At 36.2% G+C, this 72,089-nt stretch overlaps 2 protein-coding genes and 2 long non-coding RNA genes across 9 annotated transcripts; 1 reads left to right on the forward strand and 3 right to left on the reverse strand.

The window, feature by feature from the left end:
• Positions 1-2,957: 2,957 nt before the first annotated feature.
• LOC132621938 (uncharacterized) lies at positions 2,958-5,530 on the reverse strand. Its single transcript, XR_009575763.1, has 4 exons — positions 5,159-5,530; positions 5,016-5,066; positions 4,232-4,277; positions 2,958-3,242 (listed from the first exon to the last, which is right to left on the reverse strand). It is a non-coding gene; the product is annotated as an uncharacterized LOC132621938 (long non-coding RNA).
• A 6,320-nt stretch (positions 5,531-11,850) lies between these two features.
• LOC132621945 (uncharacterized) lies at positions 11,851-14,961 on the reverse strand. The gene is made up of 4 exons (XR_009575764.1): positions 14,863-14,961; positions 14,562-14,676; positions 13,515-13,620; positions 11,851-12,051 (listed from the first exon to the last, which is right to left on the reverse strand). It is a non-coding gene; the product is annotated as an uncharacterized LOC132621945 (long non-coding RNA).
• A 7,495-nt stretch (positions 14,962-22,456) lies between these two features.
• LOC132627101 (probable magnesium transporter NIPA6) lies at positions 22,457-30,026 on the reverse strand. 4 transcript variants are annotated; one of them, XM_060342204.1, is made up of 10 exons: positions 29,637-30,026; positions 28,315-28,372; positions 26,843-26,899; positions 26,660-26,750; positions 26,417-26,577; positions 26,178-26,305; positions 23,932-24,069; positions 23,634-23,726; positions 23,436-23,553; positions 22,457-22,951 (listed from the first exon to the last, which is right to left on the reverse strand). In XM_060342204.1, exons 2-10 carry the CDS (start codon positions 28,325-28,327, stop codon positions 22,824-22,826), a joined length of 927 nt encoding a protein of 308 aa, XP_060198187.1. In that variant the 5' UTR covers positions 28,328-28,372; positions 29,637-30,026; the 3' UTR covers positions 22,457-22,823. The 4 variants fall into 4 exon arrangements, with proteins under 4 accessions (XP_060198187.1, XP_060198184.1, XP_060198186.1 ...); XM_060342201.1 differs by lacking the exon at positions 28,315-28,372; XM_060342203.1 differs by lacking the exons at positions 28,315-28,372; positions 29,637-30,026 and adding an exon at positions 28,191-28,227.
• Positions 30,027-68,588: 38,562 nt separating this feature from the next.
• On the forward strand, positions 68,589-70,915 carry LOC132621958 (importin subunit alpha-1a-like). Of its 3 annotated transcripts, none has more exons than XM_060336448.1 (4): positions 68,589-68,892; positions 69,604-69,669; positions 69,761-69,839; positions 70,509-70,915. In XM_060336448.1, the coding sequence occupies exons 1-4, from the start codon at positions 68,822-68,824 to the stop codon at positions 70,554-70,556; spliced, it is 264 nt and encodes an 87-aa protein (XP_060192431.1). In that variant the 5' UTR covers positions 68,589-68,821; the 3' UTR covers positions 70,557-70,915. The 3 variants fall into 3 exon arrangements, 1 of the variants encoding a protein (XP_060192431.1); XR_009575765.1 differs by having other exon boundaries at positions 68,597-68,892; positions 69,503-69,669; XR_009575768.1 differs by lacking the exon at positions 69,604-69,669 and having other exon boundaries at positions 68,599-68,892.
• The last annotated feature ends 1,174 nt before the right edge of the window (positions 70,916-72,089 follow it).

The following is a 72,089-nucleotide window of genomic DNA, read 5'->3' on the forward strand; positions in this document are numbered from 1 at the left end:
TATATATACTATATATACTATATATATTAAGTTATACACATATATAAGTATATAAGTATATATATTATATAGATATATATAGTATATATATTAAGTATATATATTATATAAATATATATAGTATATATATTAAGTATATATTGTATATATAGTAGATATGTATATATAGTATATAATATATATACTTATATATGTGTATAACTTAATATATATACATATATATAGTATATATATTAAGTTATACATATATTTAGTATATATATTAAGTTATACATATATATAAGTATATATATATGTAAGTTATACATATATATGTGTACGAAAAGCACTATTCTGTATTGCTGACTTGCTGTTAGGCTGTAAGTCAGTAAATATTTAAACTTTAATTATAAAGTTGTATAACATATGTAAATATACCTACAATATACAAATAAATACTATAATATATATATATATATATATATATATATATATATATATATATATATAATACAAAAAACAAAACAAAAAATATTTTAACCAATCCAAACCGGACCGGTTCCGGTTTGGACTTTAAAACCGGTTAACCGGAACCGGCCGGTTTCCTAACCGGTTCCCGGTCCAGTTCCGGTTGGAACCGGTTGACAGGCCTAGGTCCACACAACCTATGCATATTATATTTGCATTGCATCATGTCCAATCTACGTGTCCACTAACAGATCTTGCTTATACAATTAGTCATATGTTGGAAGAGGTGAAGAATCTTTAATCTTGTAACTACTAATTTGTATTAAAATATAATTAATAATTAAGTAATATAATGCTTTATGATGAAAGAATGGACATCTTTTCTCGACAAAATAACCGTCCAGGCGTGATTACTGCATCCTTTATGGATTAATGTGTTATGTTGTGTATGACACACATCCACAACTGAATGCCGGATTCATGTTCCTGAATTTGTAGCTAAGGTGTCATGATGCCATGTTTTTACACTTATCCACTTTGTCTTATTGCTGCCACCTCACCCCCACTCACGTTGATCATGCCAATCAAGGAATTAGCCCATAACCTTAATTAATTCCTAGACTTCCATTATAATTTCCCACGAAACAAAATTATACCCATAATTAATTTTTTTTTATCTCAATTCACTTAAATAATGACCATTTTTTAATGCACTCCATTTGCTCATTGTTATGACCATGTGATATAACACTAGTTCATAACCTCATTGGTCACACATAAAATATTATTTTTTTATCATCGTCGTCACACTTTTTCGTCTTAAATCATTTGAGGACTTCATTCCTTGTATACATCGAGTTCTTGATTTTCATCCTTGGATATGATCGAATTTTTCGGGCTCGGGTAAGTTTGCTCATGTTGGACGATTAATTTTTTAATTTAATTTTTTTTTAGTCCGAAAATACGGGATATAACATCCTTCCCCCTTAGGAACATTCGTCCTCGAATGTTAAACTAGTCCGGCGCACCCAGTACTTCCTTACATGTTCTTTTCTTTCATTTCTCCAATCTATGTCCATCTTTTATTTCGTGCACGAGGAATCTCATGTTATTCCCGTATCCTTCAGAAAACACAACTTCTACATAAGCCTTTTCTCATTTTCAAATCATATTCTGTTTATCTCTATTTATTCTTATTACACCAGTCATTTCTGGTATTTGTTCTGTCTTGTTGCTCATTTTTTTCCTAGATCACCTTTAGTACTTTACCAACAACACATGAAATATATGATCCTAGACAGCCCACAAGTATAAGTTTTTACTCCACAAATTCCATCTCTAATTAGTCGATGAGAACTGATAAAATGTTACTATAAGGTATTCTCCAACCACCAGCAGCAGAAAACTAGAGTCCGACAAGCACCACAGAACTTCTTAGTACTTAATTCACATAGTTTACCTCCATATATTTTTTTGAGTCATAAGCGAATCATTTAATTCCCAACCGCTTGTCATACGCTTTGTATTCTTCCAATAAGGTGAGACTTAATCGCCGGACATTTTTGCCCTTCAACATAGGCTTTTTCTAAAGCAAAATGTGGTTGGGACGTATTCCGGTCCGTTTAAATGAATTGCGAATTCGCTGCTCATATATGCTTTCTCGAAATAAAATTTCCCAAATAAGGATGATGCTTCTTACGAATGGCATGGAGGGTATCTCTTAAGCTTTAATCCAACATAATAGATTTACCCTATCGGTATCGACTTTCAAGACTCATTAAGAACTTATATCTCATTCTCCTTTTTATATTTCTGGAAAAAATTTGGCAGAGTTTCCTCTGTATTTCTTACTATCCCAAAACCTGCACGCAGGAAATACCAACAATGCCTCACAGGGCCAACATATATACGTATATATCATACCGTATCATAGCAACACAGGGCTCCCAATTTCCAGAAAAAAATATAAAGATGTCGGGACTTACTTCACATATCGCACCTCGAGACGTACCTGATCCTTTAACGATCTGTCCTGTTACACCTTCCTATCTACCTTCTCTTTCATCCTTCAACTTTACATTTCAACCATATTTCAATATTCTTACCTTATCCGACATGCCTCTTTCGCACCATTGCTTACCTGTGTACTGTGTAGTTCCCAATATCATCAGTCACTTTCTTCTGTCGATGTCGTTCTTCAGCTGAAATCAAGGGTTAGTAAAAGGAATTTCATTTCCTATGGCTGGGCTCTATCGCACGGTCTAAGATCGAAAGAAAGGTAACATCCTAAATGCCCTGTAGCCTCTTGTTTATAGATGTGGTGCACAACACACCGATAAACAAGAATCTACTAGACACGGTCTGTAGACATTCCGAGAACCAAACCGCTCTGATACCACTTTTGTCACGACCCAACCCCGTAGGCCGCGACTAGTGTCCGTGCTGGACACCCGTACGTACCCAATAACCCAAACCAGCATATAAACAGAATATATAGATATAAAAGTCGAATGGCGTTACTATCACAGATAAACAGAAATAACGTGTGGAAGCCGATAAGGCTATCACTGAACACATCGATCCAAAACATATACACAACACACATGTATGTCTGCAGACCTCTACGAACAACAAACAAGTCATAAGACGGGACAGGGCCCCGTCATACCCCTGAATAACATACATATGTGCAACAGAAGAGTCTGTACCCAAAATATAGGCTCCGGACAAAGGAGCACTCCAAGATAGCAGAATAGGATCCTAAGCGGGCGGATCAACAAATCGATCTTCTGTACCTGCGTGGCATGAAACGCAGCCCCCGAAGAAAGGGGGTCGGTACGGAAAATGTACTGAGCATGTAAAGCATGAAACATAGTAATAGACTCATACTGAGACAAGGTGTGTAGGACCCAATGCAACAAACAGAATTTTATAAAACTTGCCTTTGAACATATTTCATCTGTATCATTCTCTTATCAATATCAATGTAGATTTTTGTAATCAAAGCTGCAAAATCATTCTGTATATAACATATATAACGTGTCCCGGCCCTTTTATGAGGGACTCGGTAATTAAAATCATAGCATCATAAACATAAACATATACGTGTCCCGGCCCTTTAATAAGGGACTCGGTAATTAAAATCATAGCATCATAATCATAAACATAGACGTGTCCCGGCCCTTTCCTGAGGGACTCGGTAATGAGGAATATATGCCCTCCTGGCCACCATCTCCATATCATCATATCATCATATCATCATATATATATAACGTGTCCCGGCCCTCTAGTGAGGGACTCAGTGATTAATATAGTAAACATGCGCACGAAAATGTGTCCTGGCCCGGGACTCAGTGAAGGATATAGCGATAAGCACGAGCAGAATAATAAGCAACCACATATATGCAAATCATCTTTTGAGACTCAATAGATAAGTAACTGACCAGCTCTAAAATATTAGGATAATAATCATATTCAATTCTTTTCAACTCTCATTACAAGCCATAGCAAGGAACGTTTCAGCTTTCATGTACATGTATCAATTTCCATGATGTAGTTTTTGAAAGTCAAGTATGCTTCTATTCATGCCATTCTTTTAAGAGTAGGAACTTCTATACATCATTCATTAGTCAATCATATAGTAGGCTCGTGACAATAGCATTAAGGAAATATAGAATCATAAGTCATGCATGGAACTAGAGAATAGAATTTACCCCAAGGTTCATACCATTTCATACTTACGTCTAGGACATGCCAAAAGAAAGAAGGAATAGGCTTTACATACCTGTTAGCGGCTATTCGTAACCCATTCGTCTTGTCGCTCTTTTAGCCTATTTATATAAGAGTAACGTTATTGTTAGTAACTATATTACCTGGTTTACAAATCCATAGCCTATTTCTTATCGAACCTATATTCCAGCTTATACATATTCTTGTTTAAGATTTTCTATTATCTAAAATTTAGCGAAAATCCGGCAGCAGTTCCCCTATATTTTCACCTATCCAAAATTTCCAATTGCTCTCCTATTACCACAACAATACCAACAACAAGTAAATCCCAAAAACACAACATGCATGTCCATAACACTTTCGTGATACTCTATAACGAGCGACAAGCTCGAATTACAATCCGTATACTCCATGACACCTTTTCGTATGTTTTCTTCTTAACCTTAAAAATATTCTCAATATGATAAGGACATCCTTTACCACAAATCTCGGCTTTATATCATATATTTACAACAAGAAAAACAGCCCACAACTCCAACTTTATCAATTGACAATTCTATTCGTAAGTTCGCGTTTATTCCATCAATTCCTATATCGATAATTGTATACACTTCTTTATTTTCGTATATACATTGTATAACAACAAGCAGGATAACAATAACTACAACACGTTTCACGATATTCCAGCTCACTAAATAATTTATAATAACCACCAAACAGTCCGTATGATAACAATAACCATTTATCCGATTTCCCGCAATTGATTTCGTAGTTCCCGTCTCACAATTTAACTATGACCTGAATGAATTTAAATATATCCAGGAGAGAGGATTTCTTACCTCATATGCCATAAACTATTCTTCTTCCATCTTACTTTACTTCGTAGAAATCTTCGATTCATCATAATCCAGAGGGAACTAGTGTTAGAATCATAAACTCGTTGAAGAAATAATTATAGAAGAATGAAATCATTCTTACTTACCCTTCAAATCAACACTTCTCCTTTACGTTTTGGTGCTGGTGTGGAAATATATATGATGCCTTCAACGTAATCAACAGAATTTTCCTAATTTGCTCAAGACCTCTTACACGTTATAAAATATTTCCTTTTGATAAGAGTAACCAAAATACCTTGTAGTCATTTGATGCCTCCAAAATATATAAATATAGTGCATAACCGATCTTAAATGGGTTCTTCATTGTGGACAGTGGGGTCCACTCTTGTTGACCATTACTTTATAGTAATTCACTTATCATAAGGTGTCACTCATTTATACACATACAAAATGTGTAAGCACTTGTTGCTCCTTAAGTGTTACTCTCGTGAGAAGCCCCTAAAAGAAAAGGGCAGATCCCATTTATTTCTTGTTGGTGGCCGTGGGGTCCACAAAACCTATGCATATTATATTTGCATTGCATCATGTCCAATCTACGTGTCCACTAACAGATCTTGCTTATACAATTAGTCATATGTTGGAAGAGGTGAAGAATCTTTAATCTTGTAACTACTAATTTGTATTAAAATATAATTAATAATTAAGTAATATAATGCTTTATGATGAAAAGAATGGACATCTTTTCTCGACAAAATAACCGTCCAGGCGTGATTACTGCATCCTTTATGGATTAATGTGTTATGTTGTGTATGACACACATCCACAACTGAATGCCGGATTCATGTTCCTGAATTTGTAGCTAAGGTGTCATGATGCCATGTTTTTACACTTATCCACTTTGTCTTATTGCTGCCACCTCACCCCCACTCACGTTGATCATGCCAATCAAGGAATTAGCCCATAACCTTAATTAATTCCTAGACTTCCATTATAATTTCCCACGAAACAAAATTATACCCATAATTAATTTTTTTTTATCTCAATTCACTTAAATAATGACCATTTTTTAATGCACTCCATTTGCTCATTGTTATGACCATGTGATATAACACTAGTTCATAACCTCATTGGTCACACATAAAATATTATTTTTTTATCATCGTCGTCACACTTTTTCGTCTTAAATCATTTGAGGACTTCATTCCTTGTATACATCGAGTTCTTGATTTTCATCCTTGGATATGATCGAATTTTTCGGGCTCGGGTAAGTTTGCTCATGTTGGACGATTAATTTTTTAATTTAATTTTTTTTTAGTCCGAAAATACGGGATATAACACTTAGTTTGGGAGGAGGGAAATTGCTTCGTGTTGACTCGAAGCTTGACTTTGTTCGCACTCTATCCATCTTCTGTTCGAACCTTGTGATCTCCGTCCAAGCCTTTGTAGATGATTAGTAGTGAAAGCTTTTAAGAAAATATAATCATTTGAAAATATATATGTAAATATATGTACATAGGTTGTAAAAATGTAACACCTCGTAACTTCGGACGAAAGTTTGACTCATAAGATGATAATATAATGGAACCAATATGAGGGTTATAGGAAGTGTTTTGAAAACCAATTAAGTCATAGGAAATGTCTTTGGGCAAGGAAAAGTTGGAAGCCACTCTACGGGGCATGTTTGCAAGTGAGTTTATAGAAGGTCTTACTTCCAACGACCATAACCCCTCTATTAATTTGGAATTTGGGAAGACTTCCTTGATCAAAGTTGTAGCCCTTTGAAATAGCTTTCCAACGGTATATTATGGGTCTTGAACGGAGCTATGTACAAGAAGTTATGCCTATTTTACCGAACACTATACAGAACCGACACCCGTCGCTTCTCGGGGCGCGTGAGGGCGCGTGGGAGAGCGCGCGATGGTCCCGCTTCGCGGACCGATCGCGCAACTCTGCGTTTGTAGCTGCAGAATGTTGCGCGATGCAGCCGCATCGCGGAACCATCGCGAAACAGGTCAATTACGGGTCAAAAGTCGGGTTTACGCGTTTTCTTGTTATATTTGGGGTTGGGGTTTATTTCCCCAACACCCCATTCACGAAAATTCTCTCTAAACTCAGAGAAAACAAATCCCAAACCTCAAGATCTTCCAAGGTAAGTTTTTATCATGATTCTAGGTTGAATTTAAATCCCTAATCCCTTTTCTAACTTAAGTAAACTCTTCTAATCCATAGAGTTAGGATTGGAACATTATTGTTGGATGTGGAAACCCTAGAACCCGAATTCAAGAGGATTGGACTCCAAAAAGGTAATGTTTCTACTCCCTAATCATTTATAGTTGTGAATTGATGAATTCTTGGGAGAATAATAATTGGATTTTTTGGAGAGAATTATATGAACTAGGCTAGAGTTGTTGGATTGTTGACTCGGGATTGTTGTATTCATATGGGTGATGAAGAATGATGTTAATTGCATCTAATTGAGATTGTAGAAATAACTAGAAGTAATAGAATGGGGATTGGGTGAAGAAGACACCATTAATGAGGGTTATAGAGTTTCATGCCAACTAAGTGTTTGATAAAATGCTTAGATGAACAAAACATGGATATTGTTGCTAATATAGAGTCCCTATGGCTTGTATTGCTATAGATTGAAGTTTGAAAGGATTGAAGGACATTGGGATACGCTCAAAAGCGGGAAGTTAAGGTATGTAGAACTTCCATCTACATGTGGGAACCTCTACGTTTTTCCCCATGATCCGTTTCGTAAAATCTATGAAGTTCAAATCCTAGGGCATTAAACCCAACATATTGGTAGCCCGTAATTATGTATGTATGTACACGAGTTTTGTATCTATGTTCGTTATTGTATTCCTAACCTTCCATTATGGATATTAGGAATCCTAACTTAATCCATGAATCATGAATTCTTTCTCATGTGTTCTCATTATGTTCATATGAAACTGCATGAGTTATTTTGCAAGTCATAAACATGTTTTCAAGTCAACTACAAATACATGATTATGAACTATTGTATTACTCATAACTCAAGGATATGTTTACAAGATTATTGCATGAACTCACGTTTACAAGTCATTTCGTGAAATCATGATTTCAAGACAAGTACAAGTAAATTCACGAAATTCATGGGCTTTTTAGCCAACTATATTATGTTCATGTTTTTGGGAGTTGCACAAATTACCGAGAAGGCTCAGATAGCCTGAAACTACGGAGCCACCATAGGACAAGGATCGCTCCGCCCAGATAAGACGATACCTTAATTTTACACTGAATGGATCCATCAGGTACCTTACTACCTCAGGCAAGGTATGAGGGCTCTGCTGGTCCGGCGAGGTACAAGACTCCACGTACCCACGTGGTAAATTACTACCTTATACCCTGGCAAGGTATAGGGGCTCTGCTGGTCCGGCGAGGTACCAGACTCCACGTACCCACGTGGTGATATGATATGATATGATATGTCGGTTTATGAAATGCTCTCCCTACTTATCATGTTTTACTCATGTTATGTATGTGTATATGTACTCATGCTCATGTTCATGTCCAAGTTTCCAGTTTCAGTTCTTATCATGTTATTCCATGTCCCCTGTTGTTTCTTCCGGTTGCTTTACATACCAGTACATTCAATGTGCTGACGTCCCCTTTTATTTCCCGGAGGCCTGTATTTCACGATGCAGGTACGGAGTTACAGGATGACGCTTCTGATCATTAAGATTTACTCGTACCAGCTTATCGGTGAGCTCCATCTCATTCGGGGTTTAAACATTGTATTTCTCTGTTTAGTTTTGCATGTAAAGGTATGCTGGGGGCCTTGTCCCAGTAATTATGTTTTCCAGTCAGACTCATGATAGAGGTTTCATAGACTAGACCAGTCAGTTATGTTATGTCAGACATTTGGAGTCGTATAGCCATTTTGGCTCACTCATGTTTTAAACAAGTACTTTATTAAGTATTATGAATTATTACGTTTTACAAAGGCTCATCATGCATTCACGTTATATTCCGCTTATGTTATGCATCATGATGATTTAGCAAGTCATGTGGTTCGCTCGGTCACATGTAGTCAGGCACCGAGTGCCGTGTTACGTCCAGGCCATGGTTCGGGGCGTGACAAAAAATTTCTGCCAACTTTTAGATTGTAACACTTTCGAAAAAATTGAAACGTCCTTTGACTACATACTTCTTGTCTGGTAGCTTGAATCAAGTGTAATTTGGCTATGTCTAATTGTTCCCTATCCATGTCTTCCCAAAATTTCCCCAATTTTGGTTTCAGAAGAGTATACTAAACTTATGTTGGGGTGAGACCGAACCTTATGTAGGGTGCCTAGTATCCCACCGAGAAAATCAGTTCAGGCATAGTTCTCCTTACATACAAATAATAAGGATTTTTTTTTGTTTTTACTACAATGAAACCGAGCCCTACGTGGCTGCCTATGTATCCCGCCGAGGGAATCAGATTAGCGTAGTTCGTAATTACATGAAAAAAATGAAAATTACAAGTCAAAAAGAACCTATCTAAAGTCGTCCTTTGATGTAGTGTCTTGACTTCTCTTGATTGGATAGGCTTCATGCATGAATATTGTCTTGTTCTCATAGTCCTTGTTTGATTCTTCGGTCTGTATGTCTGCTTCCCATTCTTCAAAATCTTGTTTGGCATACAAACTTTCCCATTTGTTTCGTTATATGTCACAATCATAAAATTGACAGATTTGATAATTTATATATTATAACAAAAGATAAGTAAAAGACAGTTAAGAAAAATAGAAAACGCATTCATAGATTTTTTAAGTTTTCAAAAGACGAGGCAAAATAACATAAAGTATTAGGCACGATTCAAGCCTCAAATTGTTTTTGATGGTGCTATTTCAAAAAGCATTGCTACTTGTTCATTCTACCAAGACTCTTGGCGAACCAGGGACGGAGTACAAGTCCAATTCTTCAAAGTATCTTCTGGTTCGGCACCCTAGCTAGTCAGTGTCTCTGCATTATAAGTAGTTGTAGCAGCATCCACCATTCCAATTGGTAGGATTGTTCTGTTCAAGTTTCAAGCTTTCTCGGTAGCTATCATGTTCACATTGACATTCCTTTGGTTAGGTAGAGGGTTTTTGCTCACATTGGATTGAGCTCAATAAGTTGAACTGCTCCTTCCTTGATTAAGGCTTCAATCTTATTTGTTAGACCATAGCAATCCTTAGTATCATGCCCAGCAACTCCAGAATGACATGCACAATTCTTGGAACCATCAAACCATTTTAGGATAGGATCGAGGATTTTCCCTTTAATTGGTTGTATCATACCCGCTGCTTTTAACCTTTCAAATAACTGAGCCAATGGTTCGACTATTAGGGTGTAATTACGAGTGTTTCTTACTTTGGGGTTTGGATGGGGTCTGAATTTGGTATTTAGAGGATTCCGATAGACTGGAACCTGGTATGGTTATTGTTGTGATTGTGGATTTAGGTAAGTAGAGGTTCGGGGTTGATAGTAGTTTGGTTGGATGTTATAGATGGGGTGAAAATATGGTGGGCTTTGGTAAAAAGTATGACAAAAGGTTCAAGAGGCTTCAGTGTATCGGCATGGGTCAGAGGATTTGGATGGATGATTTTTATGACCCGTATTCGGCTTATGTCGCTTGTGTTCACAGTTAGTCATGGCAGAAGATACCTTTTTCCTTTCCCTTTTACTCTAGTCGACTCAGATTGAATGATTTTGTTGGTGGTGTACAAAGTTGTTGAGTTTGAGATCTTTCCAGACTTGATTCCTTCCTCTAAGATAATCCCCGTATTGGAAACTTCTAGGAACTTTCGACTTACCATGCTTATCATCTTCTCATAAAATATACCGTCTAGAGACTCAATGAACATTACGGTCATGTTATTTTCGCTCATGCATGGCTGTACTTTGGATGCTTCAGACCTCCAACGCAAAGCATATTCTTGGAATGACTCTATAGATTTCCTCTTCAACCTTGTCATGTAGAGCCTGTCTGGCATAACATCTGTATTAAAATTGAATTGGTCCATAAAATCTTGAGCCATGCCGGTCTAACTTTGCCATTTTCGAGGATTTTGTTGTGCATACCATATGAGGGCGTTACCAACCAAACTCCTCATAAACAATTTCATCCTGATGCCTTCATCTTTTCTTACTTCCCCTAATCTGTCACAATAAGTTATCAAGTGTACATGAGGATCGTCTGTGCCATCAAACGTGTCAAACTTGGGTGGCTTGTAACCCATGGGCAAGTCAACATCAGGGCGAACACACAAGTCCTCGTATTCTATTCTTTTAATGCCCCTAGTGGTTCGATGACTTTTCAAATTTTGTTTCAGACTGCACACTTCCTTTGCTACCAAATCATCGGATTCTTCTATATCCTCATACTTATCAAAATTGGGTTAGAACTTTACCGCCTTTTGGGTAGTGAATGTTTGGGATTTGACTGCATGTTGCGCGTTAGGAGTGGAAACATGTGCCCTTGATATATGTTGGGTGATTGGATAAGTTTGGTCAGCCATGGCGGAGTCAACATAAATCAACTTTTCTTTGGGGAGTAATTAAAAAGAAAGAAAAAATACAAATGATTTTAGTTTGAGATGAAAATGTCAAGAAAGTCATGTTTATATAAGGTCAAGTAAGTCATGTAGCAAATAAGTCATCAAATAAAGTCAAGTGATTATAAAGTAGCATGTAAACAAGTGTATCAAACAAAGATAATGTGTCCTAATATGCATGTTACCTCTTTGTGCTAGAGGTAGGCCTAACGTGTATTTGATGGGTAAAATGTGTCATAATGCGTCATCCCATTGCTCCTGATTAATTAAACAAATTCTATTTCCCAAAATAAAGTACAAAAGTAGTGTAATTTTTATTACATATCAAATGAATACAACATAAAGTACTTTCTAATCTAAGTAAAGTAAATACAAGTTTGTCATGTCTAAACTTCTTGGCTCCATTTTGAGATGTCGTCGGTTCTCATCCGTTGTTGATCGAGGCGTACTCCAATGTAAGGCCTTCATACCTGTCATAAAAATTTAGTCATTCCCTCCCTCCTAAAGTTTAATTAGTTAGAGCAAATGGTCAATATCTAGGCACAATTATCCTTCAAACATGCACATAAAGTATGATAAAGTGTCATTTAGGGTCGTGGACCCACTTGAACGTTTGGGTAAAGTCAACTAATGGGATTAATACACCAAGGGTATTAAACCTCCTAGGTCATGAAATGTATGATCCTAGTAAAGGGTGTTGGTTTAGCTTTACGCTAGGTTCACTATGAGTGGGTTCACTAGACGCAGGGATCCCGAGCGGACTACTCGAGTGAGAAGGCTACGTGGTCACACAGAAAATCCGGACACCCCGCGCATATGCCAACTCTCCTAAAATTTGGAATTTTGAAAGAAATTTGCGGGTGCGCAAAACACACCTCGCATGTACGTGTGATAGTGTGAATTTCCAGAAGTGGAGAAAAGTGATACGGGATGACAGTTTATATCAAAACAGTAACACATAAAAAAATTTATATCAAACAAATAATTGATAGCATGTAAAAACAGTTAACAACAAATAAAGTAATTAAAACAAGCACACAAAACCTAATTAAACTAAGTCTGTTATGGTTAGAACCTAAGTATCCCCAACGGAGTCGCCAAGCTGTTATACCCTATTTTAACCAGGATCAAAATGGTTTACAACATTTCGGTAATTTCGCGGTTAATTAAATTTAAGGAGTCGCCACCTAATTGTTTATGTTGAATTAGGACACCTAAAGTTTACTAAAGTGATTGTCTAAAGTTAACTCCATTTTAAAGTCTACGAGACCAAAAAATTCTAGGTAAGGGTTCAATTAATCTAAAGGGAAGGTATTAAGCACCCTTTAAGATCCATTAAAAATGGTTAACCGGTCGGACTTAGAGTTGATAAAAAAAGGCTAAGTATTAACGCATGATAAAACTTAATGTTTTTTATAGTCCAAGTGTAGAGAGGAAAACAGCTAACAGTATTAAGTTTAGAGAAAATATTTGTAAATGTCAATTTTAGCTATAGTAGCCATTATCTTGATGTAAAGACTTTAAGGAGGTTCAAGTTTCATATGTAGAAAACATTTAAATTGCTTAAACAAATCAAACCTGACATGTTGAAAGGCTGCCTAATCTGGAAACATCTTACTTCATGTTAGAAAAGGAAATTAATTATGTGGGCATACATTCTTAAAAAGTTGTTACGTTACTACTTAGTCAAACGCAAATAATCGAAATTTGATTTGAAAATGTTTCTTCACTTGTAAAACAAAAACGGGTGACAACCTAAAACGTTTGTTGAATATTACCTATAAATTAGATAGTAACTTAGGTCTTAACAGTCAATAACACAAAAATGGAAATAAAAAAGCTAGTCACACAGGAAACTTTAAGAACACCAACTAGAAAGCAAAATATATAGCATAAAATGGTAAAAGCCATTTCCAGCTTTCATAAGGAATACCAATGTTCTGCAATGCGCTACTTAGGAAATTTAAGATCGTAGACAGCGGATGAAGTGCGGACTCCGTAAAGGGTGTCGTTGAGTCTCAAAGTGAAACTCTTTGGCTCTGATGTACATGCCACATAAAGAAAAGTAACAGTGAGGGTGGAGGGAGGAAATCCGATTCTTATATCAAATGCAGCGGACATATATAAGTAAAAATGGAATCACTCCACCACATTCAAAGCATTCATATCTTGTAAACTAGCATATTTCACATAATGAAAGGAAGCAAGGCAAACATGCTAGTAATTATCCCAAAATACACTATCCAAGCAGTGCACTAATTAGCGGTTAAAGGTGTCCTCATTTTAATTGTAATATGAAATTAAAAGAACATGTTTTCTAATAGCCATAGGAGAAATGAAAGGAACAGGGATATTTAGTATACAAATACTATCATAGAGAAGGCAAAATTTTAGCATCTACACATAATACAAGCATAATATATCAGGAATCAATTTCCTATAAAGTACATGTAAGGATCTTAAGTCATGACATCATTCATTTTCTATTCAACTTAGCAATCAATTTACGGAAATATCTCCCAAAAACAAAGAGTTCCTAATACAATTTGAAGACAAGGTAGCAGCAACATGTATTTTAGAATATACCATCACTCAAAGTGATAGTTAAAATATATGTATATATATATATATATATATATATATATATATATATATATATATATATATATATATATAGGTGGATGGGAGTCTTAACCATGTTGCTACACATCATATATTACTCATCTAGCTAGAATAGCAAGGTATTTTACCTAAGCATAGTTTCACAAAGCATGATCTTTTAAAATGGCCGAAAGCTAAAATATTATCAAATGAAACTTTACATTCTGAAACTCCAGAAATAACCTTGACATGATTTATTTCATGAACTTTTCATAAAAACATATTCGGATATAAATTAGTGGCAGGGACTAAGACATGACTACTTTTTAGACATAAAATGTATTAACAAACTGAAAATAGAATAAGGTTTAGGTCTAACCATTTTGTGGTGCAGTGAACTAGGACGTCGGAGCCTCGAATATACTCTCTCGTTATGAACAAATCCGAATCTCGACACAAATGAGTTCAAATGACTCTGTCACGGCTAAAGTTCACTGAGACAGAAAAAAAAGCTTTAGAAGATGATAGTGTATTTTCAAGGTGTTGAATGGCGGCTGACCTCTTTAAAGCAATAGTATTGATATTGAAATTATGGTAAAACTCAAGTGTCAAAAGGGTGTTTTCGGCAGAGAGTTTAAGATGTATTTATAGGAGAAGAATGCTAGGGTCTGATCTCTTACCCGGAAATGGAAGACAATACTCTGCCATGGCTGATGAATATTGGAGCTTTGCTTGAAAGAGGAAAAGGAGGAGAGAGGGAAGTGTGCGGCTGATTTGGAATAGCAATTAGGTTTGGAGAAATGAGTTAAAAGAATTACGGGTTGGACTCTTATGTTGGCTAGTGGGCTGCGAATTTGGGCTAGAATGGACAGATTTTAGACATAAACATATGGGCTAAATATTTGGTCTGCTTTGGGGCTCACTTTGGCTGAAATTCATGGCCTTTTCTTTCTTCAAATTAATTTCTTTGGGCTTCTTTGTCAATAGCTTGGACTCAATATTATATATAGAAAACAACTTTAATATCTAGAAATATACATAATATTAATAAAGTACTATTTTGAGTAAAATTAATAACAAAGCTAGATAAAAATAATATGTCCAAATTATTAATGACCAAGAAGCATAACAAAATTAATCTGAGGAAAAGTGGGACAAAATTGGTTGTCAACACATGTCATCTATACTTCCAACCCAGTCACTATCAGAATAACCAATTAAATCCAAATCTCCATCAAAATTGTACATTATCCCATAATCCATTGTTCCTTGCAAGGAGCGTAGAACACGCTTTGCAGCTCCAAAATGCAATTGGCTTGGTTCTTGCATGAATCTGGATAATAAACTAGCAGCAAACATAATGTCACGTCTTGTTGAAGTAAGGTATAACAGCCTTCCAATCAAGCTCCTGTAAAGTGAGCTACTAGCTTTCTTTGCTCCATCATCTTTTCTGAACTTCTCATTTGCTGCTAATGGTATGGCCACAGACCTGCAATCCATCATTTTAAATTTTTGAAGAATACTTTTAGTATACTTCTTTTGAGAAATAAAAATCCCTTCTTTCACTTGAGAAACTTCAATGCCCGAGAAATAATGTAGCAACCCAAGATCACTCATATCATAGGTTTGCATCATATCTTGTTTGAATTTCTGCATCATCTTCAGATCATTTCCTGTAAAAATCAGATCATCCACATAGAGGCAAACAATGACAATGCTGCCATGTTCTTGCTTCACATGCAAAGTGGCTTCGCTTTTACTTCTCTAAAAATTATTTTTCAAAAAGTATGTATCAATTGTACCAGGCTCTTGGCGCTTGCTTCAGCCCATAAAGAGCCTTTTTAGCCTGTACACCTTCTCTTCTCCCCCTTGAACAAAAAATCCTTGAGGTTGCTCAAGATAAATTTCTTCATCAAGTTTTCCATTTAGAAATGCAGACTTAACATCAAGTTGAAAAATCTTTCATTTCTTTTGTGCAGCAACAACAATCAAGTTTCTAATTGTCTCAAGACGTGCAACTGGAGAGAAAGTTTCATAGAAATCAATACTTGGCTTTTGCGTGAAACCTCTAGCAACCAACCTTGCTTTGTGCTTTTGAATTTCTCCTTCTTGATTGATTTTGGTTTTGTAAATCCATTTTAGACTTAGTACTTCTCTTTCTTTGGGTACATCCACAAGCTCCCAAGTATTATTTTTCTCATTCATCCAAATTTCTTCTACCATGGCTTTCTTCCAAACATCATGCTTTATTGCCTCCTTATAATTTTCTGGCTCAATACAAGCAAAGTTGCATCTTTGGTAGATGTCACTCAACATTCTTGTTCCTCTTGGAGGTGGTTCTTCATCTTCTGGATCTGATATTTCTCCCCCTTGAGGGACATTTTCCTCTTCCTCATCCTCTTCTTGACTTGGCACGTCTAAAGATATGATAGAAGTATTCTCCACCTTTTTATCTTTCCAATTCCATGATGTTTTTTCATTAAAAATGACATCTCTACTAACAACAAGTTTGTTAGTTTTGACATCGAGAAGCCTATAGCCTTTTGTCACATCACTATAACCAAGAAATATACATTTTTGACTCTTTTCATCCAATTTTGTTCTTTTTTCAGTAGGTATATGAGCATAACAAATACACCCGAAAATTTTAGAATGGCTTACAGAAGCTTTCATTCCACTCCAAGCTTCAACCGGTGTCTTGTCCTTCAATGCCTTTGTTGGGCACCTATTGAGAATGTACACTGCTGTATGTACTGCTTCTACCCAAAAATATTTTGGCAGCCCTTTCTCATTCATCATCGTTCTGGCCATTTCAACAATGGTTCTGTTTCTCCTTTCAGATACACCATTTTGTTGAGGAGTGTACCCTGCTGTAAGTTGTTTCTCAATGCCTTCATTTTTGCAATATTCTTCAAATTCTCGAGTTGCGTATTCACCTCCTCTATCACTGCGAATGGTTTTGATGCTGCAACCTTTTTGCTGCTCAACAAAGGCTTTAAATCTCTTGAATGTAGCAAATGTTTCTAACTTTTCTTTCAAGAAATAAACACAAGTCATTCTTGAAAAATCATCAATAAAAATTAGAAAGTACCTTTGGCTTCCCAGATATGGAGTCTTCATTGGTCGACAAATGTCTGTATGGATTAGTTCCAAAAGTACACTTACTCTCCAAGACTTCCCTTTTGGAAAAGACTTTCTATGTTGCTTTCCCATAATACAACTTTCACATGGATCCACCTTAGTATGTATCTCAGGAAGGCCTTGCACCATGTCTTTTTGCTTGAAAAGCTTCAAACCATGAAAATTCAAGTGACAAAACCTTTTGTGCCAAAGCCATGAATCATCTACAACTTCATTTTTGAAGTCATTGTAATGAAGTTGTAAAGGAAAGTTTCTTTTTATCATCTTTACTTCAACAATGACTTGATTTGGCTCAAATTTATCATAAATTCTACAATAATTATCTCTAAACACAAGAGAATAACCATTTTCCATGAGCTGACCAACACTAAGCAAATTTTCTTCCAAGTTAGGAGCATAAAGAACATCATGAATTTGCTTACCGCTCTCTTTTTTGTTGATCGAAATGGGACCTTTACCTTTTGAATCAACTAAGGCTCTATTCCCCATTCTCACTTTAGAAGTGATGATGCGATTAATTGAGAGGAAAGCCTTTTCATCTCCAGTCATATGATTGGTACAACCGCTATCAACATACCATTCATTGTTTTTTGTTGAAGCATCAGATTGAGAAGCGAAGAAAAGGTTTTCTTCCTTTTCTTCCTCCTTTCCTTCACAGAAATTTGCTTGCTCCCATTGCTTGTGCCTGCAATCCTTCTCAATATGGCCAAACTTTTTACAAAAGTTACATTAGGGCTTGCCTTTGTGCCAACATTTTTCTGCATTATGATTAGTCTTTTTGCAAATTTTACAAAAAAGACTAGTACTTTTCTCACCTTTTTCTTCAAACTTCTTAGTAGAGTCATCACGATCCTGCTTCTTTTTTGGATTGTACTTCTTTTTTTGTTGATTCTTTGAGAAATTTTGAGAATTCTCATTGGTTCTAGACTAGAAAGCCGTATCTTTGGGTTGATTCTCACGAAAAAATCTTCGCTTCTCGTATGCACGAAACGATCCAACCAGCTCTTTGATGGAAAGCTTAGAAAGATCTTTCGTCTCCTCAGCGATAGCAACAATATACTCATACTTTTCTGTGACACTAATTAGAATCTTTTCCACAACTTGTTGGTCAGAAATTTCATCACCATGATTTCTCATTTCATTAAAAATATTCATGACTCTTGTGCAATATTCATCTATTTTTTCAGATTCTATCATCTTTAAATTTTGAAACTCTCTTCTAAGAGTTTGAATATTGATAGTGCGTACCTTTTCATCACCATACACCTCAGCTTCCAGAGACTCCCAAGCTTGCTTTGCAGTCTCACAAGTAGCAATTTTTGCAAAAAAAAATGCTCTTCAGACTCCCATTTGAATTTTGCTCAAAGCTTTTGCATCTTGACGACGCTTAGCCTTAAGATTTTTCATCTCTGCTACTGAAAGTTCACCATCGTCTTCTGGCTCTTCATAGCCATTTGCAACAATAGTCCACAAACCTTCAGCTTTCAGATAAGTTTTCATTTTTATCTTCCAGTATTCAAAGTCATTTCCATCAAAAAATGGAGTAAGAACAACTGAAGAATCAGCACCTTCATTTGTTTTAGATGCCATAATTTTTTTTCTTCACCTAACCCCAGATTAAGAACGAAAACTGGTCTTGACACCAATTTGTAGGAAAGAATAGGAAGAGAATATTTTTCTTAGAGAATGCTCAAGTTGTATTAGGCTACTTAAGGCCACTTGAGATGATTACAATCATCAATTACATCTCTATTTATACTACTCAAAAAAATAATTCAAAATTCTTGCACAAATAACTAGATACATGTATCACAATTCACTAGATACATGTATCACAAACTCCTAAAAGATTTTTTGAAAAACTAAGAGATAATATTGAAAAACTAAATGATATTCTTGAAATAATAAAGGACTTCTATAAAAGTCAAGGATAGTATCGTTGTGAATGCATTAATTCCAATAGATACATACTCGCAGCTTCTGATCCTGTTTGCACCCTTCTCTCAATCAGCTTCTCTGCAGATTCCAAAGAAGAAGACGTGGTTTATGGCTTCCTCTTGATGGCACAAAGAACCCAATCTCTACGCTTCTTATCATTAAACTTGTTACACATCGCATCAGTAATAACATCAGAGAGTTTATACTCTTTCATCAACCAATGCCCATATAATTCAGCATTACAATTCTTGTTCTTGTAAGTGATGCTCTTCTTGTAGCCAATCACCTCTTTCGAACACGTTTTGCCTTGTCTTGCTGTTTCCAACGGCCATTGTTTCCCACATTGCGATTATACATGGTCTTGTTTTTCTTCTTCAACTTCGTGATGAAGAAGCAATACTGACTGCAATCGTTGTCCCCGTCATCATTACCACATGGTACTCCATGACTGTAAATCTCCCATGGTTCTTGTTGGCCGTACACATCCACGTTAGTGGTGATGAATCCAGCATCATGTATCTCCTGTCCAGCAATCAATTAATCTCAACAAGAAAGTAAGTCCTTCTGCATCTGTTGGACGAAAATGGAAACCCTCTTTAAAATTCTCCATGCTTTAATTTTTTTATGAAACAAGAAGAAAAGAAGGTCTAAGGAGGTAAGAATATATAGACAAATTTTCAGGTTTTCTGAGTCAGTCTTAGGAAATTAAGCCCAAAGCAACACTTATGAAAACTTTCTTTCCCAATCATATTTGGAAACGTTTTTCTATAACCAAGAATTAACTGAACACAAAAATATTATTCCATTTGTGTGTTAATTCCAATAATTAACTTAACCTATCCAGCTTAGCAATATTGGAGTTAGTTAATTCTGGTACTGGAATTAATTATTTCTGCTAATTGGAGGTAGTTATTTCTAGTTCAATTTACTGCAAACTGGATCTTGACTCCTATTTCATAGTTTTAAGAACATCTGAAGTAGTAACCATTGCTTCATGTGATTTGTTGTAATCATATACATCCTTTTCCTTTACGTTTCATGAAACTAACTAGCTGCTATGAATCTAAAAAACAAAAGAACCGTTCCCATTCCTTCGGAAATTTGTAGTTGGTTTCCTTTTTTTAGTAACACTAGACTTGTCCAACAACGATTTCGATGACTCCATACTTTGCTGAACTTGGAAATTGCACCTACTTAAACAAGTTAATGTTCAGTAACAATAATCTTTCCGGTAGCATACCACCATTTTCAGGATTGTCTGACTTTGAATTTGGAGGAAACAGACATCTCTGCCGTGTGCCGTTAGCCAAATGTGGTTAAAGGGAAAAAATATCCAATTTTTTTTATTACTGATACCTGGAGTCAGCTTACATTTCTAAAGCAAACTACTGAACCTAATTCCTAAGGTCAAAATAGAAAGAAAATCCATAAACACATATATAGTAGGAATCGCCAATAGGGCAGGCATTAATATGCAAAGGTTTCTTTCCAGATGGGACATCATCCACAACGTCATCATCTTTAGGTTAGGAAGTAGATCGGAAGGGCAACAAAAGCTACCCGGTCATCATGGATAAAACTACCACTCTTTAGTCAATCAGACAATGAATTGGAGTGAAGATCTTGAATGCAAGAGTGAGTTTGTCTTCGCAGAAAAGAGCCTCTTCATTGCAGCCAACCTGTGATCACCTATGATATGCTCAAACACGTGTAATTAAGTGGTGGAACAGTTGATAATTATAGTAAATTTGTGAATATTCACAAGGAAAAAGACAAAGTAATTCAACTAATTAAAGGTTAAATATGCTTAGTAAGATATAACAAAGACTAAAGTCAGAATTAATAATTGAAAAACAAAAATGCTATTAACCCTATAAAATAAAATAATTTTGCTTGTGAGCCCCTGCTATGAACTTTAGCGTAGTCGTTTTTCTTTGACCATGATGAAGACCCATTTTAATTTTGATTTTTTGCTCATCACGCGTAGACCTCCAAGCTTGGAATGAAGTCCATTTATTAAAACTAATTCTCCCACGTGGTTGATGAGTAAACTTATCTCATTATTAAATTAATTCTCCCATTATTAAACTTATCTCAACTAATTGACTCCCTTGTATAACTCAAAAGCATTATAGCACAGTTTCACCATGGCTGAAACTACAAAAGTTTTGCTCTTCACATTGTTTTTCCTTTCATTTTCAGGGGTTTACCCTGTTACTGCTGCAGTAGTGGAAGATCATCCGAGGTGCTTACGAGAATTGAAGGATTCACTAATTGATCCATTAGGAAGTTTGAAATCCTGGAACACTTTAGACAGCAGCTCTGTTTGCGGAGTTGCTGGTGTCTCTTGCTGGATAAACTCCGATGAACGGGTGATCAGCCTCGAACTTCAAGGAATGGGGCTCAGTGGACACTTACCCGATGCCTTAAAATATTGTTCTTTCTCTTTGCATCGTCTTAATCTCTCTGGGAACAGCTTATTTGGTTCCATTCCTTCGGAAATTTGTAGTTGGATGTCTTATTTAGTAAACCTTAGACTTGTCAAACAACAGCTTCTCTGGCTCTATACCTGCTGAACTTGGAAAGTGCACTTATTTGAACAACATAATGCTCAATAACAACGAACTCTCTGGAAATATTCCACCAGAAATCTCTAGTTTAAGAAGGCTCAAGGTGCTCCCCCTGTCTAACAATGATCTTTCTGGTAGCATTGCACCATTTTCAGGATTGGATGTCTTTGAATTTGCAGGAAACAGAGATCTCTGCAGTGGGCCATTAGCCAAAATGTGGTGGAATTCAAAGGTTGTGGAAGAACTTAGTCAGTGTTGCTGCAGCCAGTTTTTGGGTTATATTTTTGGGTTTGTTGTTACATCTTTCTTTGTTTTCATGGTGTGGCCCTGGTTGCTCACCAAAGCTAAATGTATCTTTCATAATTTGTTTGGATTTCTATGAGAATCACTTCATTGTTTTGCTTTCCAGTCTCTCGGTCTATTTTCCAAAATTGCAGTATGACACGATTATTAAATTATGATTTCTAACCAATGGTGATTAGCTCCATCTACGGGTTTCTTATGAAGTTTGAAAATGACCCTGCACTTCTATTCATTGAAGTTAAACAAATGGATCACTGGCTTCTTTCTGTGTTCATTTCACTAGTTATTGTACATGATGAGAAGCAACAGAAAATGTCAAAAGTTAAAAAAAGTTGAGTTCAAACTATCATTGCCTTGTTCATGACTGTAAAAACTGTTCTTCACAAACAGAACAATCTCATCGAATAAATACCACCATTTTTTACCCGCTATACTACATCTAGGCACCCACCAAACCCAGAAATCTACAATCTAGGCCGAAAAAATTGAGTCTAAATATGGACAAGAATAATCAACAGATATCAGACATCTGACCTAGAGAAGAAAAACCGAGAACATTCTCAAGCTGAAACTGACAAAGGGGAGCTGATTGGTACATCCAAAATCTGGCATGACGAAGTTTGTTTGGAGGAAAATTGAACAGCCATAGAGAAGTGCCTCCAACCAATAATCTGAGTTCTCTTTTTCCCCTACTTGAAATGATCCTGCCTAATTATTGCAACAAATTCTGAATGCAAACCGTCCTCTTTCTGCTTCCATATTTCTCCATTGGCATGTACCAACCATGATATTTGAGGGGAAAGTTGCGCATACAAATCTGCAAGTAATACATGATGTTTAAACTAATCAAAGACATGCCAAAAGCAACAAGTTCTGGTGGCAAGAACTGCAGCAAAGAAGAATATGTACATTCAGAATGTCTAGACTATGATAAGTCAATAAGTCATCTTCTTCTATTAATGCTCCATCTACAGAAAGCGATACCATCTCCTTATAATCTCATAAATAGGAGAACAATGTCCTTTTCCCTTTGAAAGAGAGGCTATTTCCAATCTAAAAGCTAAATCAATTGATTCTACAGCAGCACTTGAGCTCCATAGCAACAAAGAGAGTCATCAAGTATACAAGAGCGTCTAATAAGAGAGACAAGTTTGCCAACACCTATTACTACTTGGGGGATAAATTTATATCATAAAAACCAGTAGGCATAACCTTTTGCATTGTTGCACCTACTAGAATAAAAGACACATGGATTTTCTTTGCACATCAACATACTATCATGCTCTAAACCATGTAAATACCTGTACTAGGAGAAGGATCTGGATCTCTTGTACCATGAAGAACCATTGTACCTGAGAGCACAGTTAAAAAGCCACAAAGCACTGAAACGATGCTGCTAGCACTCTGACCAGACCAATCCTGAAACATCACGAGAAATGACACTAGAAACGAAAACGAGAGAGTCCTCCATGAATCACAAACAAGAACTTTTAGAGTACCTTAAACATTATGGCACTGGCTAAAATTGTAAGTGATGTGAACATGCCATAATATATTGGAGAAACCACAGCTGTGTTAAACGTGTCCAATGCCTGCAAGAGCCAAATTCAGGCATTTGTCCAATTTACATTATAAGTCTAAGCCAAGATTCAACAACATGTAGTTTCCACAGTAATCCCCCGTAAATAGTAACTCAAGTCATTTGAACAGCTTCCCGCGAGTGTCCGTTCATAAGTTTTTCAACCACAACTGTACTCTCAAACATCACTGCATACCACAAGGAAAAGTAGAAAGTACCTTATTTAAGTAATTTAGTTGAGTAATTATACATGTAACAGAAACCATCACAAACACCCAAGTTTGAAAATGTGCAGCTTGGTTTGAACCCTCCAATGTAAGCTTTATAGCTATGCCGATAGCTTTGATGCTCATAACCTACAATAGAGCAACAAACAAGCTTAGAATGAATGCTACATGCATTTTTTACCAATTCTACTTCCGAGAAACTTAGAAAGATCAGTTCCTAAATTTATCTTTACTTCCCATCAGGAATAATTTTATCTTGTTTCATTGGCGACACAAGCATTCTCTCTAAAAGACAGATCTGCAAAGAGCGACTACAATGGTAGCTCAATTAATACTAAAGATTTAATGTAGGATGCAGATTGGACCTGTTCTTGTTATGTCGTGCCTTTTCTCTTAAATAGGCCACCTGATTTATCACCAGAAAGGAGAAGGGAGAAGAGTTGAAAGAAGTAGGAGAATGAGAAAAGAATAAGAGGAATCAATTCATAAATTGTCATCCATCTAAGTGTTATTAAAAACTTCCGAACAGAATACGTAATAGTGAAGTTTGCAAAAGTTAAAGCTCTTAAAACTAATTCTGTCTCGAATAAACAAGTTTAGACTAGATAAACTGAAAGATATGATTATCTCGAACTAATAGATAGGACTTCATCCTCAACTAAACGACTAGGTTATCCTTACTTTGTTTTAACTAACAAAGATTATAACTAAACATAAAACGTTATAATACTGCAATCTACTATGGAGTTACATCATTCTCCTCCATTTGAAGAAAACTCGAATCCAAAACGAGTGAGCAGTTGGTCCCACTCCGAAAAACCCAGATCTACGAAATGGAACTCATTCATGCTGGAAGCATAAAGGCAAGATACTTCTATTGAATGAGATTTTGTTGCAAAAAGAAACTCGTGGATAGATTCCGACTTGTAGTGGTGCCTCGGATTTACGTAATTAAACGTTTCCAACTTTCAAGAGAGATCAAAAGATTGAGAGATCATTCTTTAATGCCAAGATTGATGTAGCACCAAAGGGAGAAATATAAAAGGGAAGAGAATAAAGGGAAACAGGAGAAATGGGATAGAAGCGTAAGAGAGCAACCAGTTCAAAAACTTCTATTTATCTGAATTCATGGCAAACACACCCATGTTGGGTGTTATTTCATGATACCTCATAAACTGTTATTTATCAAGTTCTTTATACAAAATACATGAGAGTACTATTCATGCGATAGTAAATTCCAATGATAAAGAACTCTTAAACTAACTTGACCTCGAATTAACAAGCTAAGTTGCGCGGACTCTTCGTTTTTTATGCCGCTCGCTCCCGTCTCGACACGGGACAGGGGCGGGTGCGGGAGCAGGATACGTCTCGGATACAGTCAACTAACTTCGGATACTTTGACTGGAGTCCATGGACAAATTTGGTGGGAAAATTGAGATTTTGATTTCTCAAAACGAAAGATAAAACAGATTTAAGACATGGGAAATGAAAGATAAAACAGATTTAAGACATGGGAAATGGCATACCTTCAATATTATAGTCCTTTTGTCTCATAATCGTTGCTCCATGTTTCAGGCCAAATAGAGAGAAACCAAGAATTCAAGGGGTCTTTTTCTTTATAACTCTATTTTTATTATTTTGAATTTTCTTAGCCGAATCCCACCACCCGTATCCATACCTAGATCCGCACCTGCAAATCTTAAAATTTATATTTTTGCCGAATCTGACACTCGGATCCGTACCCTATCAGATACCCGCACCCGAGTCCGTGCAACTTAGCTAACAAGATAACAATTTATATCAACTAGCAAAAGACTTTAAATTCTAAAAGACAAAAAAACTAACAAAATAAAGTAATGGCAGTGCAATCTTTTATTGAGTTACATCACCTACTAGTCATGGAAACAACAGCAACCCTTGCTACCTTGTGCTTTATAACAGATCAAAGTATAGTCATTTGGACAAACAGAGTCAGGAAAACACATCTACTGATATGCAAACACTTTACATGGAGTAATTTCTCAAGTTTCATACGTCCAATTTATACCTAAATGAGAAGTTCTCTTTTGCTTCAGTGACAACTAGCAGTGGATTGAGGACCCGGGAGTAGTTTGACCCTTCACAACTTAAAATATGTAATCCATTTAGTGGCCAAATTATGCTATTCCAACACCAGACAAAGGCAGAATTTGGACAAACTTAAGTTAAAAAGATAAGGCGTCTTGCTTCAAACTAACCGTCAAGGACCCAATGATGGAGCAAACACCAATATAGACCATAATATTTGTCTGACCATAGCGAGGCTCACAATACAAGACTAGTACCAATGCTATTGCAACTGCTGAGGCAGTGTACAAAAGTAAAGCTGCAAAACAAAGAGTAAAACATCAAAATAAGAAAATAAATGATATATCATATATCAGCAATGGAAATAAGAATGATATTCAAGGAAATACAGCACAGAAAATCAGCATACCTGGTTGTGTAGCTAGTGCCCATATTTCATCCACTGAATTAAGTTCATGTTCACCAGGTGCATGAAGAACAATGACAACAGAACCTACTATACATAAAACACATCCTAATACTCCCAGTTTCTTCAATTTTTCCTTCAGTAAGAAATGTGCTAGAACAGCACTGCAGCAAAGCGCCAAATTATATGGAAGAAAACCGAATAAGCAATTGCGCAGAAAATAATAAGGGCGAGTGAAAAATTTACCTAACAATTATACTTAAAGCTCCAAGCGGTGTCACAAGAACTGCTGGCGCATAAATGTAAGCCACGAAATTTGCAAATTCTCCAACAATCACTGCAAGGATTACAGTGGATGTTGCTCTCACTATTAGAATAACAAATTCAGGAACATATTCTCCGAAAAATAAGAAGCTATTCAAGACTTACTAGTTACCATCCCAATCCACCAAAGAGGCTCCCGTAAATAACCATATCCGCCCGAGCCTTCATTAAGAAATAAATATCTCATTCTCAAATAGACAGAGCGACAGATTTCATATAACAGCTGTTAAACTAACTTCTATTTAATGTTGATACACAAAAAGCATCTTCTACATAATCTACTTTTAATGTGGAAACTAGATGATAAATTACAATTTCAAGGAAATTCAGCTTGTTACAGAGAATACTGACTTATAACACCCATGACACTGATCATTTCAGCTCTTAAAGGCAAGATTCATATATTATGTCTTTAGCTCATTTCTTCACTGTAATAGACGTATTAGTACTACCTAATACAGCATTTATTTGGAGCTGACAGATCAAAAAATTCAAAATTCCCAAGAACAATCATTTAGTGAACCGGAAGCATGAGTGCATATGTTTAAATTGCTGACCCATTCTACAAGCAGTAACTATCAAAGTATCACAGGTATTCAATTTGTGTTGACATGTCATATTGTCGACTCCAACTTGTTTGGCACTGAGGCGTACTTGTTGTTGCCAGGTCATATACTTCGGGATTCCAAAGAACAACCATTTAATGGACCATAAGCATAATGGGCAAATGCACACTCATCGATGTGGGGACCCCTGGTGGGACCCGACCCCTGATGGGCCCATGATCTGACATGCACTGGTATTGTCTGTGCCAGGGTACAGCCAGTTCGCACATACTCCCTCTTCACGCTGCAGCGCTACGGGGTATCGAACCCGGAACCTCAGGCTCCTTTACATTCCCCTGAGGGAATCGCCTCTTACCAGTTGAGGCGATTCCCTCAGGGGAATGTAAAGGAGCCTGAGGTTCCGGGTTCGATACCCCGTAGCGCTGCAGCGTGAAGAGGGAGTATGTGCGAACTGGCTGTACCCTGGCACAGACAATACCAGTGCATGTCAGATCATGGGCCCATCAGGGGTCGGGTCCCACCAGGGGTCCCCACAATCGAGGAGTTACATTGCTGACCCCATTCCACGAGAACAATCCAAGTATCAAAGGTACTAAGTTTAAAAAGGTGCTGAAGCAATGTCACTAGTCCTAAATGGGTAAATGCACACTCATCGAGGAGTTACATCGCTCTGATTGCTAAAGCAATGTCATTAGTCACTCCTAGATAACTGCCACCAATACTCAAAGGCAGCTGACTGGTCAACGTTCTGAAGAACATGATTCTTTTCAAATACTTCTCCAAGATTGCGTATGGACTACATACTTGCATGATATGTGCAAAGTGTCAATTCCAATTTAAGTAACTTGGTATTCACTTTTGCCAAAAATGTACACCCAAGAATTTACTTTCGAAAAGTTCAAATTCCATTCCTTCAGTTCCAGAACAAGTTTTCCCTTTCTCCACACAGATAACTGCTTTGAAAGATCCAGCACCTTTTATAAGCAGTCATTATGTATTAGCAATACTCACTGTGACTCTGCATTTGCTGGAAGCATTACACCGTTGATCTTATTTTACAGTCGAACACCTACAGCATGGTATACCAATAGAGCATAGTCTTAAACTGTACTTAAGCAGAAAGCAAATGAAGTAAGAATTTCCAGGTGTAAAACTTGTGTTTCACTGCAAAACTAAAATGCGGACATCAGACAAGCAGGTACCACCATACAAGTATTTAAGAAAAAAACATCATCAGCCTGTTGTCACTTGATATCTCTACGTAAGAAGTAAACAACGATATGGTCATCAAGCATAATCTCCCATTCCATCAGTCTAGAAATAGCATCTGATATATCATAAACTTGATTACTCTGCCTCTTGGCCGATGGTGAATGCAGTAAAATTGTTAGAAATATCAATCGACCAACTTTGACTCAATCGTATAATAGTTGGTCCCAGCTATATGAGTCCTCTATATCCATTCTACATATCTAGGATAATTTCAATTTCAATACTACATGAATCTTATATTAGGAAAAGTTGGGGGTTTTCTAAAGTTAGAGATTCTCCAAATCTCAAACTGCTTTGTACACTAACATACAAGTGTGTTATGTTCTTACCTTATTTCAAATTAGCAAGCATCATCCACATAAATCATTTACTTCATATTTGCATTAGTGGAGAGATTGTAGGGATTTGGTGACAACTCTTAGGATCGAAATTACCAAGTGTCATGCGGAAGCTAATAAAGCAAACATTGGACAATGATAAATAAGACAACAAAGAGAAATATACAAGAGACATACTAATAATCTCACATGGTTTGATCAATTGACCTACATATGAGAAATTCGCAAAGATAAAGAAGAGTACAAAAGTATAAAGAGAATAACCTCACAAAATTCTATCTTAAAGAGGTTTACTTCTTCCCTAAAAAGGACTACATTGTGGATACTCTAAAGTGAGAACTGAGAAGGAAATATCCTCAATTTATAGAAACTTTCAAAACATTTTCTTGCTAATATGAAAGAGTTATATTTTCCTTCTAGGAAAGTAAAAACCAGTTATCCTAAATGTGGTATCCTTCTTTCAAGAAAAGGGAAAATCCAAATATGATAAAGGGCAAACACCTAACAACAACTTCCCTCTGTATGATTTTAAAGAAGGTCAGCCTTCCTAACCTCAGCAAGATGCTTTGACACACACACACACAAAAAAAAAAAAAAAAAAAAACTTTAGCAAAATATCGCCTCAAGCACTTAGTACTTTGCAATCAAGAAGTATTAAATAAAATTATTTGACAATTAGACCTAAAATAAAATACTTTGGTATCAAGAAAATGTAATACTCACTGGCCCTAGTACCAGATGCCCCTGCTTTCTGAAGACCCTTTTTCTTGATGATAAAACTGGACCCAATAAAAGCACTAGACCCCACAGCCAATCCTAAACCAGTCCAATTAGCACTATACATGATCCTCCAATATTATATCTACACCTTTTGGACTGTTATTTTGGAACTTAATTCTCATCTGAATTCCCAACAACAGTAACTCAACGAAGATAACACTAAAGAGAGGCTAAAATAGCAAGAAACACGATCCCAATATTATATCTAAAGCTTTTGGACAATTATTTTGCAACATAATTCTCATCTGAAATTTCCAAGGTTTCCCTGAATATACTCAACAAGATGATAACACTAAAAAAGAAAGACTGAAATAGCAAGGAACACAATAAGGGTATCTTGAAAACCTTTGTAGATTTACTCAATTACCCAAAATAGCAAGAAAAATGAAAATGGGTATGTGAGAAAATTGGTGTGATAATACTGGAAGTGTGATTGGTTAGTTACTTAAGGAGAAAGGAGACAATTTAGTACGTTGTTTTTTTTAAAATGTGTCATCAAGAATGGAGAATTGTGGCTCCAAGAGGTATAATCTTGGCATGTTTTGATTCGTTGCTTTGGGTTGATATCTCTTTCGCAATTGGGCACAATGGTTTTATTACATTACGTGTAGCTTTTAAAGAGCTAAGTTTTTATAATTTAATTATGTAAAATGGGTGTTCACAGAAAAACAAAAAAATCGATTAAAGCCAAAAAAAGAAAAAAAAAATCAAGACTTTTTTGTTTGGTTTGGTTTGGTAAAAAATCGATTATATAAATACCTATTTAAAAAATATAAATTTCTAAAAAGTTTACGGTAAGGAATAATCTTTTCTACTCTTGATTCATAATTTAGGTGTTTGTCTTTATAGTAATTTAAGTTTTTGCCTTTACTTTCTAATTTGATTTGTAGTCTTTATTTGGTAATTTCAATAATCTATTTCATGTCTTTGAGCCCTTTAATTATTTAATTCATTTATATTCAAGATATCTTGGTAACAACACAATTCTTTAATTTTTTGCACAAAAAAATATTACAATTGTAAGAAGTTTTATTAAGTACCTTGGAAATGGTTAAATTTTTGGACAATGCATACGATTTCCTTAACGATGCTTTATATATAACTTGATTACATATATAACATTCCCTTTTTTCTTAAAGAGTAATTAATTTTGGTAGTGTATGAGTTATTGGTTTGATAGTGTTTTTCTAAAATATAGTCAATCTAAATATGCGTTTAAAAGTATATTGTCACATATTTAAAAAAAACAATAAAAACATAATTAACCGATAAATCAGACAAAACTGAAAAAAAATTAATTATTGAAAAATCGATTAAATTGATTTGATTTCACTCCAAAATTTTGAAAAAAAGACTTAATTGATTTGGTTTCAGAAAGAAATCGATCCAAACCGAACCACTAACGCCCCTAATCATAGCATGTGTTTTCATTACACTTTTTCACTTGATCATAATAATTGGTGTCATAACATGTGCGGCTAGTTTTTTCTGTTGCATAATTGTACTCCCTCTATTTTACAATTTATGTGTTATACTTTTCTTTTAGTCTGTTTAAAAAAAAAGATATATTTTTATATTTAGAAATAATTTAATTTAAAACTTCTCATTATACCCTAAATGAAATGATTTAGAGTCGTACAAATATCTATGGCCTATTTTAGACCACAAATTTCAAAAGTCTTCCTTTTTTTTTTAAATTTCGTGTCTTGTCAAACTATATCACATAAATTGGGATGGAGGGAGTAGTAGTAGATATAGTAATGAAATGCATTCACAAAGTTTAAAAATTGCATCGAGATCATATTTCGCTTGACAACTCAAATTATGTTCTATGTTTGAACTTTGAAGTGCTAGAATTTAAATTCTAGCCTAGAATTAAGCCCGTTAACGGGTATAAACCGATCCGGACCGGCAATCGGTTAGGAAACCGGCCGGTTTCCAATCAAAATACCGGAACCGGCCACTGGTTGCTGGTTAACCGGTTCCAAAATTGGAAACTGGAACCGGCCGGTTCTATACTTAAAAAAATTATCTTTTTTGTTTTTTATTTTTTGTATAGTATATATATATTATAGTATTTCTTAGTATATTGTAGATATATTTATATATGTTATATAAGTTTCTAACTAAAGTTTATATATTTACTAACTAACAGCATATATATATATATTAAGTTATATGCTTAAGTTATACTAGATATACTTAAAATATACTAAGAATATAGTATATATACTTATAACTTATATATATATATATATACTTATAACTTATATATACATGTTTAAGTTATATGTATTATAACTTAAGTTTTTTCTAAGTTTATAAATTCCTATTTTATAACTTAAGTATATTTATATTATAAGTATATTCTTAGTATATTTTAGTAATTTTCCAAGTATATGACTTTCTATTTTTTAATTTAAGTAGATGTATATTATAAGTATATTCTTAGTATATTTTAGGTATATTCCAAGTATATAACTTTCTATTTTTTTATTTAAGTAGATGTCTATTATAAGTATTTTCTTAGTATATTTTAGGTATATTCCTAACTTAATATAAGTAAAAATATGAACACAAGTAAATAGAAGAAAGCTCAATAAGCCATATATTTTATTCATTCATGGATAACATTTATTTACAAGATGTAGTTTTTTTTAACTTGCAAATAATACATGAGTTGCAAATAAGTAGTAGAATAATAAAATCAAAAAGTGTCAATCATTTGGCTAATATCCGCCATATCATATTCGGTCATTGAGATATCATCAAAGTCTTCCATTTGGTCTATTCCACTTGCTATCAAATCTTCAATCTCTTCCTCTTCGCCTTCCACCGCTTCTAAGTTTTTGGTTGCGTCGCTCTGATCTAATCCAATCGCGAATGCAAACTAGTACTTGCAAGCTAAATCCGGATAATGAGTGTCTATGGTCCCCAATTTGTTGTCTTCCTTGGCTAAATGCGCTCTCTGAAGCCACGGTTGATATTTGAACCGTAAGGATATCTCGAGCCATTCTTGAAAGTACCGGATGACTCGCCTTGTATCTCTTCCACCGTGCTAAGACGTCCAAATCATCTAGTTGGTTGATATCCACATTTGGCTGCATCAAATAAAGGTGATATTCATCAAAGTTTGCATTATTAGAAGGAGCTGGTTGTGAATGTAAAACTTTTAAATTCGACAAACCCTTTAAGCCCCTTTTGCTACTTTGAGAAGTAGTAGAGCATGGAGCAACAGGTGTAGCACTTTCTTCCAAAGTAGAATAATGACTAAAAAAATTTCTAAACTCGGCATCAATCGCGAGCTCGGCGTTTTGTAAAGATTGTTCAACTTTCTCGTCAATTTCTAAATAATTATAAATTTGACCAACCAATGCTCTAGTATAAGACATTTTAAAACAATGATTTAAAAGAGAACTCAATATAAATAAAGTTGGGATGGGAAAAAAATACTTCTTAAATTTTTTTGTCATTTTAAAAATAGCCGCTTGATAACCGGATTTATCTTTATACTCATATAAAACTCTAGCTATTTCCGCTAAGTAGACTAAAATTCCGGTTACCGTGGGATAGAATTATCTAGAAAAAGCAAGAGTTGCATTATAAATTTTTTGTAAAAGTTCAATACATTCCTTAACATCTACCTAATCGGTAATATTTAACCAATCATCACTATCCATATTAAAATGGTTGTGAACTTGTTGTATGGGAATCCTATAATCATATGCTTGTTATAACATAATGTAATTGTAGTTCCACCTAGTGTCAACTTCTACTTGAATTTTCCTAGGTCTAAGGCCATTTTCCACACAAGAATTCTTAAAATCTCTCATTTTTTGCCTATTAGCATTACAAAAAATAAAAGCAACCACATTTCTAACTTTTTGAATAAAATCTTCAAAATAGTCAAGACCATTTCTAACAATCAAGTTTAAAATGTGACAACTACATCTCCCATGCAAAATATTTTTTAGCGGAGGGTTTAATTCCCTTTTTAAAAGACCAACCGCCTTTGTATTATTAGAAACATTATTTAAATCAATACAAAGTGTTTTTCTATAAATGTTAAAAAAATTCATAATAGTTGACATTGAATTCGCTAAAAATTTTCCATCATGACGACCTTTTCCTTCATCATATAAAAAAGCTACAATTCTTTTTTGCATCACCCAATTATTATCAACCCAATGACATGTAATAGCAAAACAAAATCTAACTTTTTAAGACTAAAACCCAAATAGGTTGTAAGAAAAACACTACAATTTAAAGGATTATGTACATGGTGCAAATAAAATCTATATTTTTTATACAAATCTGTAATATCCGCTCTACAAGTACTTCTAGGAATACCCTCAAATAACGGATTATAACAATGTTGAATATAAGTAACAAACCCCGAATCCGAAGGAAATGAAAATGGTAGAGCATCAAAAGCAACCATTTTAGCTATTTCTACATGTTTTTTTTTTTTTGTTGTCATAGCTAAAAATTTTACCGGTTCGTGGGTCTATTGTCATTTGAGTACCCCTACATTTGAACCCGTTTTCTCTCCCCAAATTTCCTTATGTTTACCTCTCATATGACCCGTTAGTGAACTCGTTCTACCATCCTTACTAGTTTGTTGCCTAAAAACAAATATTTGTCTACATAAATTACATGTAGTTGTTTCTATTTCCTTATCCTTAGTCATAAATTTTCAAATTTTAGCGGTTGGCCTACGATTTCTTGGTGGTTTGTCTTGTGTATGTGATTGTGCAGGACCTGTATCTTCTATGGGATTTTCGGGGGCTTGTGTTTCATCATCATCATCATCATCATCATCATCACCATCACCATCATCAATTTCATTAAAAGTGCCGGTATAGTGTTGTTGCATTACCTCATGATCTAAAAGTGGATTATTTCCACCAATATCAATACCTACATTAGGTGTTTCGTTCACAAATGTTTCCTCATTAAACCCACCCCTAACAATACCACTACTACCGGCACCATGTCTGAATCTCTTCGACATTATTAAATAGAATTAATTTAAATCACACTCAAATAAATCACAAGAAAATAAACCGCAACAAATTAAATTGCGTAAATTAAATAACGAAAAATAAAGATAGAGTTGGAACGAAGGTACCAAATTGCCGGAATAATTTCCACCAAAGTGAAGGCGGCTAGAATTGCAAATCCGCCAAAGCTTTGGAACTACTTCAGATTGTTGCAAAATCACCAACTCCACCAACAATTTTTTTTATAATTGCAAAATTAATAATTGAAACTAGAATAAAACTTTATAATATTTAATTGAGAGAAATTAAAAGTGGTTAATTGTTGCAAAGTAGCTATAATTGAGAAAAAGAGAAGAGTCAATTAGTGTGGATTAAAATTGAAAATAGAGAGGGGTTTATATAGGGGTGGGGGATAGGTTAAAGTGTAGAAAAAAAAAGTTTGGGGGGGTTGGGGGGCCAAAGAGGCGTTTGGAGCCGTTGGCAACAGCCATTTTTGCAAAATGGATCGTTGCCCAACGGTCCAGCCCAGTCATCCAACGACTCTATTTAAAACAACAACAACAACCCAGTGAAATCCTACAATATGGGTCTGGGGAGGATAGAGTGTACGCAGACCTTACTCCTACCAAGATAGGACGGCTGTTTCCGAAAGACCTTCGGCTCAATAAAAAGCATAAAAAGAGGTCAGATAAGGCTAAGAAATTCAAAGCGATATGGAAATGCAAATAACGAAAGCGACACAGATAAAATAGAATTAAAAAAAAATTGACCGGTTAAACGGTTTTAACCGGCCGGTTCCGGTTGACCGGTCCCAAAAATTGAAAACCGGACCGGTAAAAAATCACCCGTAGACCGCGAACCGATAAACCGGTCTGGTTACCGGTTTGAACTGGTCCAACCGGACCGGTTGACAGGCTTACCTAGAATAGTTATTTCGATTTTCGCAATATCGGCAAAACTAGCTTTCTGCCAACCGTGATCTTTAATTTTAGAACCCTACATAATGTTCCCCCAAAGAACATCTTAAAGGAACATATTGCTATATCTAGCTATGGGATATATTGCTGTATCTAGTATTCTAGTTACGATTTAAGTTGGTAAATGTTTTAAATTGACATTGGTTGGAATCAGTTGTCACGATGGATTTATTTTAAAGTTTCACGTTAAATAAAATTGATTTACCTACCTTGTCGCTAAGACACAAAATTTTGGTAAATACTTATCCGCTCTCATATATTGTCAATTAGTACTAAACGTGAAAATAATTAATTACTCCAAATATTACTAGCCTGAAAGTCAGGAAACTCGTTTTTTAGTTTTAACTTCTAATGCTTCGCTGCAATTGTTTTAGTACTATGGGTTGTGGTGCCAAACTTCTTCCCAAATCATTTACTTCTTCACAATTGCTTGGGTTGATAAGGAAAATTAAACAAGTATGGTCTCAAATCTCAATTGAAGAAGTGAATTTTGTTGCAACTACCTGCTCATTTAAAAAGACATACATAAATTCTGGCACTACATAATTTTATAACTAGCATTTAGTATTGGAAAAAAAAAAATTGCTTTACCTCACATCAACATTACCAGTCTTAGATAAGGTGTCAAAGTTAAAGATACAAATAAGTTTAGAAGGCGACTTACGACTTTAGCCAAAAATAATTGTGGAAAAGGAATCAGGGGCAGATTCAGGGTATCGGGTGTGGGTTCCCGAAAACACTCATCCGCTAGCCCGAACCTTGTATTTATATTAAGAGTCCATTAATTATATAAGAAATTGCTAGTTGGGAATCCATTACTAAAAGGTGTTGTTGGCTCAGCGGCAACGAAGGAACCCTATTCCAGTGCTCACGTCCTTGACGCGAGTTCTTAGTTTATTTTACTAGGAACCCACAAGCTTAAAATTCTGAATCTATGAAAGGACAGTAGGTGTCTCTATGTAATATCATGTAATAAGAAAATGGTTTAATGCATATGCGGCCTCCTAAACTTGCCCCTTTTTTTTCCATTTTGACACCTCAACTAAGTGTTGTTCCTATTGAGCCCCTGAACTTGTCCTCAAGTGTGTCTATCAAACACAATTCGACTTACACATTATTCCATCTTTAATGTAGCAATATCTAATATATATTCTAATTTAATAATGCCATTTTTAGCTAGATTAGCAGTAATTGAGAGGGGGAAAAAGAGTGGCTCTTAATTAATCTGGTAGTGGAAGAGCAGAGCCAGCAGAAACCGACACATCAATGACCTAAAGAATAGCTTACCACATGTCTAAAATATTACTCCACCTTCATTTTCCCAATTTAATTTTTGCTTCTATAAAAATCAGATTTAGAGGGTTTGATAAACACACTTGAGAACGAGTTCAGGAGTTCAATAGGAATAACACTTAGTTGAGGTGCCAAAATGAAAAAAGGGACAAATTCAAGGAGCCGCATATGCATTAAGCCTAAGAAAATCCATGTCTATAATGTACAGGTTGTTATAAGTTGGATGCCTATCACATGAACTTAGGCACCTTGTAAGTTGGATGCCCATCACATGAACTTGGGCACCAAGAATACTTGCCCACCAAGTATGTGTGGCCACCAAGTTGTTAACTTATTTCCTCCTATAAATAGGAGTTCATTTGTAGAAGTTATATATACAATCAGTTCCTCTCTCTATATACTTCTCTCTAGTGTATTCACTTTATAGTCTTTATTTTATAACACGTTATCAGCACGAGACTCTACCATCTCGAGCAAATACTTTGGAAGCCTCGAAGGTATTTGTTATATCCCGTAATTTCGCATATTCGGAAAAATTTGGAAATAATTGTGACTTGTAAGAGATAAAGCAATATTTTGATTTTAGAATATATATATATATGTTGTTTATGAAAAATATTGATGCGGAAATATCGAGGAAGGCTAAGGGCAAAACTGAAATTTTGGAAGTTAGTTTCGTGAATTACAAAATGTGGACTAAAAGAAATCGGGCTTTAAAAATAAAAATATATATATATTAAGAGAAACCCAAAATTAGGGGGGTGGCCGACCAACTTGTAATGGCCCAACCCATGTGAAAAAAAATAATTCATCCAAGTAAATAAATGAATAAGAGGAGCTTTGGAAGGTTCAAGAAAAACAAAGAAGAGAGGAAAAAGAACAAGAAGGCCTCACGGCCAAGGAGAGAAAAAAGAAGAGGAAAAGAAAAAAAAATGAGAGCCTCCATCCTTGATCCAAAAATTGTAATTTTCTTGTATTCTTACTAAGCTCAAGACCCTCTTCAACGTGGTATAATTACTTTGGCAAGAAAATCATTTTTGTGGCAAGTGGAAGATTTTAGCAAAGGTGAGAATTCTATCCCTTTTTATGCTTTGGAAGACTTACATGTATGTTGTAGCATGTGCAAATGAATGGAAAGTATGAAATTGTGTGCTGTGGATATGTGTGTGTTGGCTGTGTAGTGTAGGGTGAAAGGGAGATGAACAAATATTATTTAGTGTGTTAATTATGTTGTTGTGGCCTTGTGATGTAAATGGAAGCATAATGGTTCAAGATTGGCATGAAAATTAAATGTAAGTTGTTGTAGGAAAATTATGTGAATTTATTATAGTTTTATGAAATTATGAGAATGGAGTTGTTAAAGTGGAATTGTTGTTGTTATAGATGAATTTGGAAGAAGAAAAATGTGATGTTGTAGTATTGTCGCATTTATGGGGGGATTTCGGGTGGAATATGATGTTGATGACATTGTTTGAATATTTTGTAGATTGTTTAAAATGTTTTTGAATTGTGTTGAATGATCTTGGATTAGTACTTGAATGTGTGACTAAATATGAATTGAATATAATTGAGACGTCGTTGAAGTTGTAGAACGAAGTTGCTAATGCTAGTATGCGTTTTGAATCGATGGTGGATATTGTTAGAATAATTCTTGATATTGTGGCCGAGTTAAATTCTCGGATTTGTTGTTGTATTTTTGGCCGAGTTGAATTCTCAGGGATAGCGCATTTACAGGGGAAATGCTGCCGAAATTTCTGTAGAAATAAGGTGTTGGTCAGAATTGAATTCTTAAGCGTTTGTACCTAATGTTTGGTGCGCATTAATGTTGTTGTAGATCGTGTGGAGCCAAAGACTTAAATTCGAATTTGCGTAGGAAGCAGGCAAGGTATGTAAGGCTTACCTTTCTTTCCTTCGGCATGATCTTTGAAATGAACAAATAACGTATATGTATGTCTCTAAAGAAAAATTCTATTCTTAGAGTCACTAGGATGGCCATCGTCTTTGACTTCCATAAGTATTCCATATGGTTTGGTATGCATATATATATATATGATGACGTTCGAAGAGTTTAGTTGGTATATTTCCGAATGTGGTTCGAAAGCAAATCGATATGACTTAAGTCTTTGATAAATAATTAGATATGCACATATGGTTCTGGAGTCTCCATTTGGTTCGACCCATAATGATATTGGAAAGTTACTTAATATGTTGTTACTTGAATTTCCAAACACGACTTACGAAATGTCGTTAGAAGGCCCCGTACTTCAAAGATTCTATTTAGTAAGTTCCGAGTTTGTCAACGATCCCTATTGGTCTATGGATACGAACATACCTAGTATGGTTAAGATTATGGCATAATTGAGTAATAAGCTAAGTATAAGAATTCATGACCTTAAGATAATTTTGTAAGTACTAATGTCTTTAACTTTGTATACAATTTCGGCACTAATACGTTATATCCGTGGATCGGGCTGCACGTTCCGCAGCGACACACTGTATGATATCCTATGAGTATGCATGTATGAATCTGTTATATATACGTATATGATATATGATGTCGGTATATTGATATGACTAAAGTTTGATTATTAAATGCTAGTACGTTCGATTATTCCACCGAGTCTTTGACATACTTTGATACGTACGTATGATTCCAAGAGATCTATTTGATTTGATCCATAATGATGTCCGAAAGGTACTTGACCTGATTACAACTTTGATTTTCCAAAAATGGCTTCTGAAACGCTTATAGAGCGTTCTGTACTTCAAACGCTCGTAACTTTCGTATACTAATTCTGATTGACCCGAAACTTGTTTCTGGACCTTCAAGTGTCGATAAGTATGTTTGTACATAAGTATGTTTGTATCTCGGGTCTTGATTTACGTGTATAGTTTCGCATTATTCTATTCGTGCAAGCCTCCGTTTGGATTTCACTGAGCCCGGGCCAAGATATGTTCTCGTGCGCACTTCTCTGCATTATTCACCGCGTCCCTCTTAATTGCGGACCGGGGGCACTTATATGTATATGATATGATGATGGGGCGGTGGCCAGGATGGCATATGATGACTTCATTTACCGCGTTTCGCAAAAGAGGGCCGGGGCACGTTACATGCATATATGATACATGGCATATGATTCACCGCGTCCCTTACTAAGGGCCGGGGCACGTTACATGCATACATGTTATATGATTCACCGCGCCCCTTACTAAGGGCCGGGGCACATTACATGCATACATGTTATATGATTCACCGCGCCCCTTACTAAGGGCCGGGGCACGTTACCTGCACATTTGATACATAATATTAACATACATGATTCCATTCACCGCGCCCCTTACTAAGGGCCGGGGCACGTTATTTGATATACGCATATATGATATATGATTCTGACATGCATAATTTATGTTCGGTAAGTAAGCTTTTTGGCACACTGGATGATTCACGTATTTATTGTATTTTCTTCTGGCACCCAACATCGATATATATGACTTGTGTCTGGAAGGTAAACACTCTGGTATTCTGGATAGTGTACTTACTCTGGTACCGTTGTTCCGGTTATGCTTCTGTTTTCTGTATTCCATGCCTTACATACTCAGTACATATTCCATACTGACCCCCTTTCTTCGGGGGCTGCGTTTCATGCCCGCAGGTACAGACGTTTATAGATGTGATCCGCCAGCCTAGGGTACACATTCTGCTGTTTGAAGCGCTCCTTTGATCCGGAGCCCGCACTTTTGGTACAGATCCTTCTGTTGTACATATCTTTATGCTTATGACTATTTTGGGTACGGCGGGGCCCTGTCCCGTCATATGATTATGTTGTCTGTATGTGTATTAGAGGCCTGTAGACATGTATGTGGGTCATGGGTCGTGTATGTTCAGTGATGGTTATTTGGTTCGTGTTTGGCTTTCCCCTATACTACGTTAACCTGATTGATTTATGTGCTATAATATAAGTAACGGTTTAAATAATACATATATGATTTTGTATGCACGGGATTCATAATATATAAACGCAAGTGAAATTTGGTTAGTAAGTACGTACGGGTGTCCATGTCGGACACTAGTCGCGGCCTACGGGGTTGGGTCGTGACAGTATTGACTTTCTTTTTCTTAATTAATGGCAAATCTTTCTAAAACGTGAATTTGTTGCCTTAAATATATCTGGCAAAAGCTACCTGTCTTGGGTTCTTGATGCCGAAATTCAACTTGATGTGATGGGTCTGGCAGATACCATCAAAGATAAAAATCAGGCATCGAATCAAGATCGTGCCAAGGCAATGATATTCTTTCGCCATCACCTTGATGAGAGCTTGAAAATGGAATATCTTACTGTTAAAGATTCTCTTATGTTGTGGAATAATTTAAAAGATAGATATGACCACCTGAAGATGGTTGTGCTTTCACAAGCACGTTTTGATTGGATCCATCTGAGGCTACAAGATTTAAATCTATTTGGGCGTATAACTCTACCATGTTTAAAATTATTTCTCAGTTCAAATTATGTGGTAAAAATATCACTGATCATGATATGCTGGAGAAAACATTCTTCACTTTTCCTGCCTCGAATATGCTCCTGCAGCAGCAATACCGAGAGATGAAGTTCAAGAAATATTATGAACTAATCTCACATCTTCTAGTGGCTGAACAACATAATGAATTATTAATGAAAAATCATGAAAGCCGACCTACTGGTACTATCCCATTCCCTGAAGCGAATGAGGCAAATTTTCATCATTCTAGGCGTAGAAGAGGTCGTGGCCCCAGTCGTGGTCATGGCTATGGTCGAGGAAGAAATTTTAATCATGATTCTTGTCTTGTACTAAATAATACCCTTCACCACCAGCAGTGTAAAAATAAGGATGAAAAGCATGAAGCTGTGCAAAAGAAAGATTCAGAAAATAAATGATACCGATGTGGAGGAAAGGGGCACTGGTCATGTACCTGTCGTACGCTAAAGCATCTAGTTGAGATTTATCAAGCCTCCCTCAAAAAAGCAGAAAAGAATGTCGAAGCAAATTTTATTTCTGAAGATAATGTTGAGCCCATGCATCTAGATATGGCAGATTTCTTTGAACTCCCTGAAGGAAAAATAGATCATCTGATCGGTAATGGATCTGTAATAGTTTAGATATTGTCATCCATATTTTTATTATTAGCTATAATAGTTATGTTTCCATAGTTATGTAAATAAAGTTTGTGTAATGCTTTGTTTAATAATAATATCTACTTTCATGTTCACTTTGTCTATTCTTTCATTTTGAAGAATATCTGGAAATTCCTCAAATATTATTTGGATCAATGACCAATTATGAAGATATTTGTGTGATTGATAGTGGAACAACGCATGCCATATTCAAATATGAGAAATACTTTTCTCACTTGCGTAGGAAAAGGGGAAATATTAATACAATTTCTGGCAATTCGAAATTGATTGAAGGCTCCGGAAGAGCTACTATATTTCTGCCTAAGAGGACGAAACTTGTTATAGAAGATGCATTATTCTCTTCTAAATCCCCAAGAAACTTGTTAAGTTTCAAAGATATCCGCCGTAATGGGTATCACGTTGAGACATTAAATGAAATAAATGATGAATATCTTGCCATTACAAAGAATGTCTCCGGCTAGAAGTATGTTTTGGAGAAATGACCAACTTTGTCTTCTAGTCTGTATTATGTAGAAATTAGTACAATTGAAGCACACTCGATCGTAAACCAGAAGTTTAATATTTCAAGTACTTTTGTGCTTTGGCATGACCAAATAGGCCACCCTGGATCAATAATGAGAAATTATTGAAAATTCAAATGGGCATCCACTTAAGAACCTGAAGATTCTTGAAAGTGGTGAATTTTCATGTGCCGCTTGTTATCAAGGTAAATTGATAGCTAAGCCATCACCAATGAAAGTTGACATTGAATACCCTGCCTTTCTAGAGCGTCTACATGGGGATATATGTGGACCTATTCATCCACCTTGTGGGTTATTAAGATATTTTATGGTCCTAATAGACGCATCTTCAAGATGGTCTCATGTGTGCCTCCTCTCGTCTTGCAACCTGGCATTTGCGAAATTATTGGCACAAATAATACGCTTAAGGGCACAGTTTTCGAATTATCCCATTAAGGCTATACGCCTAGATAATGCTGGAGAATTTACGTCTCAATCTTTTGATGATTATTGTCTGTCAGTTGGGATAAAAGTTGAACATCTTGTAACTCATGTTCATAACCAAAATGGCCTTGCTGAGTCATTTATTAAACAACTACAATTGATAGCAGGACCACTACTAATGAAAACACGGTTGCTCACTACCGTCTGGGGTCATACTTTACATGCATCATCTCTTATTCGTCTCAGACCGACTCATTATAATAAATACTCCCCATCACAATTAGTATTTGATCATGAACCAAATAGTGCTCATCTCCGAATCATTGGTTGTGCTGTATATGTGCCGGTAGCACCACCACAGCGCACTAAGATAGGCCCCCAAAGAAGGTTAGGAATATATGTTGGGTTTGAATCACCCTTTATTATTCGTTATCTTGAGCCATTGACGGGAGATTTATTCACTGTACGATTTGTAGATTGTCGATTTGATGAAACAGATTTTCCACAATTAGGGGGAGAGAGAAAAGGAATCAAAATAGAAATTGTGTGGAGAGTTTCATCACTATCTCATTTTGATCCACATGCCCCTATATGTGAACAGGAATCCAGAAGATTATTCACTTGCAAAAAATAGCAAATAAAATGCCAGACGATTTACTGATTTGAAAAGGATAACTAAGTCACATATCCCTGCAGAGAATGTGCCTTTCCGAATTGATGTCCCAAAGGGACAATCTACTAGTGTCATAGCCTCTAAATCTCATATACACCTAAAGCGTAGTAGGCCATTGGGTTCTAAGGATAAAAATCCTAGAAAAAGAAACATGAAAAATGATCAGAATGACACTATGAAAGAATATCATGAAGATATTCAAGATCTGATTAATCGTGACACTCCTGAAGATATTAGGGAACCCGAGACTCAAGTGAGTAAAGAACTATCATTGAGTTCTTCTGGTGATGGGATAGATTTGAATCGATCGAAGATTATGGTGGATAATGTTTTTGCATATAATGTTGCACTGAATATTATTAAAGACATTGAGGATCAAGAACCCCAATTTGTCGAAGAATGTCGAGGAAGATATGATTGGCCAAAATGGCAAGAGGCAATTCAATCTGAATTGAATTCACTTGTCAAACTTGAAGTTTTTGGACCGATAGTCCAAACGCCTAATGGTGTAAAACCAGTTGGCCACAAATCGGTCTTTGTGTGGAAAAGGAATGAGAGAAATAAAATTGTGAGATACAAGGAACGCCTTGTTGCACAAGGATTCTCTCAAAGACCCGGTGTGGACTATTGATGAGTCGTGAAATTACGCGATATTCGACGCTAATTCCTTAAGCTTTTGTGACTCCTTAAGCACTTTTGTTGTTACTTTTTATGTTTTTATGTTGTTTTGTAGGAAAAGATGCCCGGAGAGCATAACGGACCAAAATAGAGAAAAAATAGAACAAATCAACGTTTCTGGCACCACATGCTAATAGCATGTGGTGCAGCATGTTGAACATGCTAGCAGCATCTGCTGCCAGTGAAAATGGCACCATATGCTACTCGCAGAGTGTAGCATATGGCGCAGCATGTTGCACATGCGAGCAGCATGTGGTGCAGCATGTGGTGACAGAGAAAATGTCACCACATGCTACGGTTTTGGCACCACATGCGATTAGCATGTTGAACATGCGAATAGCATGTGGTGCAGCATGTTGTGCAAGAGGGTATTTTGGTCCAGATTTTGTTCCCGTTTTTTGGAATGATATAAATACTCTTTTAGGGTTTGTAATATTTATCTTTGGTCATTTTGCAAGTTTTGGAGGCTAGGGTTTCACCTACACCATTGGAGGAGAAGATTGGAGCACTTTAATGAGACAATTGTTAAACCTTTCTTCAATTCCTTGTTTTGTATTGAATATTTTAGTGTGTAGTATTTGATTTCTATACTTGAACCTTGTTTATGGAAGTATTCTCGATTAAAGTTTGGATTGAAACTCTTGTTTTGTTTATGTATTGAATGATTCTTATTGCTATTGAAGTGTGTATTTGTTGATTTAATTAATCTCGTTCTTGAATGTTTCCAAAGGGATTAGCTAACCCTAGGACTCACCCATTTACTTAGATTGAGCTCGGAAGAGCAAATCTAGGTTGGGAAAGATTAATTAACAAGAATTTGGGTCTTCCAACCAAATCAATGAATTTCACTCTAAGCTTTTCCAAGCCTTAGAGTGTGATATTAGGCACAATCAATTTAACCTCAAGTAACTATCCTCTTCCGAGCTCAAGTTATTAGATGAGTTTAATGACCCAAATTCTTGTTAATTAATCTTTCCCAACCTAGATTTCCTCTTCCGAGCTCAATCTAAGTAAATGGGTGAGTCCTAGGGTTAGCTAATCCCTTTGGAAACATTCAAGAACGAGATTAATTAAATCAACAAATACCCACTTCAATAGCAATAAGAATCATTCAATACATAAACAAAACAAGAGTTTCAATCCAAACTTTAATCAAGAATACTTCCATAAACAAGGTTCAAGTATAGAAATGAAATACTACACACTAAAATATTCAATACAAAACAAGGAATTGAAGAAAGGTTTAACAATTATCTCATTAAAGTGCTCCAATCTTCTCCTCCAATGGTGTAGGTGAAACCCTAGCCTCCAAAACTTGCAAAATGACCAGAGATAAATATTACAAACCCTAAAAGAGTATTTATATCATTTCAAAAAACGGGAACAAAATCTGAACCAAAATACCCTCTTGCACAACATGCTGCACCACATGCTATTCGCATGTGGTGCCAAAACCGTAGCATGTGGTGACATTTTCTCTGTCACCACATGCTGCTCGCATGTGCAACATGCTGCGCCATATGCTACACTCTGCGAGGAGCATATGGTGCCATTTTCACTGGCAGCAGATGCTACAGCAGATGCTGCTTGCATGTTCAACATGCTGCACCACATGTGTTATATCCCGTGTTTTCGCATAATTGGAAATCGTAAAAATAATTAAGACTTGTATGTTATAAGGAAATAATTTGATTTTAGTTAATATGTTTATGTTGTTTATGGAAGTATTGGTGCAAAGACCTCGGGGAAGGCCGAGGGCAAATTTGGAATTTCGGAAATTAGTTTCGGGAATTACAAAACGAGATTTCAATGAATTGGGCTCAAGATAAATTTGAGAAAAGTTTAGGCCCAAGACCAAGGGGTGGCCGGCCAAGAGGCCTTGGCACAAGCCCCATATAATGGTCATGTGATTTCCATGTGCTCATTAATCAAGCATGTTATAAACTCATCCTTAGCTATTAGAATGTTCAAGAAATAAAAATTAAAACCATTGAGCTCCAAAAATAAGCTCTCGGCCGAACCCTTGGAGAAAAAAGAAAAAATAATTTTCCTAGCCTTGATTTGATCCTAAAAATCTTGTTCTTTTTGTATTAGTAGTAAGTTCAAGACGCTCTCCGACGTGATACAATTAGTTTGGCGAAAGAGCGACGTTTGCGGCAAATCGGAATTTCAAGAAAAAGGTGAGAAATCTATGTTTTTATGTTATGAAATGGGTTTATATGTTATAGTGATTGATGTTGCATGAAGATTATGGAATGGTGGTGTGTTTGTGCATGGCGTGTGTGTGTGAGAAGGGTGTGTTTGGCCGTGAGCCATAGTGTGGTGGAGGGGAGGTGAATTTGATTTTGTTTAGTTTGTTAGTTGTGTCGTTGTGGCATTTATGATGTAAATGAATGTTAAACGAGTTGAATTGGCATTGAAGTTGGTCTTATGTCGATATGGGAGATTATGTAATTTTCATGTGATCTTATATAATTATAGAAGTAAGATTTTAAATGTGAATTATGGTCGTTGTTAATGAATTTGGATGAAAACAATGCGAGTTGATAGTTTGTCGCATTTGTTGAAGTTTTGGATATAATATGGAAAGTGGCGGCATACTTGAATTCATGTATATCGCTTGGAATATTATTGGAATGTGTTTGAATAACTTTGAATGAGTAAATGAATATGATAATGTGGATGTTAGTTTGATGTCAAGTTTGGATTAAAGTTGTTGAATTATGTAGAAAGAAAGAATATTGACGTTAGACTTATTTTGTTGCGACATATGATGTTTGTGATATTGTGGGCTGTTGTGTTGTCGTATATGGAGCCGAGCTAAGTCTCGGGGTGTTATATATATAGGGGAAATGCTGCCGAAATTTCGGTAGGCAAATATGGGATTAAGTGCATTCTTAAGTATTGAAATTCCTAATTAGGTAACTCTGACCATTTGCAGATTCTGAGCGAAACGGGACTTGAGTTTTGGGCGAGCGTAAGACGTATATAAGGTATGTAAGGCTACCCACTCCTTCTTTTGGCATGTCTTAGGTATGCTAGGTCAATATCGGAACCCCGGGAGCAATCCTGTTCCCCGAAATCCGAATTAGAGAATGTCTACTATTCATTCAATCGAATTGAACCTTAAAGTTCTTCTTTTGCTTTCAAAGTAATTAAATGTTCGAAACTTATGCAAATGTAATCAAATCGCTTCGGATCCTCCATGTATGATCCCATAGACCCCAAATGTCCGTGATTCATGTCCGCCACCTCGACTTGACCCGAGGTGGGCCCGCTAACCCCGAGACTTCTTTGTTTGCTCTATTATGCCCATTTGTGTACAAAGTCGGTAAAAGACTTTTGTTATGAATTTGCCTATCATACAATAATGTTATAACTGCCACGATATTCTAAACTATATTTTGAACCATAATTATTACTTTGGAAATATCTTTGTGAAAAGAACTTCGTACTAACTAATCGCTCGACTATTTTGACTAATAAATTGATTGATGATTTTAACAAGTTTCAAAGAATATTTTGACATACAAATTGCATTGTTTGCTCACGACTCCGCTCGTGCCCTTATTATGATTTAGTTCGCCGGTTCCCGGGCCGGTTATGATTCGTGCGCGCTATGATAAATTCAGCCGTATGCTGTGTTACGGTTCCCGAGACCTCGCCATAGGGTCGGGTTCCGTTTGGAGTTATGCTGTGATATGGCTGGTGATACGTATGATGATATGTGTGTTCGGGGATGTACGGAGATTTGAACCTTCTGGTGTTATGCTGTGTGTGGCACCAGCGTCGGAGTGGTGACCACGTTCCTGAGCTTTGCATGATTTTTGCTTGCATTATGTATATATGATTTTGATACAGATTTTGATATACTGTTCGGTATTTCCCTCATTTGTATCCTGTTTGTTTTCAGTTGGGGTTATATTTCTGTACTTCATGCTTTACATACTCAGTACATCTTTCGTACTGACCCCCTTTCTTCGGGGGCTGCGTTTCATGCCCGCAGGTACAGACGCCGGTGATCCACCACTGTAGGCTCCACTTTCTGCTATTTCGGAGTACTCCCTTTTGATCCGGAGTCCACTTTTGGTACATACATCTTTTGCTATGTATATATTTCTGTATATCTGACTATTTGGGTACGGCGGGGCCCTGTCCCGTCATATGTCTTCGTTTTGGATTTGTAGAGGCCTGTAGTCATATATGTGGGTCGAGGGTCCTATATGTGTTTGTCTGTTTCCGATTTGCGTCTTAATGCGGTTCGTCTGTTATGGTGGCCAAAATGGCCCTTATGTTTATATTTGTACACATGACCGGCGATGTACATTCCGCCGCTCTTTTCCGTTCTGATATGGTATTATGATACGTGCGACCGCTTAAGACAGGTTTTGATTTAAATTATGTTTAAAGTGGCTAATATGAAAAAATTAGTTAAGTTTGGATTTGGTAATTGGCTATGTGAATCGGTCTGGGTGCCCAAGTAGGGTGCCAGTCGCGGCCCACGGGGCTGGGTCGTGACAACATGCTATTAGCATGTGGTGCCAGAAACGTTGATTTGTTCTATTTTTGCTCTATTTTGGTCCGTTTTGCTCCGTTTTGCTCCGTTATGCTCTCCGGGCATCTTTTCCTACAAAACAACATAAAAACATAAAAAGTAACAACAAAACTGCTTAAGGAATTAGCGTCGAATATCGCATAATTTCACGACTCATCAACTACCCCCAACTTAAAGTCTTTGCTTGTCCTCAAGCAAATCAAAACAAAAATCTCAATGAGGGTCCACTTTAAGCACAAAAACATGACTTTGGTTGGTACCAACAATTAGGCTACAAGCATGTGAAGCTTCAACCAAATAACTCCCCCATTTCAAAATACAATTTCAAGAATGCAATAGAGATTTAAAACCATCAAGCAACAACACTCAAGCCTCAATAAGTGACTCAAAACCACTAGTTTACTAGATATGCTCAATTGACTCAACTTGGAATTTTTTAACATCACCACTCTATCATAATTCATATGCCCTCACAAGAAAGAAAGTCCCAAAATCACTATATTCACAACAATAACACAAGGGACAAATACACAAAGTCACTCACACTCAACAAAGAAATTCTAGTGCTAACAAATATCACACCATAAGCTTGCCCTTATTTTCAATCATCGCTAACTCAAGAACATTCAGTTGGAGATCACATAGGGACTTTTTAAGCTTGTAATGTAGGCTTAGGGAAGGGTAGGATAAGTATTTGGGATACAAGTGACTACGCCCTCCTTGAACACTACACAAAACCTTTCGTCCACTTTCCTCTTCATTTCAAAACAACACTCCTTCCTTTGCATACTAGTTTCCCCAATTATTCCAACTTCCTTTATAAAGTTCCAAAATATAATGTGCTAGCACATGCCACCCCCAACTATAAATGTTGCAGTGTCCTCGCTGCACATAATCAAAACAAAACATAAAAATAGAAAAGGAATTTTTTTTTTACTCACTGGCACGACCTGCGACCCCACATGCGAATCGCAGGTATGACCTGCGAGTCGCAGGTGATGTCACCTGCCTTTTTTTTTTTTACAAAGATACATTTGTTTTTACACAAAAAAGTTTGCAACCTTTTTGTATTTTTCAAATTTTCTTCCTTTCTTTTGACTTTTTCACAACACCAACCTTCACCACTCTCAAGCAACACTAACACCCCCAACTTAGGCTTTTGGCCTCAAATTCACAATTTCATGTTCAACGAGGGAAACGTTCAAAAGAGAGACTTTTCATCAAACATGGTAAAGGCTTGTAATGTGGCAATCAAAGAAAAGGTCATAAGCTCAAATGGGGTTACTAGTGATATTATTTATGCAATGGTAGGCTAGAAAGGCTAAAGACGCTTTTTCAAACATCACAAAGATAGCCCATGGTCATCTCTCCAACCAATATGATCAAAATTAATATTGAAAGACTAACCGGGCAAGTTCTAGATGATAAAAGTAAACACAAGATTTATTCAACAAACGCTCACACACATGGCATATGAACTAGTCAAGATGGATTAATTTCACTTCCCAAGCAAGAACAACTAGTGCAATATCTCATAATCCAAAGTCAACACACTAGTAGGTAAAGAGTCACAAAATGAGCCAAAAAGTTGTCACAAAGATCATTCTTTCCTATGCACTTTGCTTTTTAACTTTCACAACAATTTGGAGAGGTATTCACATTTCAATTTCACATGCAAGAGACTAACTCTATTAGTACCAAACAAGCCAAGAGTTTTCACATTTTTCCTCAAAGGAGAACCTACACCTAAACTTACAAGACTAATGAAAGAAGCTAAGAAAGAAAATGAAATAATAAGAGTGACTAATCCACAACATGTCAAAAGAACAAAATATTCAAAAATTTTGAGCAAGTTTCAAAATATAATGCGCTACCACGTGCCACCCCCAACTATAAACATTGCAGTGTCCTCGCTGCACATAATCGAAACAAAACATAAAAATAGAAAAGATTTTTTTTTTACTGGCATGACATGCGACCCCATATGCGATTCGCATGTATGACATGCGATTCGCATGTGATGTCACCAATATTTGTTTTTTTTTTTTTTTGCTTTCTGTCACCATGTGCGACACTACATGCAATTCGCATATATGACATGCGAATCGCATGTTATGACACCAAAAAACATTTTTTCGCAGCTTTTACTGGTTTTGGGGGTTGTCCGGATATCCGATATGCTCAAAATAACTCCAAAAATTCTGAAACTTTGCAGATTAGTCAAAAACCATAAACTAAACTACTCTAAAAAATAAAATTTCAAAAACGATTTAAAACTTTTAAAACGATGGGTTACCTCCCACCAAGCGCTTGATTTAACGTCGCGGCACGACGGGTACCTTTACCACTTTTCCTTCCATTTGGAAGATATGAATTTGCGCCCCAACTTTGAATCAAGATTCCGGTGATGCTCGTGAGGCGGTGGTAGGAAAGGAAAGAGGCCAACTCTAGGGTGTCGCATTTTGCATTTCTTGGCCCGTAAGTGAGGCATGTCATTTTGTCTTCTTGGCATAACAAACTTCAAAATGAAAACGCTTTGATCTTCGTCTCCAAAATTCTCCATATGCTCGGTTAGTTCAACTTCCATTTCACTAACCAAGCATAATGTTGAAAAATGGTTGGAATGAGGTCCAACGCGCTCAAATTCAAAATTTGCATGAGTTTTGACATCGTCACCCAAAAATGAACTAGAGTCTTCAAAAACCATTTCATGAACTTTTTTATGCAACTATAGTATCATTTCTTCAATCTTGGCATCATTCACTATTTTTGGGTTGATAGGTTGACAATTCGCCATTAGCTCATCAAAATCAATCTTGACCTCTTCTTCATTGGAAACCAACTCAAAATTATAATCCATGTCCCTTTGATATGGAGCATTACATGCCTCAATCTTTGCATTCAATTCGGCCTCCAATTTTTGGATAGTAACTTCAAGTAGCTCCACTTCTTGACTTTGCTCAACATGTATTTTTATAAATTCTTCCATCATCCATGAAATGCCTTCACGGTGATTTCCATAGGCTTCAAGTTGTTGAGCTTGATTCATTAGCCAATCTTGGCTCAAAATTTCCATTTTGTCAAGATTTTCTTCATTGTGAGAGTCGTCCAACTCTTGTAAAAATCCATCCATGGTGAGATATACCTTTTGGATAGTTTCATCATCTCCATGTTGAACTTCTTCCCACAATTTGGTCAAGACTTGCCCATATTGTTCATTCCTCCCCATTATGCTTTTCAAAATTTCCTCAACTTCTTCTTTTTGAGAATTGGAGATTTCTTCTTCAAGATTATGCTCTTCTTCTTCTTCAAGTTGAACCATTTCTTCAATTTCACAACTTTCGTCGTGGTCACAAGAATTTTCGGGTTCATCTTGTAAACTTGAAATATCTTCTTCAACCATTTCATTTTGAGGAGTCGACACTTCCATGACAATTGAGGAATTGGAATCCTCAAATGAATCATTCATTCTTTTCATGGCTTCTCCATTTTCTAAAACAGATTGTTGGAGGAGCTTTCGCTCTTCCTCCATTTTAGCTTCTCGATCTAAGTATGTTTGGAGCATTGCCCTGATGCCTTCATATCCGGCACTTTGTCCTTCACTTGTCATGTAGTTGTCCCTGTCAAACTCAAAAGCACAACTAGCATTTTCGTTAGAACAACTTGGGGGAGGGGAAGCGAAATAATTGGGACAATCACCCCAATGTCCACCTTGGCCACCACATATATTACAAATACTCTCATTATAGGATTGAGATGGTGCACACATCTCTCTCACGGGAGCATATTCACAATCTTGCCAAAAGTGGGATCCTTCACAATATGGACATGGGTCATCAAAATATGGATTGCAACCATAAAACCCATTTTCATTTTCATTCCAAGATGCCATGTTTTTTTTTTTTTTTTTTTATAGATAAAATAAAGCAATGAAAGTTTGAACCAAAGCAAGTTAGCTTAAATCCCAAACTAACCCAAATACGACAAATTGTTCCCCGACAACGGCGCCATTTTTGATAACGTCCAAATACACTCCTCAAAGAGAAAGTGTACACGGTCGTATGCAATATATTTACCCAACTATGAGTCGGGGTCGATCCCACAGGGAACAATATGCTAGGCGATTAAGAAAGTAAGAAACTTTCACCAACTAAGCTAAAGCCAAACGATAAATGATATTTTGGGTTTTTGGAAAAGATTATAACTAATGCAAAAATATAAACTAACCTAGAAAGCGAGTAAAATGATCAATGGCCACAAGTTTGGATACAAAGGAAATTACACTCAAGTAACGATCCAATGTATTTCACGATTTTACAACTAAGAACGGGTTTATGTCAATAGATAATGATTTCTAAAATCTCATTGAAAGTCTTCCAACCAAATCAATGAATTTCACTCTAAGCTTTTCCAAGCCTTAGAGTGTGATATTAGGCACAATCAATTTAACCTCAAGTAACTATCCTCTTCCGAGCTCAAGTTATTAGATGAGTTTAATGACCCAAATTCTTGTTAATTAATCTTTCCCAACCTAGATTTCCTCTTCCAAGCTCAATCTAAGTAAATGGGTGAGTCCTAGGGTTAGCTAATCCCTTTGGAAACATTCAAGAACGAGATTAATTGAATCAACAAATACCCACTTCAATAGCAATAAGAATCATTCAATACATAAACAAAACAAGAGTTTCAATCCAAACTTTAATCAAGAATACTTCCATAAACAAGGTTCAAGTATAGAAATGAAATACTACACACTAAAATATTCAATACAAAACAAGGAATTGAAGAAAGGTTTAAGAATTATCTCATTAAAGTGCTCCAATCTTCTCCTCCAATGGTGTAGGTGAAACCCTAGCCTCCAAAACTTGCAAAATGACCAAAGATAAATATTACAAACCCTAAAAGAGTAATTATATCATTCCAAAAAACGGGAACAAAATCTGGACCAAAATACCTTCTTGCACAACATGCTGCACCACATGCTATTCGCATGTTCAACATGCTAATCGCATGTGGTGCCAAAACCGTAGCATGTGGTGACATTTTCTCTGTCACCACATGCTGCACCACATGCTGCTCGCATGTGCAACATGCTGCGCCATATGCTACACTCTGCGAGTAGTATATGGTGCCATTTTCACTGGCAGCAGATGCTGCTAGCATGTTCAACATGCTGCACCACATGTTATTAGCATGTGGTGCCAGAAACGTTGATTTGTTCTATTTTTGCTCTATTTTGATCCGTTTTGCTCCGTTATGCTCTCCGGGCATCTTTTCCTACAAAACAACATAAAACATAAAAAGTAACAACAAAAGTGCTTAAGGAGTCACAAAAGCTTAAGGAATTAGCGTCGAATATCGCGTAATTTCACGACTCATCAACTATGAAGAAACATATTCACCCAATATGGATGACATAACATTTCGATATCTCATCAGTTTAGTTGTACATGAAAACCTTGAAATACATCTGATGGATGTAGTTACAGCATACCTTTATAGCTCACTTGATAATGAAATCTCTATGAAAATTCCTGAAGGATTTAAAATGCCTGAAGCAATTAGTTCAAAGTCTCGGGAGATGTATTCAATCAGATTACAAAGATTGTTGTATGGTCTAAAACAATCAGGGCGCATGTGGTACAATCGCCTCAGTGAGTACTTGGTAAATGAAGGTTATATAAATGATGCCATTTGTCTATGTATTTTTATTAAGAAAACAAAATCAGAGTTCGTTATAATTGTTTTTTATGTTGATGACATAAACCTAATTGGAACTCCAGAAGAGCTCCAAAAGGTGATTGAATATTTAAAGAAAGAATTTGAGATGAAAGATCTCGGAAAAATAAAACTTTGTCTTGGTTTGCAAGTTGAACATTTATCAGATGGGATCTTTATCCATCAATCTGCTTATACCGAAAAAAAATTTAAAACGATTTTACATGGACAATGTGTATCCTTTAAGTACTCCAATTGTTATTCGCTCACTTGAAGTGAGTAAAGATCCGTTCCGACCTCAGGAAGAAAATGAAGAGCTTTTTGGTCCTGAAGTACCATATCTTAGTGCAATTGGTGCACTTATGTATCTTGCAAACGCTACAAGACCTGATATAGCATTCTCTGTTAATTTGCTAGCAAGATATAGCTCTTCTCCTACACGAAGACATTGGAACGGAGTTAAGCATATATTGCGATATCTGAAGGGAACTAGTGATATGGGTCTGTTTTATACTAACAAAGGTAGTACAAATCTTGTTGGTTATGTAGATGTAAGTTATTTATCTGATCCACATAAAGCTCGATCTCAAACAGGTTATCTGTTTACATGCGGAGGTATTGCTATATCATGGCGATCTACAAAGCAGTCCATTGTTGCTACTTCTTCAAATCATGCTGAGATAATCGCTATTCATGAAGCAAGTAGAGAATGTGTGTGGTTGAGATCAGTGATACATTTCATTAGAGAAAGATGTAGCTTGAAGCGTGATACAAAAATACCCACTGTATTATATGAAGATAATGCTGCATGCATAGCTCAATTAAAAGGAGGTTTCATAAAAGGAGATAGAACGAAGCACATTTCACCAAAGTTATTCTTCACACATGATCTCCAGAAGAATGGTAATATTGATGTGCAACAAATCCGTTCAAGTGACAATCCTGCAGATTTGTTCACCAAATCTTTGCCAACTTCAACTCTTGAGAAGATGATATTCAAGATTGGAATGCGAAGACTCCAACATCTTAATTTTGGGCTACATTAAGGAGAGTGAAATACGTGTTGTACTCTTTTTTCCTTAACCAAGTTTTGTCCTATTGGATTTTCTTGGTAAGGTTTTTAATGAGGCAGCTCTCAAAGCGTATTACTAGATATGTGTACTCTTTTGCCTTCATTAGGACTTTTTTTCCCACATGATTTTTCCTAATAAGGTTTTAACAAGGCACATCATCTAATTAATGGATATTCAAGGGGGAGTGTTGTAAGTTGAATGCCCATCACATGAACTTGGGCACCTTGTAAGTTGGATGCCCATCACATGAACTTAGGCACCAAGAATAATTGGGCACCAAGAATACTTGCCCACCAAGCATGTGTGGCCACCAAGTTGTTAACGTATTTCCTCCTATAAATAGGAGTTCATTTGTAGAAGTTATATATAAAATCAGTTCCTCTCTATATATACTTCTCTCTAGTGTATTTACTTTATAGTCTTTATTTTATAACAGTAGCCTTTCTTTCTATTTTTCTTTCCTTTTTAAAGGAGGACTCTTACGGTTAACGTACAATTTACCAATCATATGTTTTTACATTTGGAATTAATTCATTGACACTTTATCCTACTTATGCTACTTCAAAGATTTTATCGATATATCGTTACATTATGCTTATTTCTATCCTTCACTTTTTTCAACTTAATTCCCACCAATATTTCGTTTACATCCTTTACCCTACTTCTATTTTTTTTTAATTTTTTTTTTGGATATTAACATTTTTAGCTGGCCAGCTAAAGAAAATCACCTCTCTAAATGTAATAGTATGTAGTTGTTGTTGGTGTATACTCAAATGTATAAGAAGTGCATAATATATACACAAGTTATATAATAATTATAATTTAATTTATACAATGCATACTGGATAAAACTTCTAAAAAAAAAAAATACTTTCTAGGATTTTTTTTTAATTGTGGACTTTGTTTAGTTGCTGCGTGGTATAAAAATTCCTTTTTTTTATACACAAGTTATATAATAATTACAATTTAATTTATACAATGCATACTGGATAAAACTTCTAAAAAAATACTTTCTAGGATTTTTTTTTTAATTGTGGACTTTGTTTAGTTGCTGCGTGGTATAAAAATTCCTTTTTTTTTTTCCTTAGAAGAATTAACTATACTAGCAGCTCATATTAACAATAAACTAAAATAGACTCTTTTTTTAATTAAAACTATCCAATTTAACTTTTTTAAGTAATTTAATAACTATATTTAGCCAGGCCCTTAACTCATGTTCTCTCTCCCTCTATGAAGCATCCCTCCATCCTTTAATTCAGGGATTTATTTCCCTTAACTATTGTCATGTCTCTATCTTCGTTCAAAATCATACATTTCAGTTCACTCATCTGCTATAATCTTTCGCTCTTCAATAAGTTGCGGTACGGTGGTGCTGGTAACCCCAACAAAAACACCTTCGGCTTCATCTATTTTATGTGTTAATGATTTTGATGGTATGAATATCAAGAAATAACAGAGATTTTTGGTCTAAAAATTGTGAAAGTGGAAAGTCGTAAAAGTGATGCTTTATCCTACTTCAAAGATTTTGCAAAATTGATATACCAATTACGTTATGCTTATTTTCATCCTTCACCATTTTCTACTTAATTTCTATCAATATTGTTTACATCCTTCACCCTATTTCTAAATTTATTTTAGGGGACGGCGGGGGATATTAAAAAAATTCACATGTCTAACCGTAATAGTATGTACCCGTCGTTGGTGTATACTCAAATGCATAACAAGTGTATAATCAGTGTATATATACACAAATCATACAATGATTATACATTAATTATACATAGCATACTGCTAAATTTGTAAAACGTACATCCTAGAATTTTTTGTTATTGGGGACCTTGTTGGATTGCTGTGTCGTGTAAGGCTAAAATAGCAAGAAACACGATAAGGGTTTCTTGAAATACTTAAAACCCTTGTAGCTTTACTCAATTACCAAAAGATGGCAAAGCTAAGAATGGAAAAATAGCAAGAAAAAACAAAATGGGTATGTGAGAAAATTGGTGTGAGATGGAGAGCTAATGGTCCAAGCTGGTTATAGAGAGTGAAGGGTAAGGTTAAGGAGAAAGGAGACAATTTTATACGTTGCTTTTTACTCGTCTATCACGGATGGAGAATTGTGGTTCCAAGAAGCATAATCTTGGCATGTTTTTATTCGTTGCTTCGGGTTGATTTGGCTATTTGTATCACTTTCGCAATTGGGCGTGCGTTAGATCTATACATTACGTGTAGCTTTTATTATTATTATTATTATTATTATTATTATTATTATTTTGAAAGAGAACTAAAACAACAAGAAACTAGTCCGAAACTAAGCGAGGGAATGAGAGGCACTTGTAAATGTCATTCAAAGCGGTACTCTTGACTAAATGCCAAATTGGTTAAACCATCAGCAACGGAATTAGCCTCCCTGTAAATATGGGTAACAGAGACCACCCAGTTCCTAGCCAAGAGATGATGAATGCGGTTGACAATATCACCATTCCGATGAGGCACAGTTCTTCCAGCCCGCAGAACCTGAACTACACTATCATTATCAATTTGCAAGGCAACTCGGTGCCACCCCCTATCCCAGGCTTCTTGAAGGCCAGTGAGGACTCCCTATAGCTCTGGCCTAAATAATGTACAAACTCCAATTTTGACTGAAAAAACCTCCAAGCAACCTGCTATCAGAATTGCAGTTCTCATCAAAATACTCCTTCTAAGATCCCCCCCCCCCCCCCCCCCCCATCTGTGTTCAAAGCTACCCATCCAACGCTAAGAGACGACCGGTCAAACGAAACTATATGCTTGTTGTTAGACACTTCCCCAATAATCTTCAACGAAAGCCAAGAAGTAGCACAAGCTTTAACCATGCTAACAAGGGTTGTTATCTTTTTGTCCACCGAAAGATACTCATTTTGAAAAAGAGCATTATTACGCCACATCCAAATTTTCCTGTGGTGTATCCAAAGAAAATTCTCCAATCATCTGTAACTCCCTTGAATTTAGACATCAAATTGTCAGTAGGCCAATCATGGATATCAAGAGCAAAGAACCGAGACATGTCATCTGGATCAAGAATGTGAACCCAGATAGCCCAAGCATGAATACAATCCTGCAAAACAGGCAACACAGACTCCTCATCTGCTCCACAAGCCATGCAAGTGCTCTTTGAAGTAAGATGTCTGTGATATCTCTCCAAATTTGTAAGGATTCTACCTTTCCAACACAATCAAAGGAACACTCGAATTTTTTCAAGCCTGAACCAGCCCTAAATTAATTTCCAGACTCTATCGGAAAGAAAATGCTCAGAATGGCTAAGTATACATCGAAGCAACTATGAAGGAACCACTAGTACTATTTCTCCAGAAAAATTCATCATCTCCAAATTGTTCACTAGGAGGCAGAAAATTGCTAAGTAACTCCACTATTTGTTGTGGAACATAGAGAGAAAGGATCTGCAAATTCCAGTCTCTGTTATGCCCAACAATAACCAAGCATATGATTATATATATATATATATATATATATATATATATATATATATATATATATATCCTATGAGGATGATGCTAAATGCAATGGCAATGCAATCACTTTGTTGCCTTAGGTGGAACAAAGAATTTGCTCCATGGAAGATGCCAAAAAAGAAACCAAGAAATATTGAAAGAAATCGATACCTATTTAGACAAAAAAAAAAAAAGTTAAAAAATGTAAAAAGATGCACGTGAATAGCACGCGAGCCACATTTTGTAAAAAAAATATTCAAGTCCAATTCACTCAAAAAACATAATATTGAATTCAGACGATAATTAATAAGCACAAGCCTATTCAAAATCTAAAATTCAATATTGGAATAAATTAATATCAAGTTACTTATGTTATTTCATTTGACAAAATAAATTACTTTTAGAAATAAAAGAAATTTTGAATCCAAATGACAATATTGGTAAATTTTTAATAGGGTTGCTAAATTTACCAGAATTATTACTGACAAATATAAGGTATAAAATTTTGGATATTTGAAAATCTGAAATCCGAAATTTTTAAAAGTTAAATCTAGAATCTGAAAATTCGAACCAAAAATCGAATTTCGAATTTACCCAACCTATGCCCTGCCTTGTATATAACCTTTCTTTCGTTTTTTGTTGTTTCCTTTTCAAAAGACAGACTTATATAGTTATGGTGCTGGGCTACAAATAACAAATTTTGACATTTGGAATGAATTATTGATATTTTATCCTACTTATATTACTTCAAAGATTCCGAAAATTGATATATCAATTCTCTTACGCTTATTTTTTTCCTTCATCCTTTTCTATTTAATTCATGTCAACAATTGTTTACATCCTTCGCTCAACTTCTTTCCAAGTGATTTACTTCTTCATCAATTGTTATACATCATTGTATATAGATTTGAATAATGGAGAATGGAAAAATGAAGTGGGATCGGCGGTGGCTTGGGAAAGAAGGTAAAAGTATAGCATTGAAAGAGATTTGACTTCCTGAAATTCATTGTAAATATATGTTTGCTAGTCTAAATGTAAATACTTATCAGGTTATGCAAGATGTAAATGTTTGCTGGGGCTGTACATCTGCTTAAGAATGGAGATTGCGTACCAATTCCAATTCCAACAAAAACCATCGCGGGCCTAAATCCACAGTCTAAAGGGCTAGGACAATACTCTTGAGTCCCTCATTTGGGAAATTTGCACAAATATACAGCCCAACACAGTATCTGTAAATACATACATCTTTCACCCTTTTCCTCAGGAAAACACATAATATTTGCATCACTAAGCAATCTCCACTTTCGCCTCCACAAAGGAGCATTTCAAATAGGATAACTTTATTTGCATTTTCCATTTTATAAGTCACGTTTACAAATGGCATACTAAAATTTACCTTGAGAGTACTGTGAGGTCATTCGTATAAGCTAATTCCTTTACGTACCTTATGTTGCTTCGATTATCCTTTAGAACACATATTGAGTAGAACATTGAAGTGGAATTTTGACTTGCTCCAAAGTAATGTCCAGACTAGCTAACATGTCTTTGTCTTTGTTGAGTGTCAGTGCAGTACCTATGAATTATATGATAGATGCCATCGTGGCTTGTGGGATTAGAGTATTAGACAAGAAGTTTGAGGAAAGGACATCAAGACGCGAGAGGTAAAAAGCACTCTCACTATAAGCATAAAAAGATGAGGAATATGTCCTATTAATGACCTTTGGGCTCGTTTGGTATGATGGATAAGCAAAAATAGTCCTGTGATAAATATTTAGTGCCGTTTTATCCCATATTTGGTTGGAATAAAATCTCGGGATAATTAATCCTGGAATTATAGTGTTATTTTATCCCACATTGAGGGTGGAATAACAATCCGGGGATAACTAATCCCGGGATTAGTAGTTATCCCGGGATAACTTGTTTTCTGACTTAATAATATGAAGTTTTACTTAGTTTCAGATATGAATATTGCAAGACCAATAAATGATAACGCGACGATCATTCTTTGCTCTCAAATTCTGTTAATTATAAGAGTGGTACTTAATTTTTCAATATACAAATGTTTCTCCATCACTTTCAAAAGGAAGTCGGAGAGATTCAACATATATAGGAGAACTCAACTTCATAGATGAGCTCTGCCTACTTAAACAAAAAACTCCTCCGCCTACTTCGATCACAAGAGATTGCAATGTTAGTGAGAATTAAGACTCTCTACGTACCTACCCTTATATATCAAGTTTATTTTATAAAAACATGAGTATTTAATATAATGCTTGCATAATCCGTCAATTTGCTACTTTTCGTCCTCCCCAATGTATAGGATAACTTAGGTAACTTGCCACCATTAGAGTTGTGAGCCCGGTAGTATTTAGTAATGCCATCTTTACACATATATGAGAAGCTAGCGTTTGTAACATATTGTGGAAAAGCTATATATGGTAGCATCCAGCACTAACATATTGTTTTTGTGTTTGTTTATGCAAAGTTTAATTATTCCAAGAATTTTAGTTACTTTGAAAGTTTAAAAAAGGACACTCTGAAAAGTGAGTGCTTTAAATCCACTATGTTCGAGAAGCAATCACCTAGAAAACCCTTTAAGACAAAACACTTTTAAGATTCATCATTCGATATTTTACCTGATAAGGTTCCATTGGAGTACTATATAGTAAAGAAAAGATAGAAAATAACACAACACTTTTGCTCGGTCCATCCCATAATTTGAGGAAAGAAACATCTCCCTCATTTTAAGGAAAAAAACAAGGAAGAAAACATTTCTCTTGTTTTGAGGAAGAAAACATATTCCTTGTTTTAAGGAAAAAAACATCTTCCTTGTATTTGGCAAATTGTCAAGTGCTTGCTTGAGTCACAAATGACATCAATAGGTTCATTTCATCCCTATAAATAGGGAAGCCTTCTATCATTTGTAGTATCACCAAGAGCAAGAGAGAAAAACAGTAAGGAAAACACTTGAGTGAGATATAGGTATTCAGTTTAGGATTAGTTTTTTGTAATAGTTGAGTGTGAGAGTTGCTCCTCCTATTGTAATTCTGTTCCGATTATGAATAGAAGACTTTTCCAATCCTAACAAGTGGTATCAAGAGCTTGGTTAATCTTCCAGGCCAATCTTTTAAAGTTTCGTAAAATTTTCAGTCAAAAATATTTTGTCCCAAAATTGTGCTCTGAGTATACCATTAGAAAGATCTCGTTCCGAGGATTCCGAATATATATTTTTCAGAATTTTTCGACCATCGGAAGGCCTCCAAAAGTCCAGTCAAAGTTTCTCTGTCCACCATCGCCGCCGCCGCTCCGCCACCTTCCGGCCACCAGCTCGCCGGAGAAGATGACCGGAGAAACCCGATACGAACAACCCGTTTTGTCCAGACCAACCCGTTTGACCAGAACCAGATCTGGTCAAAGTCCAATTGCCACATCATCCTTTTGTTGACTTTTTCAACCAGCCAGTGGTTAAACCGGCCCGGTTCGGTTTGAATTAGTGCAGCCCGGTTCACTCTGTTTTTGTCCGGTTTTCAGATTGGTCAGACCGGTTCCCTAGGTTTTCGACCATTCCGAATTCAACCGTGAGTCCCGTTTTGCCTAATTCTACTTCCACAGTCCAGTACAAGCAGATTAGGTGCACTATATCATGGAGAAATCATCATCGGATACCATGATTCCGCTAACATCCTCAAATTATAACATGTGGAAACCTCGTATGGAGGACTTGTTAAATTTGAAGGATTTAGCCGAGCCGCTCGAAAATAAAGGTGCCAAACCCGATAAGAAAACAGACGAAGAATGGGCAAGAATGAATAGGAAAACGGTCGCACAAATTCGACAGTGGATTGACCATAGTGTATTCCATCATGTCGCGCAGGAAACGAGTGCTTACAAACTTTGGGAAAAGCTTGGGAGCATGTACCAAGCAAAAACGGCTCGAAATAAAACATTGTTGATGAGGTGATTGGTAAATCACAAGCTACGTAGCGGTACCTCTGTCACAGAACACACAAGTCAGTTCCAAGATCTCGTGAACCAGCTAAGTGCAGCCGAATGGGTTCTCAAAGATGAGGAGCAAAGCAATCTTGCTCCTAAATTCTCTACCTGATAGTTGGGAGACTCTTGTCGTCACTCTCAGTAATTCCGCCCCCAATGGTAAGGTGACCATGCAGATGGTCACGGACGCCTTAATAAACAAGGAATCGCGAAGAAAAGAAGCCGGGGTAGATCAATCATATGCCCTTGTTTCTGAAAATAGTGGACGCAACGGAGGTAGAAGCGGAGGTAGAGGAAGAGGCCGAGGCAAAGGTAGAGGTCGAGGTCAAAGTAGAGGAAGATCTCAAGTTCGAGGGAGATCACGAGAGTGGGGAAAGTCCGTCGATACCAACACTTGCTTCGAGGGCTATTGTAACTATTGTGGCAACTATGGCCACAAGAAGGTGGAGTGTCGAAAGCTTAAACGGGAGCAGCCTCAAACTAACCAGAGTTCGAGCAAGGAAGATGGTGAGACCATGGTCACCGTGTCACCAGACATTACACTTGTTACATGCGGAGAGGAAGCATGCCTACACGTGGGAACAAATGATATTGAGTGGGTGATTGATACTACTGCATCATTCCATTCCACTCCACACCGAGATTTGTTCAGTACTTATAAATCTGGAGACCACGACGTTGTGAAGATGGGAAACACCAGTTTCTCGAGCATTGTCGGCATTGGTGATGTGCACATAAAAACCAGCAATGGAAGTTCACTTGTGTTGAAAGAGGTTCGTCATGTTCCGGATCTGAGATTGAATCTGATCTCAGGAGTAGCTCTGGATCGACAGGGTATGGAAATCTGTTCAAGGATGGTACGTGGAAGCTGTCCAAAGGCTCTATGGCTATTGCTAGAGGACATATTTGTGGTACTCTTTACAAAACCAATGTAAAGTTGTATCGACCGAGTCTCAATGCAGTTGAAGAAGAGACATCTCCAAACTTGTGGCATAGACGATTGGGCCACATGAGTCTGAAGGGATTGACGACTCTTGCAAAGAAAGAAGCCATCTCAATAGATAAAGACGTAACTTTGGATCCCTGTGATCATTGTTTATTTGGGAAACAACATAGAGTTTCTTTCAGTTCCACCAAAAAGAATCGTTCCGAGTTGCTGAGCCTTGTCCACTCTGACGTGTGTGGACCCATTGAAGAAGAATCTCTTGGTGGTAGAAAATATTTCGTGACATTCATCGATGACGCATCACGGAAGGTTTGGGCTTATTGTCTCAATTCGAAGGATCAAGTATTTGATCGTTTCAAGACATTCCATGCTATGGTAGAAAGGGAGACTGGAAAGAAGCTGAAATGCCTCCGATCCGACAATGGAGGCGAGTACACTTCCCGGGAGTTTTTGGCATAGTGTGCTGAACATGGGATCAGACATGAGAAAACGGTGCCACGAACACCATAACATAACGGTGTAGCTGAAAGAATGAACCGCACTATTGTTGAGAAAGTCCGATGCATGCTCAGCATGGCTAAACTGCCAAAGCCATTCTGGGGCGAAGCTGTTCTGACAGCTTGTTATCTTATAAACAGGTCACCTTCAGTCCCATTAAACTTTGAAGTTCCAGAAAAGATATGGTCTGGGAAAGATATTTCATATTCTCACTTGAAAGTGTTCGGGTGCAAGGCATTTATGCATGTATCCAAGGAGTTGAGGCAGAAGCTTGATCTCAGATCAACTCCGTGTATCTTTATCGGCTATGGAGATCAAGAGTTCGGATACAGGCTGTGGGATCCCGAAATGAAGAAAGTGATTCGAAGTAGAGACGTCGTGTTCCATGAAAACCAGTTTCATGAGTGTGCTCCAACAGTCAACAAGCAACGAAGTTATCATGCTCCAGATGATGTCTCTGAATAACCACACATTCCTCTCAACAACGAGGAACTTCATGATAATGTCCATGATGAACAAGAAAACATTGTTCCGGCAGATGTTAATGATGATCAAAACGAAGAAATTCTTGAGCAGGGGGAGCCTTCATCCCAAGACGCAGCTGGAAATAATCAAGTTCGACGTTCTGCACGAGGGTTAATCCCTCAAAGGTCATACTCGCCAACAGAATGGATCCTTCTTACCAGCGAGGGGGAGCCAAAGAGCTTTCAAGAAGCTCAATCTCATCGTGAAAAATCCAATTGGCGACAGGCCATGGAGGAAGAAATGAATTCTTTACAAAAGAATCAAACATATGAGTTGGTGAAACTTCCTCCGGGAAAGAAGGCCTTGAAGAACAAATGGGTTTTCAAGCTCAAGAAAGATGCTAGCGGAAATATCGTGAAGTACAAGGCGAGGCTCGTAGTCAAAGGTCTCCAACAGAAGGAAGGAATCGACTTTGATGAGATTTTTTCGCCGGTTGTGAAGATGATGTCTATCCGAGTGGTTCTCGGATTGGTGGCAAGTATGGATCTTGAACTTGAGCAGATGGACGTGAAAACAGCTTTTCTTCATGGTGATTTGGAGGAAGAAATATACATGGAGCAGCCCGATGGTTTCCGAATCCCAAAGAAAGAGCATCTCGTTTGCAAGTTAAGGAAGAGTCTCTACGGTCTCAAACAAGCCCCAAGGCAATGGTACAAAAAGTTCGACTCATTCATGCTGAAACATCAATACAAAAGAACAACTGCAGATCATTGTGTGTACTTGAAGAAGTTCCCCGATGGAAAATTTATCATCCTTCTGCTCTATGTAGATGATATGCTGATAGTAGGCCAGGATGCAACTATGATCAACAACTTGAAGAAAGATTTGTCTAAGTTCCTTGATATGAAATACTTAGGCCCTGCACAACATATCTTGGGCATGAAAATCATTCGTGATCGAAAGGCAAAGAAGTTGTTCTTGTCACAAGAAGAATACGTTGAACGCGTGATCAAAAGGTTCAACATGAAAAATACCAAGCCTGTTGGTACTCCACTAGCAAATCACTTAAAGTTGAGCAAGGAAAGTTGTCCTTCTTCCGAAGAAGAAAAGAAGAAGATGAAAGCAGTGCCCTACTCTTCAGCAGTTGGAAGTTTGATGTATGCAATGGTGTGCACAAGGCCAGACATTGCTCATGTTGTCGGTGTTGTGAGCAGATACTTATCAAATCCAGGAAGAATACATTGGGAAGCTGTCAAGTGGATACTACGGTACCTGAAGGGTACATCCAGACTATGTTTGTTCTATGGGGGAGCTAAGCCGATTTTGGAAGGTTACACTGATGCTGACATGGCAGGAGATTATGATAGCAGGAAATCAACTTCGAGTTATATATTCACATTTGCAGGGGGAGCTGTGTCATGGCAATCCAAGTTACAAAAGTGTGTAGCACTATCAACCACAGAAGCCGAATACATTGCCGCAGTTGAAGCTGGGAAGGAGCTTATGTGGCTGAAACGTTTCCTTCAAGAACTGGGTTTCCGACAAGAAGAATACACAGTTCATTGTGATAGTCAAAGCGCTATGGATCTCAGCAAAAACTCGAGGTACCACTCACGCACAAAACATATTGACGTTCGATATCACTGGCTCAGAGAAGAAGTCGAGCAACATGAACTGAAGCTCTCCAAGATCAACACAAACGACAATCCTGCAGACATGCTGACCAAGGTGGTACCGAGAGACAAGTTCGAATTGTGCAAAGAACTTGTCGGCATACACTCAAACTAAAAGCCAGTGTACCCTCCTTCAGGTGTATGGGACTGGAGGGGGAGATTTGTTGGGTCCATCCCATAATATGAGGAAGGAAACATCTCCCTCATTTTAAGGAAGAAAACAAGGAAGAAAACATTTCTCTTGTTTTGAGGAAGAAAACATATTCCTTGTTTTAAGGAAGAAAAAACATCTTCCTTGTATTTGGCAAATTGTCAAGTGCTTGCTTGAGTCACAAATGACATAAATAGGTTCATTTCATCTCTATAAATAGGGAAGCCTTCTATCATTTGTAGTATCACCAAGAGCAAGAGAGAAAAACAGTAAGGAAAACACTTGAGTGAGATATAGGTATTCAGTTTAGGATTAGTTTTTTGTAATAGTTGAGTGTGAGAGTTGTTCCTCCTATTGTAATTCTGTTCCGGTTATGAATAGAAGACTTTTCCAATCCTAACAACTTTGAGGCACTATATGACATCGTACTTCAATTCAACGGTCCATCTGGTGCCAATATTGTCCACTCGAAGGATTAGAAATTAAACTAAATTGTACTATATGTTATTCATGTGTTAGCACTCACCAGGAAAGGCCATGGAAGCTGGTTATGTTTAAAGTTGGGAGTTATTTTTAATAATTTTCTCAAACCAACAATCTCCTAAAACAATTTCAAACTATGATACTTCAACAAAATATGCTTCCTTTCTTTGTCAAATTGACTTCCTTATTATATTAAAGGAATTATTCTTAGCTAATGCTTTTGTACTAATTCCACACCTGATAGTTGTGTCTCTTCCATCATTCTTGTGGGATCTTTAGTGAAATTAATTATATGAGTAGTACTTAGTTTGTCTAATATACAAATGTTTTTCCATCACTTTCAAAAGGAAGTCGAAGAGGTTCAGCTTGTATAGGAGAAATCATGTTCATTGATAAGCTCTGCCTACTTTGAAAAAAACTTCATGTGCTTAATTACTTCGATCACGAGAGAAAAGATCGATCAATATGCTACTTTTTCTCCTCCAATATATAGAATAACTAAGGTAACTTGCCACCAATATTAGAGTTGTGGGTCGGTAATCTTTAGTCATGTTTAGACATATATGAGGAAGTTCATTAGTGTTGGTAACATAGTGTGTGGAAAAACTATATATGATGCATGGATAAGTGTAGCATCCAACACTAACATATTGTTTTTGTGTGCGTGTTTGTTTATGCAGAGTTTTAATTCCAAGAATTTTAGTCGTTATAAAAGTTCTAAAAAGGACACTATGAAAAGTGAATGCTTATTGTGAATATACTATGTTCGAGAAGCAATTCCATAGAAAATCCTTTTAGATAAAACACTTTTAAGATTCATCCACTACTAAAAAAATGAGCATTTTCGATCTAAAAATTTCGACCACACTTCTGGTCGAAAAAAAATTGACCACGGGCGGTCGAAATTTGAAGAATTTAATTTTTATTTAATTTTTTATAGAATTTCGACCACATCAGGTCGATTTTTTAATAGGAAAAATGCATTTCGACCACGTGTGGTCGAAATTAATTTTTATACAAATAATAAATGGGAACAAAACATTTTATACATAATTAAATTATATATATATATATATATATATATATATATATATATATAAAACAATTAATTAAAAAATAAAAATAAAAATCTAATTTCGACTACATGTGGTCGAAATAATTAAGTCAAAGTCGGTCAAATCTGACTTAATTATTGTCGACCACATGTGGTCGAAAATTTCAAAAGATTTAGACCAGATCTAGTCTCTTTAATTTTCTTTTCATTTTCCCCCTTCTCTTTCACTCTCTTCTCTCTCCCTCTCCTCTCTCTACCATCCCACCACCCGATTGCCCCACCCCCTCCTTAGATGGTCAACGCCTCCAGACGCCGCCGCTGTTTCCGACCAGCAATCGTCGCCACCAGACGCCGCCAGCTCAGGTATTTTTTTTTCTTCCTCAATCTCATGAACACAACCCCCAAATTGAACTAGTGCTCAAACTTGTATTTCAATACCATGTTATCAGTTACATTACCTTATATATTTAGTAGATTTGATAACTTTATTTAGTGTTCAATAGTTGTTTTGGGGGTTTATATTATGTTATTTTATTTAGGGATTTGAATTGAAATAGAATAAAATATTGAAATTGAATGTTGTTGTTGTTGCTGCATTTGGCATCACTTTGGGGTTTCTGCACTCTATGTTAATCAATGAATCTTTTAGTTATGGTTTGTATTAATTTCCTTTAGGATGAAAACTGTTAAACAAAGGCCCTCACCTCGATGAGGTAAGAACATTTTAAGCTTTTGTGTTCTGTTTATCCTCATTCGGTCTAGAGAGAGGATTTGGACTCCTCAAGGTAATTGTAATTCTTTTCAATTTTCTTTTTAACTAGCATTTATTGAATATTATTTATGTAATTTTTTAAAAGTTTGTTATCATTGATACACATCCACGTGCACCCCGCGTACGAAGAGACTAGTTTGGTAAAATGAAAAGTAAAACTTATTGGATGCTTCAAATTACTAATGACATTTCATTGGTCAGGTGAGAAAAGTACTCCCAGAACTTTATCACCTTGTTTGTTTACCTGATGATGGAGATGTACTAACAAATGCATGTTCGGTACTTGCTCGCCTTACGGATAGTAATTACTGCAAAACGCCAGTCATCACTAACGATGGTGTTTGTAAACAGCTGTTTAAACTCCTCGAGTGAGTGGAGTGTTATGGTTTCCTCATTTAAGGAACTTTTCCACATCTAACTTCCAATTTATTCTGATACATATGTCAATTGATGTTTTAGGCATCCGCTTCCTTCAGTAGTCAGCCCTGCCCTCCATACACTTGGAAATATTGTTTTAAGAAATGACATCCAGTCTCAGGTATTTAGGTCTCAAGTAGCTTTTAGAAGCTTTCATGGTTCAATCCAAACTGTTTGATGAATGAACCAATGAAAAAAGGAATGAGATGAGATAAAATAAAATAAAATGATTGAAAGGTGGAAACATCAGGTATTGAGAAGATAATTGAGCATGTTCCTGAATCAACTTCCAAATATCATCTTCTTATCAGTTCATTTCTTGACTCGGGCGTAGGTAGCTTATAGAAAGGGTGTTCAATTGAATCACCTTCGCTGAAAAATTACACTGTAATAGGTTTAAAAGTAAAACTACTTTTTTTTTGTTACATAAGCTGTTGAATCCCCTTAAATGAGTAATATTCTGGTAAAGTGGCAAAGGGGGTTCAAACTTACTTTAAGTCACAGGTTCAAATCCCATATGTGACATTTTTGAATTCACTATTGGATTAAGTCCCGTTCCTCTATACAGCTGAGCCATGTTGGCATGCTACATTTGGTAGCTATTTTTTTTATTTCCTACAGAGGTAATTTTATTATATTTTATTTTTTAAAACCAAAACTCTACTTTTAGTTTAGAGATTTGTGGATAAGATCAATTTACTTTTGTTTAGTATTGTACTAGTAGTCAATAGCATAATTAAATGTACATCAATTTAAAGCGGTTGTCTTAATGCTGGACTCTCCTATGCAGCAAACAATGGAGCCTTTCGTCGATACCAGTCGACCCTTGAAGTCGTAGGTGCTGCTGATGATGGGGCAGTTGATCCTAAGGAGTATGAAGCTATGAAGCATCAAGTTGACCTGCTAGCAAGAACACTTAATTCCTCGGAGGCCAGGATGTTGGGGAGGATACGGATCATGTCTCTAATACCGAACGTTGACCTTTTTGATTAGTGTGCTTTTGGATTCTAATTCGGCTATGTTTAAATGGATATGTATATTATGTTTAAGAGTTTGAATGTAGTTTTAGTTCGAATTAGAAGTACTTTTAATTTTAAGATGTTTAAGTGTTTGAACGTAGTTTATGATGTTTAAGTGTTTGAATGGACAATGTTTAAGTGTTCAAGTGTTTGAACATTGTTTATGGTTGTTGTGTTGCATTGTTGATGAATTGGATGACTCTTTTAGTTGATGAATTTGGTTATTTGAAAATTGGCAGGTGGGATGTCAAAAATAGGCAAATGCTGGAAAAAATATTCCAGATTTTCAATCACAGGTGGTCGAAAGTTAGCCTTGATATTTCACAATTTCGACCACATGTGGTCGAAATTGTACCCAGAAAAATACAATTTCGACCACGTGTGGTCGAAATTTAGCAATATGGTTGCCAGATTTCGACCACATGTGGTCGAAAATCTGGGCCCAATTTACAATTTCGGCCACATGTGGTCGAAATTGTGAAAATAATTTTTTTTTATATTTAAATATAAATAGTGTTTTCGACCATACGTAGTCGAAAAAGTTAAATATATAATTTAATATAAAAATAATTTTTCGACCACATGTGGTCGAAAATAATTTTCCCTTAATTTCGGTAGAATGTGATTGCGATCACGTGTGGTCGAAAAAAAATTTCGACCTACCTGTTAGCGACCTACGCCTGTGGTCGAAAAATTGGTCAAAATAAAGGCCTTTTCGACCTCATGTGATCAAAATTTGTGGTCAAAAATCCCGGTTTTTTTAGTAGTAATCCTGCAATATTTTATCTCGTAAGGTTCCATAGGAGTACTATAGAAAAGAAAACACAGAAAGATCCTATTTATTTGATTTAGGTCCACGTGGTACCAATATTGTCCGCTCAATAAATTATGAAATCAAAATAAATTGTACTATACCTTATTCATGTGTCACTAGATATATCTAAAAGGCCATGGACACTGCTTATGTATAAAGTTAGGAGCTGTTTTTAATAATATTCTCACTTCTAAAACAAGAGTAAAACAATTTCAAACCATGATACTTCAACAAAAATATGCTTCCTTTCTTTGTTAAGTTGACTTCCTTATTATATTAATGGAATTATTCTTCAGCTAATGTTTTTGTAAAGCTAATTCCTCACCTGATAGTTGTATTCTCTTCCATCAATATTCTTGCAGGATCTTTATTGAAATTAATCTCAATTTTTATCTCACCCCTCTACATAACTTTTGTCATGTATATTTTCAAACCCTCAACTCATACATAATTTGCAATAATCACCACATTATTTCTAGCTACTCTACTTTAGGTATCCTCGAGTTCTCACAGAAATTTAAAAAATGCTGAAGTTCTT

Source organism: Lycium barbarum, chromosome 2 (genome assembly GCF_019175385.1).
Source record: "Lycium barbarum isolate Lr01 chromosome 2, ASM1917538v2, whole genome shotgun sequence".
Lineage (NCBI taxonomy): Eukaryota > Viridiplantae > Streptophyta > Magnoliopsida > Solanales > Solanaceae > Lycium > Lycium barbarum.

Coding starts and splice junctions, on each gene's coding strand:
- LOC132621958 (XM_060336448.1), top strand. CDS start 68,822: ATGGTCAACGCCTCCAGACGCCGCCGCTGTTTCCGACCAGCAATCGTC. Junction 68,893..69,603: donor ACCAGACGCCGCCAGCTCAG/GTATTTTTTTTT, acceptor CCTTACGGATAG/TAATTACTGCAAAACGCCAG. Junction 69,670..69,760: donor CAGCTGTTTAAACTCCTCGA/GTGAGTGGAGTG, acceptor TTGATGTTTTAG/GCATCCGCTTCCTTCAGTAG.
- LOC132627101 (XM_060342201.1), bottom strand. CDS start 29,757: ATGTATAGTGCTAATTGGACTGGTTTAGGATTGGCTGTGGGGTCTAGT. Junction 26,751..26,842: donor GTGGATTGGGATGGTAACTA/GTAAGTCTTGAA, acceptor TAATCCTTGCAG/TGATTGTTGGAGAATTTGCA. Junction 26,306..26,416: donor GGCACTAGCTACACAACCAG/GTATGCTGATTT, acceptor TTTGTTTTGCAG/CTTTACTTTTGTACACTGCC.